Source organism: Panthera tigris, chromosome X (assembly GCF_018350195.1).
Source record: "Panthera tigris isolate Pti1 chromosome X, P.tigris_Pti1_mat1.1, whole genome shotgun sequence".
Classification (NCBI taxonomy): Eukaryota; Metazoa; Chordata; class Mammalia; order Carnivora; family Felidae; genus Panthera; species Panthera tigris.
Window position 1 is genome coordinate 41,020,335 of NC_056677.1, and position 65,175 is coordinate 41,085,509.

Genomic DNA, 65,175 nt, shown 5'->3' on the forward strand with positions numbered 1-65,175 from the left:
TATTATGGAATTCTTCTGGGCAGTCCCATACCCTTAGGGTATTTCTCCAACATCATCCTAGACACTGTGGGTATTCATGGTTTTTTTTAATTATTATTTAATAAAGGTTTCTTTTCTTTTTTTTTTTTTTAATTTTTTTTTTCAACGTTTTTTATTTATTGTTGGGACAGAGAGAGACAGAGCATGAACGGGGGAGGGGCAGAGAGAGAGGGAGACACAGAATCGGAAACAGGCTCCAGGCTCTGAGCCCTCAGCCCAGAGCCCGACGCGGGGCTCGAACTCACGGACCGCGAGATCGTGACCTGGCTGAAGCCGGAGTCCCAACCGACTGCGCCACCCAGGCGCCCCAATAAAGTTTTCTTTTTTAAAACATACAGTTGGTAGGATCTGTTCATACATCTTCACCAGCATCTGGGGCATCTCCACCCTAGGTGTTTCTGGTGTAAATTATTTGAGCTCCGTGTCTTGTTTTGTTTTGTTTAATTTTAACTCCAGTATAGTTAACATACAGTATCATGTCAGTTTCAGGTGATTCAACACTCCCATACATCACTCGGTGCTCACCACAAGTGCCCTCTTTAATCCCCATCACCTACTTCACCTATCCCCCACCCACCTCCCCTCTGGTAACCATTAGTTTCTTCTCTATAGTTAAGAGTCTGTTTCTTTGTTTGTCTCTCTCTCTCTCTCTTTTTTATCTTTGCTCATTAGTTTTGTTTCTTAAATTCCACATAGGAGTGAAATCATACGGTATTTGTCTTTCTCTGATTTATTTCACTTAGCATTATACCCTCTGCCTCTATCCATATCATTGCAAATGGCAAGATGTCATTCTTTTTGTGGCTGAATAATATCCCATTGTAGATATACATCACTTCTTTTCTAAAAATAATTTATTTTTATTTATTTTTAATTTTTTTAATGTTTATTTTTTGAGAGAGAGAGAGAGAGAGATAGCGAGCACGAGTGGGGGAGGGGCAGAGAGAGAGGGAGAGGGAGAATCCCAAGCAGGCTCCATGCCGTGTGGAGCCCAACACAGGGCTCCATCTCAGGACCATGAGATCATGACCTGAACCAAATTCAAAGTCAGATGCTTAAACGACTGAGCCATCCAGGTGCCCCTATACCATCTCTTAAAGTTCATTTATCTACCAATAGACACTTGGGCTGCTTCCATAATTTAGCTACTACAAATAATGTTGCTAGAAACATATGGGTGCATGTATCCCTTCAATTAGTTTTGCATTTTTTTGGGTAAATACCCAGTAGTATGGTTGCTGGATCATACAGTAGTTTTATTTTTAACTTCTTGAGGAACCTCCATATTGTTTTCCAGAGTGGCTGTGCCAGTTTGTATTCCCACCAACAGCGCACGAGGGTTCCTTTTTCTCCACATCCTTGCCGACACCTATTGTTCCTTGTGTTTTTTATTTTAGCCATTCTGACAGGTGTGAAATGATATCTCTTGGTGGTTTTGATTTGCATTTCCCTGAAGAAGGATGACGAGCATCTTTTCATGTGTCTGTTGGCCATCTGTATGTCTTCTTTGGAGAAATATCTGTTCATTTCTTCTGCCCATTTTTTTAAATAATTTTTTTAATGTTTATTTATTTTTGAGAGTGACAGAGAGAGAATGCAAGTGGGTTGGGGAGAGAGAGGGAGGCACAGAATCTGAAGCAGGCTCCAGGCTCCAAGCTGTCAGCACAGAGCCTGACGCAGGGCTCGAACCCACGCACCGTGAGATCATGACCTGAGCCGAAGTCGGACGCTCAACTGACTGAGCCACCCAGGCGCCCCTCTTCTGCCCATTTTTAAGTTGGATTATTTGTGTTTTGGGGGGTGTTGATTTGTATATGTTCTTTATATATTTAGAGACTAACCCTTTATCAGATATCTCATTTGCAAATATCTTCTCCCATTCTGTAGGATGCCTTTTAGTTTTGTTCATTGTCTCCATCACTGTGCAGAAGCTTCTTGTTTTGATGTAGTCCCAATAGTTCATTTTTCCTTTATTTTCCTTGCCTCAGGAGTCTGTCTAGAAATATGTTGCTATGGCCGATGTCAGAGACATTACTGTCTGAGCTCTCTTCTAGGTTTCACAGGGTTTTATGGTTTTAGGTCTTTAATCTATTTTGAATTTGTTTTTGTGTATGGTGTAAGAAAGTGGTCCAGTTTCATCCTTTTGCATGTAGCTGTCAGTTTTCCCAACACCATTTGTTGAAAAGACTGTCTTTTCCCCATTGGATACTCTTTCCTGGCTTGTCGAAGATTAATTGACATATCATTGTGGGTCTATTTTTGGGTTTTCTCTTCTGTTCATTGATCTGTGTGTCTATTTTTGTGCCAGTACCATACCGTTTTGATTACTACAGCTTTGTAATATAACTTGAAGCCTGGAATTATGATTCTTCCAGCTTTGCTTTTCTTTTTCTAACTTGCTTTGTATCTTTGGGGTCTTTTGTGGTTCCATACAAATGTTATAAATTTTGGTTTCTAGTTCGTGAAAAATGCTGGTGGTATTTTGAGAAGCCTTGCATTAAATGTGTAGCTTGCTTTGGGTAGTGTAGACATTTTAATAATATTTTTTCTTCCAGCCCATGAACATAGAATGTCTTTCCATTTGTTTGTGTTGTCTTTCATCAGTGTTTTATAGTTTTTAGAGCAATGGGGCTTTCACCTTTTTGGTCAGGTTTATTCCTAGGTATCTTATTATTTTTGGTGCTATTGTAAGTGGGATTATTTTCTTAATTTCTCTTTCTGCTGCTTCATTATTAGTGTATAGAAATGCAGCAGATTTCTGGACATTGCTTTTGTATCCTGTGACTTTACTGAATTCATTTGTCAGTTCTAGTGTTTTTGGATGGAATCTTTTGGGTTTTCTCTATATAGTACCATGTCATCTGCAAATAGTGAAAGTTTTACTTCTTTCTTACCAATTTGGATACATTTTATTTCTTTTTCTTGTCTAAGTTCTGAGGCTAGGACTTTCAGTACTATGTTGAATAAAAGTGGTGAGAATGGGAATCCTTGTCTTATTCCTGACCTTGGGGGAAAGCTCTCAGGTTTTCCCTATTGATTATGATATTTGTTGTGAATTTTTCATATATGGCCCTTATTATGTTGAGGTATGTTCCCTCTAAACCTACTTTGTTGAGAGCTTTCATCATGAATAGATGTTGTCCTCTGTCAAATGATTTTCTGCATCTATTGAAATGATCATGTGGTTTTTTAATCTTTTTCTTATTGATGAGATGCATCACATTGATTGATTTGCAAATATTGAACCATACCTGCATTCTGGGAATAAATCCCACTGGATTGTGGTGAATGATTTTTTAAAAACATATTGTTGGACTTGGTTTGCTAGTATTCACTGAGGATTTTTTGCATCCGTGTTCATCTGAGATATTGTCCTATAGTTCTCTCTTTTTGTGCCGTTTTTATCCAGTTTTGGGATCAGGGTGGTACTAGCCTCATCAAATGAATTGGGAAGTTTTCCATTCTTTTTGATTTTTTGGAATAGTTTGAGAAGAATAGGCATTAACTTTTCTTTAAATGTTTGGTAGAATTTGGGGTGCTTGGGTGGCTCAGTCGGTTAAGCATCCAATTTCTGCTCAGGGCATGATCTTGCCGTTCCTGGGTTTGAGCCCCACGTCTGGCTCTGTGCTGACAGCTGAGAGCCTGGAACCTGCTTCGGATTCTGTCTCCCTCTCTCTCTGCCCTTCCCTGGCTCACGTTCTGTCTCTCTGTGTCTCTCAAAAATAGATAAACATTAAAGAAATTCCAAATGTTTGGTAGAATTTGCCTGTGATCTGTCTGCTTCTGGATTAAAAAAAAATTTTTTAATGTTTTTATTTATTTTTGAGACAGAGACAGAGCATGAGCAAGGGAGGGGAAGAGAGAGAGGAGACACAGAATCGGAAGCAGGCTCCAGGCTCTGAGCTCGAACTCACGGACTGTGAGATCATGACCTGAGCTGAAGTCGGACACCTAACTGAGTGAGCCACCCAGGCGCCCCTGTCTGCTTCTGGATTTTTGTTTGCTGCAATTTTTTTTTTTTTTTGGATTACATATTCAATCTCCTTGCTAGTAATTGGTCTGTTCAATTTTCTCTGTCTTCCTGCTTCAGTATTTTAAAAATGTATATTTATTTATTTTGAGAGAGAGAGAGAGCATGCAAGCAGGGGAGGGGCAGAGAGACAGGGAAGGGGAGAATCCCAAGCAGGCTCTGTACTGTCATTGCAGAACCCCATGTGAGGCTCCATCCCACAAACCATGAGATCATGTCCTGAGCTGAAATCAAGAACCAGACACTCAACTGACTGAGCCACCCAGGTGCCTCCCTGCTTCAGTTTTGATAGGGTGTATGTTTCTAGGAATTTATCCATTTCTTCTGGGTTGTCCATTTGTTGGCATAGTATTCTTTTACAATTGTATTCTGTGGTGTTTATTGGTCTTCTTTCCTTTGTGGTTTTGTGTATTCATTTTTTTTTTTCTTTGATGAGTCTTGGCTAGAAGTTTATCAGTTTTGCTGATCTTTTCAAGGAACCAGATCCTGGTTTCATTGATCTCTTCTATTGTTTTTTTTTTTTTTTTCATTTTCTGCTGATAATTTTCTGCTGATAATAAAATACCATTTATTTCTGCTCTAATCTTTATTATTTCCTTCCTTTTGCTGGTTTGGGGTTTTGTTTGTCATTATTTTTCTAGCTTCTTTAGGTGAAAGGTTAGGTTGTTTATTTGAGATTTTTCTTGCTTCTTGAGGAAAGCCTTTGTTACTGTAAACTTCCCTCTTAAACTGCTTTTGCTGCATCCCAAAGGTTTTAGAACGTTGTGTTTTCATTTTTGTCTGTTTCTGTGTACTTTTTGATTTCTTCTTTGATTTCTTGGTTGACCCATTCATTGTTTAGTAGCATGTTATTTAACCTTCATGTATTTGTGGTCTTTCCAGATTTTGTCTTGTTGATTTCTAGTTTCATAGCAAGTGGTCAGAAAGATGCAGGGTATGACTTTGATCTTTTTGAATTTGTTGAGACTTGTTTTGTGACCTAATATGTGATCTGTTCTGGAGAACGTTCCATGTGCACTTGAAAAGAATGTGTATTCTACTGTTTTAGGATGGAATGTTTTGAATATATCTGTGAAATCCATCTGGTCCAGTGTGTTATTCAAAGCCAATGTTTCCTTGTTGATTTTCTGTTTGGATGATTTATCCATCTATGTAAGTGGTGTGTTAAAGTCCTGTACTATTGTATTACTATAGATTAATATCTTTTTTTTTTAATTTTTTTTTAACGTTTATTTATTTTTGAGACAGAGAGAGACAGAGCATGAACGGGGGAGGGTCAGAGAGAGGGAGACACAGAATCTGAAACAGGCTCTGAGCTGTCAGCACAGAGCCCGACGCGGGGCTCAAACTCACGGACCGCGAGATCATGACCTCAGCCGAAGTCCGCCACTTAACCGACTGAGCCACCCAGGCGCCCCTATAGATTAATATCTTTATGTTTGTTATGAACTATTTTATATATATGGGTGGTCTCGTGCTGGGTGCATAAATATTTACAATTGTCATATCTTCTCATTGGATTTTCCCCTTTATTGTTATATAGTGTCCTTCTTTGTCTCTTGTTACAGTCTTTGTTTAAACGTCTATTTTGTCCAAAATAAGTAATGCTACTCTGGCTTTCTTCTGACATCCATTTGTACAATAGATGTTTTTCCATCTCATCACTCTCCATCTGTAGGTGTCTTTAGGTCTAAAATCAGTCTCTTGTAAGCAGCATATAGATAGGTCTTGTTTTTTTTTTTTTTTTTTTTTTAACCCATTCCGATACCCTACGTTTTTTGATTGGAGCATTTAGTCCATTTACATTCAGAGTAATTATTGATAGATATGTATTTATTATATTTTGTACTTGTTTTGTGTTTGTTTTTCTCTGATCCTTTCTTCTCATTCTCTTTTTCATGGTTTGCTGGTTTTCTTTAGCGACACACTTGGATGCCTTTCTTTTCATTCTTTGTATATCTATTAGTGATTTTTGATTTGTGGTTACCGTTAGGTTTATATATAACCTCTGCCTATAGCAGTCTATATTAAGTTGATGGTTGCTTACATTTGAGCTTTATGTGTTGAAATCAGTTTAATAAGTCCTTTAATAAGGAGCCCCTGAAGGCCTGCCCTGGCCTAGGAATCTTGAATCTTCAGTCTCTCAGAGACAGTAGCTGGGGTTATAACCTTATAGTTGGGAACTGTTTTTTTTTAAAGATTTCATTTTATTTTATTTTTGTTTAATGTTTATTTATTTATTTTGAGAGAGAATAAGAGCAGGAGAGGGGCATAGAGAGGGGGAGAGAGAGAATCCAAAGCAGGCTTCTGTGCTGTCAGCATGGAGCCCGACGTGGGACTCAATCTCAGATCATGACTTGAGCCAAAATCAAGAGTTCGATCCTTAACCAACTGAGCCACCTAGGCGTCTAAAGATTTTATTTGAAGTGATCTCTACACCCAATGTGAGGCCCAAACTCATAATCCCGAGGTCAAGAATCACACACCCCACCGAGTGAGCCAGCCAGGTGTCCTCTAGTTGTGAACTGTTTTATGGAGTTTGTCATATGTCGTTTGTCAAACAAGACTAGGTTATTTGCTTATTCCGAACTTTGCCTTTGGACTACTTTTTGGCCCAGATTTGTTCACTGGGTCTTTGTCTTGGCCGACTTTTTCGCAGGAAGATCACTTTACATCTTTTGGTCATAGAAGTAGCTTCAATTAATAATGTCTAATAGCAAAGCATTAAGTGCCCTTCAAATGGAAATTCTCTAGGTCACAGTCCTTGTAGTAGTCCCTGGGAGGCGTTCACAAGTTTTTGCCATAAGGCTCAATCTAAGCTCCATGTGGGCTATTGCATAATTTGTCCCTATCAACACTTGTTGACTAAGAAATAATTCACTGAAAGGTTGCCTGGGTGGTTCAGTCGGTGTTGACTTCGGTTCAGGTCATGATCTCCTGGTTTGTGAGTTCAAGCCCCGTGTTGGGCTGTGTGCTGACAGCTCAGAGCCTGGAGCCTGCTTCGGATTCTGTGTCTCCTTCTCTCTGCCCCCTCCTGCTTGCACTCTGTGTCTCTCTCTCCCTCTCAAAAATAAATAAACATTAAAAAAAAAGAATTCACTGAACATTTAAACAAAGAGGCATTGACTTGGGCAATTTGAATTGCAATTTATGAGATCCAAATTCAGGTGGAAACCTAAATTATTGATGGGGTTTTGGAGTGATGGGGGTTTAGAGCTGATGACCAAGAAAGAATTCTCGAGATGTCTTTGGTGCAAAAAGGTGATTTTATTAAAGTATACAGACAGGATCTGTGGGCAGGAAGAGCTGCGTTAATAGTGTGAAGGGTAACTGATTGTATACTATGGAGTTGGCGGAGGTAAAGGTAAAAAGGAAAATTTCCAGAAGGACTTCCATATGCTAAAGAGGACTCTTAAGATACTGGAGGCCTGGCTATTGTCAGGTTAAGGTTGTTTTACTTCTAGTAAGGGCATTAACATTATGACAGGAGGGGATTTCCAGAGAAATGTTATATTCTGTATTTGCCTCAAGTAGTTCTCAGTGGGCTGCAGGTTATAAAGAAATTTAATTTTACTTGCTATTTCCTTCTTGCCCTTGTTCCCTACATCACTATGGAAGGGAGGGTGATATGAGGGGCTCCAGAGAACTGAGTCTATAGACTTCTGGAGATTAGGCTATTGATAAGATTGCCTTCTTCTTGTAATTTACTAAGATACTTATAAACTGATGGAGACTCGGGATCTCTATCAGTTAACCATTTGTTTTCTTTCCTTTCCTTTGTTTTTGGGCAGGCAGGAATATCCCAGATATCCCACGGAGGGGGCAGGAGGCAGGGGTGGGGGGAGTGGGGGAGTGGGGAATGGGGGGTTGGGGGGGTAGGGTTTTCGTAGTGTCAGCTTGCCTTATGCTTCCTCATCATTATGTTCCGAGGAAAACAAAGACAGGGCAGATTTATATAGGCGTTTATATAGGCAAAAGCCTATAGTGTCCTTCTCATTCAGGTCCTCTACACAAAACAGGGATTGAAACTAGGTTAATTGGGATTGGTTGCGTTAATATGCAAATAAGGGATTGAAACTTGTCAAATCGCCTTGTCTCCTTTCAAAGTGAAATTGGGAATGGTTCGGGTGTCCTGGTGGGGAGAAGTTAAGTCCAGGTGGAGGGCTTGGAGCTGCCTGAAATCTTTCACAAGCTCAAGCAACTGTTCTGCACTGAGGGCTCAGGCACTCTTACTGATTCCCATTTAGCGTGTCCAATTAAGATTGCTTTGAAGGGTGGATTTACATGCCTTCTGGGTTACAGTGTTGGGCAGGGAAAACATTCCCCGGTCACATACAATGTCCATCCCCATCATACAATTAGATTAATGTTTATTTATTTTTGGGAGAGACAGAGACAGAGCTTGAGCGGGGGAGGGGCAGAGAGAGAGGGAGACACAGAATCCATCCGAAGCAGGTTCCAGGCTCTGAGCGGTCAGCACAGAGCCCGACGCGGGGCTCAAACTCAGGGACCGTGAGATCATGACCTGAGCCGAAGTCGGACGCCCAACCGACTGAGCCACCCAGGTGCCCCCACAATTAGATTAAAAAGTTGCAATCACTTCACATGAGGCCTGTTCAGACATACCAATTCTTGTACAAACTTTTACCTTAATTTTATCAGCCCTTATGTAGGGGAAGAAAAGTTTTCTTTTTTTCCCTTCTAGCTTCTTCGGCTGGTCTAATATTTAAATTAATATAAGACAGATCAAGAGGAGAAAAACACAAGTTTAATCACATGTATACCTCCTGTGTACATGGGAGACACCCAGGAAAACTGTCATTCTCCCAAAAAGGTCAAAGGCATCCCTTAAATGCCACCTTCAGCTAAAGACAAAAGAAGTAAAGCACAGTAAACAGGGGTAGGGTTCTTATGCAGACTTAAGTCACTGTCTTCTCCATGGATAAGAGTTTCTAGAGATTGAGTCACCCTGGTACAACAAGGAAGACACTTTTATAAGTGGAGATTTCCTTTATACATGTAAATGTCTCTTACCCAATGGTAACTTCTACTCAATTTTCAGAGTTTCACCTGTGTCTGCTCTTTCTTGAAAATAAGCAGCTTAAATAATTCCCCTGCCAAAGAAGAACCTTTTGGGGTGGTAAAGTGTGCTCCCCTTAACTTACATTTCTAACTGTAGCCTCCATTAAGATTTCATCAACAGGTTTTGGTACCACAGTTCATGGGGCTTCTATATCAAGGAGTCCGGGAAACTTCTCCACCCCCTGACCATTTTACCTACTCTGCTACAATAAGCTTTTGGGTCTTCAGTGAGGGATCAAGCCAAGGGACTATAACCCTTTTGTCAATTTTTTAAAAATATTTTATTTTTAAATGCTTATTTATTTTTGAGAGAGAGAGAGAACGCATGCGTGAGAGAGAGTGGGGGAGGAACAGAGCTAGAGGGAGACACAGAATTGGAAGCAGGCTCCAGGCTCTGAACTGTCAGCACAGAGCCGGACTCAGGGCTTCAACTCATGAACCGTGAGATCACGATTTGAGCCCAAGTTGGACACTTAACCGACGGAGCCACCCAGGCGCCTCTCTAAGATGTTATTTTAAGTCATCTCTACACCCAATGTAGGGCTCAAACTCACAGATCAAGAATTGCACACTCCACTGAATCGGCCAGGGGCCCCCTTTTGTCAACTTTTGACTTGATTAATCTGCCTAAGCATTGTTCCATGGAATTGCTTTAAACTGGGGTAAATAAAGCAGAATTGTTTGGGGCTCTTTAATATTGGGGCCCCTGCGGGGTGGGGTCCCTTTGGCCCACCCAACCTTTGGTGGTGCTGTAATAAAACCTTTGTTTTATTCCCATCAATGTCTGTTTTATTCATTCCATTTCTTAATAACCATCAAAACAGGTCTATCTTGCTGGGATGAGAGTCCTGTGACTCTCCCCTTTCTGTTTCCTCTTTGTTTTGCTTCTATAATTTTTGCTTTATTCACCTGACTTTTAAATAACTGTTGAAAAAAATTTCCACCTGGTCGGGAAGAGTCCTCAGAATCCCCCCCCCTCTGAGTCTCCCCATTCACTTGTTAATTAACCTAATGTTTCTATTAGCATTTTTAAGATCCGGGAGGAGAAACTGAGACTGCAAATTCGCTAAGGCTTCCGGAATTGTTTTTAAGTTTTGCAACAATAAGGTTGTATGGGGTATACCCTGTGAGGGGCCCCGCTTGAATCACAGCATTTCCCTTGACGTGGGTAGTGAGCTCTGAGTCCTGTATCAACCCAAACTTGCTTTTCCACTCTGTGGCACTCAAAAACCCAAGACCCAGCTCCTAAGTAAGTTATCTGCATAATCCGTTTGGTAAAGGCTCCTTGGGAAGCTAAGGGTACCGATCTACAAAATGAAACCACTCCTTCCCACTGATACCCCCACCCCCCCAATTTCAATAGTTTCTTGGGTTTGCCCTCCCCCCATCTTGATTTTTACCTTGGGGCGGGGGGCCCGCTTTGAGGCTAGTGGCTGAGGCTCACTGAAATCTGAGCTTGGACTAGCCTCAAAGTCTGACCCAGCGTTCTCTTCTTACTTTTTGTTTGTTTGTTTCGCTATTGTAAATTACAATAACCAAGGGATTGAATATTTTGCCTTTTTCTTATGCGCTTACTTGTTAGTTTCTCATTGCTTCCTTATGCATTCAGTGAACAACTGCTTGGGAGTTGGATCCATTTCTAAATTTCATTGGTAATTTTTATCTTTAGTAACTGTGCATAGCACAGCTGCTCTTCCAAACCTTAGGTGACCACGTGGCCACCGAGGAATCAAAGGTTCCTCCCCCACCCGCCCTTTCATCCTTCTCTTTCCAAACCACTTGTTTCCAGCCGGGGCCATTCTTAGCAAATCTCACTTGTCTGACACCACCAAAGTTTGGTTCCTGGACCCAATGCGTGGGGGGGGGGGGGGGGGGGGGGGGGGGGGGGGGGGGGGGGGAGGGGGGGGAGGAGGGGATTCTGACACAACACCAAGCCATTCTGATCCTATTTACTCGGAGATAGCACCGGATTCTACAGATTAAGGGTTCAGTCCTATAAGACTCCCCCTCCCCCCCTTCAGATGGCAGTCACAAGCTCAGGTTACCTGTACTTATGACCAACTGGCTATAAACCAGAGGTTCCCACGACCCCTCCTAAGGCTCAGTCAATTTGCTAGCTCGCATAACTCACATAATTAGCAGCTCACATAACTCAGAGGGACATTTTACTTACTAGATTACCAGTGTTAAAAAGAAAACCACTGGCCCAAAGTTAAATCACTTAGGGTTGAGGCCCTGAGTCAAGAAACCGAGACTTAATACCTAACCTAACTGCAGTTTCAACCCCCTGGTAATGTCACCTTTAACCAGTCAACATGGGAATTTCCTGGGTAGCGCTAGGAAATGTACTGATAGACCCCTTCCGTTCCCCCTTAGGAGGATGACCTTGCCTAAAACAACAGATTCTTTGCTAATATTTTCCTTTTTCCTGCTCCCTCTCTACCTTTAAAAACCTTTCCCTTTCTGTAGCCCTTTGGAGCTCCCCTCTTCTTGGTAGACCGGATGCTACTCAATTCATGAATCAATTCATAAAGCCCATTAGATCTTTAAACTTTAGTCGATTAAAAAAAGGAAATAAAATTTACACGGTTGAATTTTTGTTACTGTTTTAAAATTTATTTATTTATTTATTTTGAGAGAGAGAGAGCGCGCGCGAGCAAGCATGAGCAGGGGAGGGGCAGAGAGAGAGGGAGAGACAGAGAGAGACACCGAGAGAATCCTAAGCAGGCTCTGCTCTGTCAGTGCGGAGCCCTACTTGGGGCTCAAACTCATGAACCATGAGATCGTGATCTGAGCCGATATCAAGAGTCAGATGCTTAACCGACTGAGCCCCCCGGGGGCCCCTTTTTTTGTTGTTTTTAAATTTTTGTTATTTAACACCGGTTTATTACAGCCAGACGGAAGAGATGCATAAGGCAAATTATGTGGGAAGGGACAGAATTTCCATGCTCTCTCTAGGAGTGCCATTCTCTCTGAATCTCCATGTGTTCACCAACCCGGAAGCTTTTTATTTCCTCTTCTTAGCTGAGGATAGTTTCACCAGATACAGAATTTGTAGTTGACAATTCTTTTCTCTCAGCACTTTGAAAAATGTTATGCCTCTTCCTTCTGGTCTCCACATGAGAAATATACCGTCATTTTAATTGAAAAATTGTTTTTCATTAAAAAAATGGGGATATAGGGGCACCTGGGTGGCTCAGTGGGTGGCCGACTTCGGCTCAGGTCATGATCTCACCATCTGTGAGTTCAAGCCCTGCATCGGGCTCTGTGCTGACAGCACAGAGCCTGGAGCTTGCTTCAGATTCTGTGTCTCCTTCTGTCTCTGCCCCTCTCCCCACTAGCACTCTGTCTCTCTTTGTCTCAAAAATAAAATAAAAACATTTAAAAAATTTAAAAATGGGGATATAATTGACATATAACATTGTGTGGGCTCAAGGGGTATAAATGTGTTGATTTGATACATTTATGCATTGCTGTATGATCACCACCATAGCATTAGCTAATACCTTCATTCTGTCACATAGTTACCATTCCTTTTTTGTGGTGAGAACATTTAAGATCTACTCTCTTAGCAATATTAAGGATATGATATAGTATCATTAGCTATATTCCTTATGCTGTGCATTAGATCTCCAGAACTTATTTATTAGTTGCAAGTTTGTACCCTTAAACAACATCTCCCTAATTGTCTCACCCAATCTGCTGTCATTTATTTGTTTGTTTGTTTATTTATTTAAAATTTTTTTAAGGTTTATTTTTGAGGGAGAGAGAGACAGAGCATGAGTGGGGGAGAGGCAGAGAGAGAGAGGGAGACACAGAATCCAAAGCAGGCTCCAGGCTCTGAGCTGTCAGCACAGAGCCCAACACGGGGCTCAAACCCATGAACCTTGAGGTCATGACCTGAATCGAAGTTGGACACTTAACTGACTGAGCCAGTCAGGCACCCCTATTTATTTATTTTTTTAAGTAGGCTTTATGACCAGCATGGAGCCTAAAACGAGACTTGAACTCATGACCCTGTGATCAAGACCTGAGCTGCGACCCAGACCGAGTCAGATGCTTAACCATCTGACCCACCCAGGCATCTCCAATCTGCTGTCATTTAAATTGGTGTTCCCTTAGAGGCAATGCTTTGTCTCTGGTTGCTTTCAAGATATTTTCATTGTCTTTAGTTTTCAAAAGTTTAGTTATGCTATATCTTGACGTGAACTTTTTTGGGGGTTTATCCTGTTGAGATTGCCTCGGCTTCGTGGATCTGTAGGTTTGTGTCTTTTGCCAAATTTGGAACATTTCATTACTTCATATACTCCTTTGGGGGCTCAGTTGAAAGAGAGCTTGACTCTTGATCTTGGGGTTCTGAGTTCGGGCCCCACGTTGGGTGTAGAGATTACGTAAAAATAAAATCTTAAAACAAACAAACAAACAAACAAACACCCAAATACTATTTTGGCCTCACTGTCTTTCATACTTCTGGGACTTCCATGATAATGAATGCTACGTCTTTTGTTATTGTCTCGTAGTTCAATATTTTCAGTCAATTTTCTCTCTGTTGTTATGATTGGATTGATTCTCTTGATCAGCTTTCAAATGTATTGATACTATCTTCTGTCATCTCCACTCCACTCCTAAGGCTATGAAAAAAAGGACAAAAGGTCCCAAATGGAGTCATTTGTGCTAAACCCACATCACCAAATGGAGACTTAATAGCTAACTTAATTGTAGTTTCAGTCTTTCCCTGGGATGTAATCTAAACCAGTCTGGAATTTCCTGGTCAGCACTAGTGAGGTAATTGCTCGTAGACCCCCAAAGGAAGGTGACCTTGCCTGAAACAATTTGCTCTCTAGTAACTTCCTTGTCCTGCCTACTAATACTTATAAAAAATCTTCTAGTTTGTGCAGGTCCTTTGTATTTGCTGGATGGAACACTGCTAGATTCAGGAATCATTGAATAAAGCCGATGAGAGCTTTAAATTTACTCAGATGGATTTTGTTTTTTGCAAAGCCCATCCAGTGTGTTTTTCATCTCTTTTATTGTATTTTTCAGTGCTGTAATTTCCATTGGGTGTTTAAAAAACAACTTCTGTTTCTTTGCTGAGGTTTTTCTTGTTTTGCATGTGTTCTAAGAGAGTTTGTGGAATGTAGAATTGATTGTTGAAACATCTGATGATGGCTGCTTTAAAGTCCTTGTCTGATAATCTGAAATTCTGAGTCATCTCACTGCTGGCGTCAGTTGATTGTCTTTCCTCATTCAAGTTGTGATTTTCTTGGTCCTTGGAATGATGGATAATTTTCCATTGTATCCTGGGCATTTGTCTATGATGTTAGGAGACTCTGGGTCCTATTAAAATCTTTTATTTCAGCGGCCCGTTACCTGGTTTAGCATGAAGGTTTTGACCTAGTTTTTGTGTCATAGTTCTAATGGAAATTTGTTTTTCTTTCTTTTTTTTAAGTTTATTTATTTATTTTGAGAGAGAGAGGGAGCACAAGTGGGGGAGGGGCACACAGAGAGAGAGAGAGAGAGAGAGAGAGAGAGAAAGGGGGACTCCCAAGCAGGTTCCATGCTGTCAGCACAGAGCCCAACGCGGGGCTCAAACTCCTGACTCGTGAGATCATGACCTGAGCCAAAGTGGAACGCTTAACCGGCTGAGCCATCCAGGCACCCTGGAAGTTTATTTTTCAGAAAATTTGTGGTGTTATTTTCATTTGCTTGGTCTATCTGGTATCTCTGGGGGTTCCATTTATTTCTGCTGGTTTATGCCTGAGGGGGTAGAAAAGATTTCTACAAGCCAGACCTCCAGGTGTCCCCCTGTGGTAGAGGGATATGATGGGTTCCTGTGACCAGTGCCTTATGGTTGCTGAAGGGGAATCGTAGGCCTGCAAGGTCAAAGTGGCATCGGGGCCAGGATGCTTGTTGTGGCTGAGTCCCTTTTGCTGGTTCCTCCTGCCTGCCCCATTATCTCCGGTCACGTGACAGGTTTTCCAAGTCTGGCTGCCTACTTGGATTCTTCGTGCTGATTTCACCCACTTGCCTTGTGCTTCCTGTTGGGAGAAGAAAATCTCAGGTCTGGGAGGCCTTCAAGGTAAAAGAAGTTTTCCTCTTGCTGTGGCTGCATCAGTCCTACAGCTTCCCCCTGCCTGTGGCAGTGCTGGTGGGAGAGGGCAGTCTCAGGCCCAGTAGAGAAAGAGAGAACTTCTCTCTTATTATAAACCGGCTCCCAATCCATCCCCTTGTGGTTACTGGGCTTGCCTCATGTGGTCAGAGGGACTTCCATTTGATCCAGGGGAGAAATGAACCTACTTAAGCTGCCTCATGTTGCTCGGTTGGATGTCAGGAAATGCTGGGCCCAAGTTGCCTTCTGTTGGGTGGGTGATGATATGGGAAACAAAGGCAAAAGAAAAAATTAAATTGCCTTACTACTTACAGCCCACTGACAAGTCCTTGAAACAGGCAGAATGACCTGGGGGGCGCCTGGGGGGCTCAGTCAGTTAAGCGTCTGACTCTTGATTTCAGCTCAGCTCATGATCTCACAGCTTATGAGTTCGAGTCCCACGTTGGGTTCTGTGCTGACAGTGCGGAGCCTGTTTGGGATTCTCCCCCACCCCTCTCTCTCCAATAAATGAATACATAAAACTTAAAAAAGAAAAAATGACCTTCCTCTGTACCTCAGCTGCCTCGATGTTGATACTTTGCTAAGGGCAAAAGGCAATCTTAGCCCAATCCCCCAAGATCCTGTGAGTCTACCCTAAACATAGAAATCCCTTTGGAAATTTCCTTTATCTTTATTCCAACAAGATGTATGTTGGCAATCATACTCCAAGCATATGGCTCACTGATTAACATCTGAAGGGTCTCATGACTGAGGTTTTACTAAACATTAATAAGTGACCTTTTCCTAACAATAGCTGGCCCCCTCAGGGCCTTGGAAACCTTGTTTCCAAAATACCTTGGAGATTTGTGCTGTCTCTAATCTCCTCTCAGCTTGAAAGTATATAATTGGCCACTCTTCACACCCTAATGCAGCTCTTTCTGCCCGTGGATTCTGTCCCCATGCTTTAATAAAACCACCTTTTTAAAAAAAATGTATTTATTTGAGAGAGAATGAGCACAAGCACGGTAGGAGCAGAGAGAAAGGGAGACAGAATCCCAAGCAGGCTCTATGACATCAGCACGCAGCCCGATGCAGGGCTCGAACTCACGAACCTGAGCCCAGATTAAGAATCAGACACTTAACTGACTGTGCCACCCAGGCACCCCAATAAAACCGCCTTTTTGCACCGAAGACATCTCAAGAATTCTTTCTTGGCCGTCAGCTCCGAACCCCAACATTTCCACATCAGGGGGAATATAAGATGCCCTTCAGTTGTGCTGTACCTCCATTCCTGGGATCCTAAATGAATTCACTTTTTTTTTTTTTTACCACCCTTCATCCCTTTTCTTTTGATGTTTTCTTTTATTTCTAGGGTTGATAGTTGTACTTAGCAAGAGGGAACAGGGAGAAATGGGCCTATGCTATCTTGTTGGGACTGGAAACTTCTATTTTTTAAAATATTTATTTATTTTGGGGAGAGTGCAAGTGGGGGGAAGGGCATAAAGAGGGGTCAGAAGATATGAAGCGGGCTCCGCGCTAACAGGCTGACAGCAGCGGGCCCGATGTGGGGCTTGGACTCACGAACCGCAAGATCACAACCTGAGCCAAAGTATGATGCTCAACCGACTGAGCCACCCAGGTGCCCCTGGAAACTTCTATTTTTTAACCATCCACACCTCAGGTCTGAACTCAAACCCAAGCTTCTGTTAACTCTTCCACCATTAGTGCTACTTTATTCTGTCCTTGAACGTGGACTTCTGTCAACAATCTTTTGTTGATCTTTTACAGATCTTCAACCCTGGTCTCTATGAGCTCTTCTACCGCCCATGCCTACGTGGTTTACAACTCAAAACCACGCCTGTTTAACTTGACCACCACCAGTGGCACATTGTCTAGAATTGTGCCACATGATATGGCAGACACTAGCCACATGTGGTTATTCAGCACTTGAGATGAAGCACGTGAGACTGAGAATTGAATTTTAAATTATATTTATTTTTATTAACTAAACATTTAAAATAGACAATTCAGTTATTGGAAAACTTAAAAAAAATTTTTTAACATTCATTTTTGAGAGGCAGAGACAGAGCATGAGCAAAGGAGGGGCAGAGAGAGAGAGGGAGACACAGGGTCCGAAACAGGCTCCAAGCTCTGAGCTGTCAGTACAGAGCCCGACACGGGGCTCGAACCCACAAACTGCGAGATCATGACCTGAGCCAAAGTCGGACCCTTAACCGACTGAGCCACCCAGGCGCCCCGATTATTGGAAAACATTTAACATATGTTGGGACCAATTTGTGAGTATTAATCTGTTTTCAAATGTAAATTTTATGAAATCTAAATACACGGCAAATATTTCTGGTGAAAATTTAGTATTCTGTGACATGTTGCAAGTGCATCTGACTTCTCAGACTTATTACAACCAAAAGAATGCCAAATATCCCATTAGTAACTTTAAAAATTGACTACAAGTTGAAACGATAATGTTTTGGCTTTGTAGTTTAAATAAAACCCATCATTACATTTCATTTGTTTCTTTTTCTTTTTAATGTGTCACCTGTCTGCAGCCCCTCATGCCAAGTTTCCTCCTCCTCTTCCACTTGGGTTGAGGCTGCTGTTTTGCATCAATGTGATTTAGATTCTCTAGGCATGAGTGAGAGGCTCCATTCTTATTGGTGTCATTTGGAACAGCAGGGTTATTTCTGCGTAGTAACACGGATGTTCACATTTTGTTGGCCATGGAAACCAAACCCTGCCTCTCACACGGAGTCATTGGCCAGCCGCACCCTCTGTCCAAAGCAATCTCAGGCCTTGCCCCCGCCCACTTCCACCTCCCTCCCATAGCATCATCTATCTATACCCCCTCAGACTATGCCCTGCCCCCTCCCTGCATTGGAAAATGGAGACTTCTGCTGATTTACAGACCCAGCAGCCTTATTTGAGTGGGGAGGCCAGAGCCTGATTCTTCTGCTCAGCCATTCGTTAACTGCACCTTCTGTCTACAGCTTCTCAGGTGTCACTTTGGCCGCCTCATTTCACTTGGCATTGGGGGTTGCTACATGGTAACAGTTTACCATAGGCTGAGGAGGCTGAAGTCCAACTTCTCCTGCAGTCATTGGCTAACTATTTGTCTGTAGCTACTCAGGCTAGACCCTGACTCTCCTACTCGGCACATAGCAACAGGGGCTTCTCCCTAGTAACAGGCTTGCTGCTTCATCTCATTGGCCACTAGGAACGAGACCCCACCTCTCCTACACAGCCATTGGCCAGCTGTACCATTTATCTGCAACCCACGGACTGGGTCTAGACAAGAGAGCTCAAATTGCTGGTTTCGGTTAACTCTTCCACCACCGCTGTTCATCCGGTTGGCACTTGAACTGGTCATTTGTTATCTAATCCAGCTTCATCGATGACTCTGGTCAAAATCTAAAATCCAAGCCCTTGTTGACATTTCTATCACCCCCGGACCAATTTCCAACCCTATCTACTATGGTTCCAGTCTGACTCAGAGCTCTGATAACTCTTCTACTATCAATGCTTTTCTGGCATGGTTTAGCATTCAGCCTTCAATTAATTATTTCTTAATCAATGCCCCTTTGATCTGGAGCTTTAACCCAGGTCTGTTAAATTAGGACTGATCTCAAACTTGACCTCGGTGAACGCTTCCAAACTTAATGACCTTGATAAAGCCTACCTGATAAAGACCACCAGGGTCACATCCATAGTTTGACCATAATGGGTTTATTAACTGGCTGCAGCAAGGGAGACCACACACCATGAGAACTGCGGGGGATCTCACCTAGGGTGGCCAACTTGTTCAGGTTTGCCTGTGACTTTCCTAGTTTTAGCAATGATTGTCCCTCGTCTCGGTAAATCCCTCCGTCTTGGGCCAACAGGGCTGGTAGATCACCCTAGTCTTGGCAAACAAAGGGGGAAATGGGATCACTGCAGGATTTGGGGGAAGAGCTGAGTTTAGTTAAAATTCAGAGGAAGCAGGGTTTTGATCAGCCCAAAGCAAAGCAAGTTGGTATGTAAAAGAATCAATGTTCAGTCTGGAAGGTGAAGTGGATTCAGGGGCCTTTTTATTTAGAAACACTAAAGTAAAAATAGATGTGACATGTCGACTCCAGTTGCCCCTTATTTGAGCCTCTGAACATGGGCTGGAAATTGAAGCTGTTCCTCTATGTTAAAGAGACTTGGATCCTCCAGGCACCAGGAGGATGTTTTATTCTTATTGATATAATTTCAAATAGCCAAGTTTCTGATAGTCTATGATTTTAGAGAAAAAGTTTTCCCAGCAAGTTTGGGACAAGGATGAGGCACTCACCTCACAGTGCAAAATGTAAGGGAGTACCAGAAAACCTCAGTAATCGAGATAAATAACATTTTAGTGCAATGTTTTCAGAAGTCAAAATTAATGCAAAAATCCATGATGAACAAAATACCAAAACTTTAGATGCCTGTATTAGTTATCTATTGCTGTGTCTAATATCTCATTAGTAGATAATAGATATTAGTAGGTAACCAATTACCCTGAAACATAGAAGCTTAAAGAAAACATTTATTATCTCACAGTGTCTGTGGGGTTAAGAACTTGGGAGTGGCTTGGCTTAGAGATCCTGCCTTAAGGTCTCTAACTGATGTTACGGTCAGGTTGTTGGCTGGGGCTATAGTCACCTGAGGCTGGAGGCTGGCTCATTCATATGGCTATAGCCTAGGAGACTCAGTTCCTCACTGGCTACTGGTAGGCGTGGTTGGCACATGGGCCTCTTTTCAAAGGCTGCCTGAGTGTCATTATGACATAGCAGCTGGCTTCTCCCTGCGTGAGTGATATGAGGGATGGAGCGAGAGAGAGAGACGGAGAGAGAGAACAATATGGAAGCCTCAATCTTTTCTCATCTCATCTCTGAAGTGACAAGCCATCACTTCTGACCTTGAACCCTGGGCCTCCATTAACTATTCCATGTCTATATCTTAGGAAAATATGAAATTTTCAGCATCATCAATCTCCCTGGTTTGATCTAAAAACATCTGTTAATGATTTTGCCAGAAATCCCCATCTTGTTGTACAGGCCGTTAGCCCAGTCTTGTCAGCAGCCTTCCACCGTGAATGAACCTCTACCTTCAATGGTCCTCAGGTCCAGTTCTTGAAATTGGGCCTCTGCTATCCTTCAAACATCATTTCCCCTCTGGTTTGAACTGGAACCCAGACCCTCTGCAACATATGTCTGTTTTGGAAGTCTAATCAAAAGGACATTGATGGTAGAAAAGTTAACCATGGTCCAATAGTTGAGACATGGATCAGAGAGGCATTGATAGTGGAAAATTAACATATGACTAGTCTCTTTGTCTATCAAAAAAGGGCACATATGATAAAAGAGCATCTTGGATTCATGGTCAGAATACAGGGACACAGATGATGAAACCATTAATAGAACACATGAATTTAGATCAGAAGAATGCAACATAGGTATTGGTAGAGTTAAGAAAGGCCCAGGTTTGAGATCAGCCCAGGAGGCATTGATGGTGGAGGTTAGCAGAATCTAGGATTTGAGTTGTTGGCCAAAAGTCATGACAATAATAAGTTTTGGAAATTTCTTTAGTGTCTTACAGCAATGTTCTCACATTTGCTACTCTGTCTTCCAGTTGATTCACAAATTCTGAGAGGCTGACACTCTAACTCTCCAGATTGTTGCACTGAGGCCCAGAGAGGAGATCTGAATGTCCTTAGGACACACAGCAATCCACGCCCAAGCTAACTAGGCTTAGCACACAACACAAATCTGTTGTGTTTGAAATGCCTTCAGCAGGGAAAAGAGCCCTCCACCTCTTGTCAGAGAAGGCCTGCAGGACGGTTACATGTAGAAATAGGTTTTATTTTTTTTAAGTTTACTTATTCATTTTTTGAGAGAGAGTGTGTGTGTGGGAAAGGGGCAGAGAGAGAGAGAGAGAGAGAGAGAGAGAGAGAATCCCAAGCAGGCGCCATGCTGTCAGCACAGAGCCTGGCGCTGGGCTCGAACTCACAAACCACAAGATCATGAGCTGAGCAGAAATCAGGAGTTGGTCGCTTAACCAACTGAGCCACCCAGGTGCCCCAGGAGTAGGTTTCGAAGAATGTTTAAGATAAGGGTTCAGAGGTGAAGAACCCCTAGAATCCTCTCTTCTCTCCCAAGAGTAAGTAGTAACTCCTAAATTCCCATATAAGAGAGGCTAAGCGGCTGCAACCTGGTTGACAGGAGGAGTTGGGGGCGTGTCTTGGAGATGTAGTTTCAGCGAAAGTAAGCTTATAACATTTTCTAAATATTTTTCTATTAACAATTTGCTTAAAAATATTAGTTGTCCTCTCTAAAGAAGACATCCGGATGGCCAACAGGCACATGAAAAGATGCTCAGCGTCGCTCCTCATCAGGGAATTACAAATCAAAACCACACTCAGATATCACCTCACGCCCGTCAGAGTGGCCAAAATGAACAAATCAGGAGACTGTAGATGCTGGAGAGGATGTGGAGAAACGGGAACCCTCTTGCACTGTTGGTGCGAATGCAAACTGGTGCAGCCGCTCTGGAAAACAGTGTGGAGGTTCCTCAAAAAATTAAAAATAGACCTACCCTATGACCCAGCAGTAGCACTGCTAGGAATTTACCCAAGGGATGCAGGAGTGCTGATGCATAGGGGCACTTGTTCCCCAATGTTTATAGCAGCACTCTCAACAATAGCCAAATTATGGAAAGAGCCTAAATGTCCACCAACTGACGAATGGATAAAGACATTGTGGTTTATATACACAATGGAGTACTACGTGGCAATGAGAAAGAATGAAATATGGCCTTTTGTAGCAACGTGGATGGAACTGGAGAGTGTGATGCTAAGTGAAATAAGCCATACAGAGAAAGACAGATACCATATGTTTTCACTCTTATGTGGATCCTGAGAAACTTAACAGGAACCCATGGGGGAGGGGAAGGAAAAAAAAAAAAAGAGGTTAGAGTGGGAGAGAGCCAAAGCATAAGAGACTCTCAAAAACTGAGAACAAACTGAGGGTTGATGGAGGGTGGGAGGGTGGGGAGGGTGGGTGATGGGCATTGAAGAGGGCATCTTTTGGGATGAGCGCTGGGTGTTGTATGGAAACCAATTTGACAATAAATTTCATATATTGAAAAAAAATAGTTGCCCATATCAAAGTCTATTGTTATTATTATTTATTTCTAGCTACTGTCATTTTAGTGGGGTAATGGAGGTAATGGAGATTGAGGGGGATTCAATTCCCTTCAATACCAATTCCAGCACATCAAAACAGTGTACCACCATGCCTCTCCCCACTCTTCTCCAGTGGTATCGCCCAGGAGGGGATCAACAGTAACCTGAGTTTCCCCCCTCTTTCCCGTGGTATCTCCAAGGAGAGGACTATACCACCCCCGACTCCTTCCCTTTCTTGCCCAGAAGTATCTGTCAGGAGGAGGACTGTACCATTTTAATTTCTCCTTTCCTCTGAGTGACATCTTCCAGGGGGGAACTAATCTTGACTTTTACCCCTCTCCTCAGTGGTATCTCCCTTGAAGATGAGGGCACATCTCCCCTGCTCCCAGCACCTCTGCTTCTGTAACTTTTGCACAGACCTATAGAACCCAGTTCCAAAGACCAGCTCTTCTGGAACGCTTGCCTTCAGAAGGTTTCTACCCCTGAACAACGCCCCCCCCCCGCCCCCGCCTTCGGTGGAACAGCCCACTGTACGGAATGGGCGCTAAGATGGCGGCCCCCATGGAGGAAAGCCTGGGCACAGCCATATTCCTCGCCCAACAACGCCACTCGTGGACAAAGTCTCTGCCGATCCCTAACTGCACCTTGCTCGGAGTGAGTAGACCACAGCATCACAGCCCTTACGATCGTGTGCGAGAACAACCACGCAGAAGGGGCACGGTCAGGGGTGAGGACAGGAAACGGAAGTGGCCCTCAGAGGACGTTTAAGTCCTGTTGGCGCGCGACGCTAAAGCGAGTGCGTGAGGTTTTGTGGCGTGACAGTCATCAGTGATTTTTGAGGTGATGGCTTTGTTGGCTTTTGGGAATGATGAATTGTCAGTTTGTGAGGTCCATTGGTGGGGAGTTAAGGAATCTGGTGAATGGGAATCTGTGCAGGTCAGGGATAGGGGATTCTGGGGTGGTCAGGTTTTTAGATAGCTTGCTGCTTCTTGTTGTCAAGTCTTAATAGAGTGTGTGTTTAGGTTTTTCCTTATCAGTCTCCCCAGAGATTTGCTAATCTTATTAGCCTTCACAAAGAACCAACTTTTGGCCTTGTTCATCCTCTCTGATGTACCTTTGTTTTCTATTAATTTCTACTCTTATCTGTACCATTTTCTCTGTAACTTTTTAAGTCGAGACGTTACTTCATGAATGTTCACCCTTTCTTCATTGTTAAAAACCATGTAGAACGTGAATTGCTCTTGAAGAATCTCTTTAGCTGCATTCCACACATTTTGTACACACCATCTTACTATTATTGAGTTTTGTGTTTCTTTTTTGTTTATTCTTTACATTACTTTAATACAATGCTTTTGGCAGGGTTGACATTTTTATTACATTTTCTTATCCAAGGATATGGTATATCTGTGTGACTATTTTATATTTGTCAATTTTTGTTTAAATCATACTCGTCCACCTCCTTAAGTATATTTTGTGTATTTCTTGCTATCATTATTAATGGATTTTTGTTTTCCCGTTTTCATTTGTTTGATTATTGTTGCCATTACAGAGGAAAAATTATCTGCTCTTATAATTTTATCTGGTATCCAGCCCCTTATCAAATTGCTCTGAATGCTAGTAGTGTCAGGTTTTCTTTGTGTAAAATCATATCACTGGCAAGGAAAGCCACATTTCTATTAACTTGCAACATTTATTCTCCTTGTTTCATCTCTCATAGAGCCAGCAAAACAATTTTGAGTCATGTCAGACATCCCTATCTTGTTCGTAATTTTAACGGCAATAGCGTCATCATTTTACTTTTTAGCATAATATTTCAGGGCTATGCTTGGTAAATGATTTTTTGTGATATTTAAGTGATTTACTTCTTCCCTAGTTTTAGTTGGAGTTTTATTAGTAATATCTGCAGAATGGTGTCAAATGCTTTTCTGGTGTAATTTAATAACAGCATGCCCCCCCCCCCCATCTATTGATTAATAAATAACATTAATGTTGAATCATCTTCTGGAAAGAAGAGGTTAAGAGCTTCCTGTAGAAGAATTTAAGAGGGATTTTTCACCCTATAAATGGCAAAATAATTAAAGAGGGCAGAAGAGAGACCTTTCATTCAGGTTTCCAGGTTTCCTGCCTCCGCGGTCACCCACTAGGTCCCCATGGACAAGTCCTTCCTCTGTCCACCTCATAGGGCTTTAGCACCATTTGTTGCCCCAATTCTGCCCTCCCCACAAACCCCGATCTACCCTGAACCTGGAACTGAGGAGTAGGCTGCTAGGTAAGGTGTGAAGCTCCCTAGGGAGCCACCCCAGAATCCAGGACTCTGAGGTCATCAGTGTGACTTCAGATATCATGATTGTTTTCATAATCCACCCTAACACTCAGAGTGGGCGGTGCTGAATTTTGTGGTGTGAATGTAGAATGACACTGATGACATGGATACTGTCCTTTTAGGATTTCTTGGTGTCCCCGTGGAGCTGTTGAGTTTCCTCCTTACTGGAGGCTGCGGGATCTTCCATTCATTCTGACCGCAGCCCACATACAGACTCCCCTCCAGCTTTGGAAGGTGGGCTGAGACCCAGGGTGAACATGCCAGCTACTGGGAAATCACCCCAGAGGTTCCCTGCCCTGGTTCCAGGACAGCCTGGCAGATCCTTTGAGGTAAGGAGGAGGAGCCTACTTAACACATTTTTTCTTTTGTTTTTTTAAGGTAAATTTTAATTTTGAGATCATTGTAGATTCAAATGCAATGTACCATTTACACACTTTTCTCCAATGGGAACATCATGCAAAACCTTGGTACAGTATCACAACCAGGCTATTGACATATGGAACATTTCCATCACCACAAGGACCCCCTCATCTTGCCTTTTACATTTTTTTTAATGTTTATTTATCTTTTGAGAGAGAGAGAGAGATAGAGTGCAAGTGGGCGATGGGCAGAGAGAGAGGGAGACACAGAATCCAAGGCAGGCTCCAGGCTCCGAGCTGTCAGCACAGAGCCCGACGTGGGGCTCAAAGTCACGGACAGCGAGATCATGACCTAAGCGGAAGTCGGGCGCTTAACCCACTGAGCTACCCAGGCGCCCCTCATCTTGCCTTTTAGTAGCCACTTCCTTCCTCCCCCTACTCCCTCCTTGACTCCTGGCTGTCACTAATCTGTGCTCTCATTGTATAATTCTGTCGTATCAAGCATGACATAGGAATGGAATCATACAGTATGTAACCTTTTGGGACTGGATTTTACTCAGCGTAATTCTCCGGAGATCCATGCAGATTGTTGCATTTACGAATAGCTGGTTCTTTTTTCTTGCTGAGCAGTATTCCATGGTATAAATGTACTGCAGTTTGTTTAACCAACCTCTAGTTGAAGGGAATCTGGGTTGTTTCCAGTTTTTGGCTATTATGAATAAAGATCCTGTGATCGTTTGTGTAAGGATTTTGTAGGAGATGAATGACAATCGCTGGATTGTATGCTAAGTGCATTTCAAACAATTAATGGACTTAATTTCTGTAGTACAGTTTTAGATTTGCAGAATAATTGAGAAAAGAGTACATGCAGGTCCATTACCACTCTGTATTCCCCTACAGTTTCCCCATTATTCTTTTAAATGTTTATTTATTTTTGAGAGAGAGAGAGAGAGAGAGAGAGCAAGAGCGTGAGTGCGAAGGGGAGATGCAGAGAGAGAGAGAGAGAGAGAGAGAGAGAGAGAATGAGAATCCCAAGCAGGCTCCATGCTGTCAGCATAGAATCCAACGCAGGACTCAATCTCACGAACCATGAGATCATGACCTGAACCAACATCAAGATGGTGACCTGAGCCAAAATCAAGAGTCGGACCCATGTCCGACACTTAACCAACTGAGCCACCCAGGCACCCCTATAACTCATTTGTTTTTACCACTGAATAATATTCCATTGTATGAATGTGCCACAGTTTGCCTGTCCATTCACCTATTGAAGGACATCTTAGCGGTTCCCAGTTCTTGGCAATTATGAGTAAAGCTGCTATAAACATTTATATTCAGGTTTTTATTTTACTTTAGTTCTAATTTTTTTAGAGAGAGAGAGAGAGAGAGCGAGCATGTGTGTGCACGAGACGGGGAGAGGTAGAGGAGCCCAGTGCTGGGGTCTATCCCAAGACACTGGCATTGTGACCTGAGCCGAAATCAAGAGGCAGACGCTCAACCCACTGACCCAGCTGCCCCTATATGCAGGTTTTTGTGTCGATGTAAGTTTCCAATTCACTTGGGTAAATAACTAGGAGTGCAACGATAGGTCGTATGGTAAGACTGGCTTTGTGAGAAACTGCCAAGCTGTCTTCCCAAGTCCTTCACCATTTTGCATTCTCACCAGCAATGGACGAGAGCATTCCTGTTGCCCCACATCCTCGTCAGCATTTGGTGTTGTTGGGTTTTTGGATTTTAACCGTTCTAGTAGGTGTGTGATGGTATTTCCTTGTTTTGATTTGCAATTCCCTAACGAAAAATGATGGTGAACATAGTTTGTACGTGCTCATATGCCATCTGTATATCTTCTTCGGTCAAGTGTCTACTCAGATCTTGTCCATTTTTTAAATTGGGTTGGTTGTTTCCTTAGTGTTGAGTTTTAAGCGTTGTTTGTATATTTTAAATACAAGTCCCGGGGCGCCTGGGTGGCTCAGTCGGTTAAGCGGCCGACTTCGGCTCAGGTCACGATCTCGCGGTCCGTGAGTTCGAGCCCCGCGTCGGGCTCTTGGGCTGATGGCTCAGAGCCTGGAGCCTGCTTCGGATTCTGTGTCTCCCTCTCTCTGACCCTCCCCCGTTCATGCTCTGTCTCTCCCTGTCTCAAAAATAAATAAAACGTTAAAAAATAAATAAATAAAAATAAATAAATACAAGTCCCTTATCAGACATGTGTTCTGCAAATACTTTTCTCTCATTCTTAGGCTTGTGTCTTTATTTTCTTAATGGTGTCCCTTTTTTAAAAAAAAAAAAAGGTTATTTATTTATTTTGAGAGACAGAGCGAGCTGGGGAGGGGCAGAGAGAGACAGAGAGAGACAGAGAGAGAGAATCCCAAGCAGGCTCCTACGCTTGTCAGCTTGGAATCCCATGTGGGGTTTGATCTCGCGAACCGTGAGATCATGACCTGAGCTGAAATCAAGAGTTGGATGCTTAACCAACTGAGCCTCCCAGGCAGGCACCCCACAGTGTCTTTCATAGAGCAGAATTTTAAAATCTTAATAAAGTCCAACTTGCCAATTTTCCTTTTATGAATCATGCTTTTGGTGTTGTATTTTAGAACATCTCCAGACCCAAGTCACTTAGATTTTCCCTTGTTATTTTGTAGAAGTTTTATAGTTTTACATTTTGCATATATGTCTAATATCCATTTTTTTCTTTTATTTATTTATTTTTTATAAATTTTTTTTAACGTTTTATTTATTTTTGAGAGACAGAGAGAGACAGCATGAGTAAGGGAGGGGCGGAGAAAGAGGGAGACACAGAACCCGAAGCAGGCTCCAGGCTCCAAGCTGTCAGCACAGAGCCTGACGTGGGGCTCGAACTCACGAACTGCGATATCATGTCCTGAGCCAAAGCCTGACGCTCAACCGACTGAGCCACCCAGGCGCCCTCTTTTCTTTTTTTTTTTTAAAGTTTATTTATTTATGAGAGGGACAGCACGAGTGGGGGAGGGGCAGAGAGTGAGAGGGGGAGACACAGAATCCGAAGCAGCCTCCAGGCTCTGAGCTGTCAGCACAGAGCTCAATGTGGGGCTTGAACCCCTGCAAGATCATGACCTGAGCTGAAGTCGGACGCTTAACTGACTGAAACACCCAAGCGCCCCATTCTTTATCCATTTATTTATTGATAGACACTTAGGTTGTTACCATAGTTTGACTATTATAAATAATAATGAAATAAGCATAGGGATATATATATATATCAGTCCTCAATTTGTTCTCTATAGGTAAGTGTCTCTCTCTTTTTTTTTAAACTTTTTTTTTTTAATGTTTGTTTATTTTCGACACAAGGACAGAGCGTGAGTAGGGGAGGGGCAGAGAGGGGGGAGACACAGAATCAGAAGCAGGCTCCAGGCTCTGAGCGGTCAGCCAGAGCCCGATGTGGGGCTTGAACTCACGAACCTCGAGATCATGACCTGAGCCAAAGTCGGATGCTCAACTGACTGAGCCACCCAGGCGCCCCTATAGGTAAGTGTCTCTTATGGTTGGTTAAGCATCTGACTTCTGCTCAGGTCATGATCTCGCATTCGTGAGTTGGAGCCAGCATCGGGCTCTCTGCTGTCAGCCCAGAGCCTGCTTCGCATCCTCTGTCCCCCCTCTCTGTGCTCCTCCTCTGCTTGTGCTCTCTCTGTCTCTCTCAAAATAACGAACATTAAAAAAAGAATCTCTTATGGTTTGCTTTCCTCTCTTTTTTTCCCCTTCCCCTATGTTCATCTGTTTTGTTTTTTAAATTCCACAGATCAGTGAAATCATGTGGTATTTGTCTTTCTGTGACTGACTTCTTTCGCTTCACATGTCATTACAAATGGCAAGATTCATTCTTTTTGAGGCTAATACTCCATTGTATATTTATACCACATCTTCTTTATCCATTCATCAGTCGGTGGACTCTTGGACTGTTTCCATAGTTTGGTTCCTGTTGATAATGCTGCTATAAACGTCCGGGTGCATGTGCCCCTTCGAATCAGTATTTTTGTATCCTAAGATCCATTTAGAGTTAATTTTTGTGAAAGGTATAAGGACTATGTCTGGAGGTTTTTTTTTGTTTTTTTTTTTTTGCATATGGATGTCCAGTTTCCACCCAATTTGTTTTCTCCATTGAATTGCCTTTGCTCCTTTGTCAAAGATCAGTGGATTATATTTGTGAATCTATTTCCTTTCTTTTTGTTACACTGATATATTTTTCTCTTCTTTCACCAGTACCATGCTCTTTTTTTTTCATTGAGGTATAATTGACTTACAGCATTATATTAATGTACAACATAATCATTTGATATTTGTATGTTTTGCACAACGGCCACCACAATAAAGCCAGTTAACATCCATCACCGTACAGAGTTATAGAATTTTTTTTCTTGTGATGAGAACTTCGAAGATGTACTCTCATAGCAACTTTTAAATATTCAGTACAGTATAATTAACTCTGGTGGTCATGCTGTACGTTACATCTCCGTGAGTTATTTATTTGACCTTTGACTTCACCCATTTTGCCCACCTCCTACTCCCACATCTGGCAACTGCCAATCTGTTCTCTGTACTGTGAGCTTGTTTTTCTTTTAGATCTCACATGTAAGTGAGATCATACAGTGTTTATATCTTTCCCTGTCTTGACTTATTTCACTTAGCATAATGCCTTCACGGTCCATCCACATTCTTGCAAATGGCAAGATTTCCCTTTTCTTTTATGACTGAATAATACTCCATTGTGTGTGTGCGTGCACACACACACAAACACACACACACACACACACCTCATATTTTCTTTATCCGTTCATCTGTTGATGGACAGGCACCTCGGTTGTTTCCATATCTTGGCTATTGTAAATAATGCTTTACTGCACATGGGGGTGCAGATATTTCTTTGTTAGTGTTTTTTTTTTCCTTTGGATAAATATTCAGAAGCGGAATTGCTGGATGATATGATGGTTCTATATTTAATTTTTTGAGGAACCTCCATACTGTTTTCCATAGTGGCTGCACCGGTTTATGATCCTACCAGTGGTGGGTAAGGATTCCCTTTTCTTCACATCCTCATCGACATTTGTTATTTCTTGCCTTTTTGATACTGCCTAGCAATTCTAACAGGTGTGGGGTGATATCTTACTGTGGTTTCGATTTGTATTTCTCCTATGATTAGTGATTCTTTTTAAAAGTAGGCTCCATGCCCAATGTGGGGTTCGAACTCACAGCCCTGAGATGAAGAGTCGCACGCTCTACCAAATGAGCCAGGCAGGTGCCCCTAGATTACTGACATTGAGCATCTTTTCATGTACGTGTTGAGTATCTGCATGTCTTCTTTGGAAACTGTCTACTTAGATCCTCTGCCCATTTTTTTATAAAAATTTTTTTAATGTTATTTATTTTTGAGAGAGAGAGAGAGCGCACACGCGCGAGTAGGGGCGGGGGCAGAGAGAGAGGGAGACACAGAATTCGAAGCAGGCTCCAGGCTCTGAGCCATCAGCACAGAGCCCGAGGTGGGGCTCGAACTCACCAACCGTGAGATCGTGACCTGAGCCGAAGTCGGACGCTTAACTAACTGAGCCACCCAGGCGCCCCTCCTCTGCTCATTTTTAAATCGGATTTTTTTTTTATTTTGCCATTGAGTTGTGTGAATTATTCATATATTTTGGATATGAACCCCTTATCAGATATACGCTTTACAAATATTTTCTACCATTCGGTAGTTTGCCTTTTCATTTAGTTGATGGTTTCCTTTGCTGTGCAGAAGCTTTTTGCTTTGGTGTGTTACCAGTAGTTTATTTTTACTTTTGTTGCCTTTGCTTTTGGTGTCAAATCCAAAAAATCTTTACCGTGGAGCTTAGTGCCTATGTTTTCTTGGAGTTTTATGGTTTCAGGCTTTAGGTTCAAGTCTTTAATTCATTTTGAGTTAATTTTTGTGCATGGTGAAACTTTGAAAAAAAGTTTCATTTTTTTGCATGTGGCTGTCCCAGTTTTTCCAACACCATTTATTGAAAAAACTGTCCTTTTTCTTCACTGACTATTCTTGGGTCCTCTGACGTAAATTAATTGGCCATATGTGTGTGGGTTTATTTCTGAGCTCTCTATTCTGTTCCAATGATCTGTGTGTCTGTTTTTATGTCAATGCCACACTGTTTTGATTCCTATAGCTTTGTATTATAGTTTGAAATCAGAGAGCATGAGGCCCGCAGTGTTCTTTTTTCTCAAGACGGCCAGTCTGTTGTAGTTATTACAAGTTTTGTACATAGTTTGTTAGATTTATACGTAAGTATTTCATTTTTTTGAGTGATTATAAATGGTTTTATATTTTTTTTATTTTGGAGTCCACATTTGCATTGCTAACATAGAAATACAGTTGATTTTTGTATTATATTTTGTTTCCTGTGACTTTGATGAATTCAATTATTAGTCCCAGGAGTTTTATTTTTTGTAGATTTTTTTGTGATTTAAAAAACATTTTTTTTGAGAAAAAGAGTACGTGTGTGCATGGGGGAGGGGCATAGGGAGAGAGAGAGAGAGAGAGAGAGAGAGAGAGTCTTAAGCACACTCCATGCCCCATGGAACCTGATGTGAGGGCTCTACCTCACGACTGTGAGATCATGACCTGAGCCAAAATAAAGAGTTGGACGCTTAACGGACTGAGCCACCCAGGAGCCCCAAAGTTTTGTGATTTTTCTACATAGACAATCATATCATCTGTAAATAGGGACTTTTTCTTTCTTCTTTTTTATTCTGTACGCCTTTCATTTCCATTTTTTGCCTTATTGCACAGGTTAGAACTTCTAGCACTATGTTGAATAAGAATTGTGAGAATGGACGTTCTTGCCTTGCTGGTTAATCTTGTCTTTCACCATTAAGTGTAATGTTAGCTGCAGTTTTGTTTTAGATGCTGTTTATCAGGTTTAAGAAGTTCCTGTCTCTTCCTGTTTCTATTCATATTTTTTTTTTGTAGGAATGAATATTGAATTTTGTCAAATGCTGTTTTTTACATGCATTGATATGATCATGTGATTTTAAAAATCCTCTTAATGTGGTGGATTACATGGATTGATTTTTGAATATTGAACCTGCCTTGCATTCCTAGAATAAACCCCAGTTAGATATGGTGTATAATTCTTGTTTGTTTGTTTGTTTTTTTTTTTTTGAGAGAGAGAGGGCACAGTGAGCGAGGGGCAGATAGAGAGAGAGAGAGAGAGAGAGAGAGAGAGAGACAGAAAATCCCACAAGGGGCAGAGAGAGACAGATAGAGATACGGTGAGAGAGAAGCGAGGCTCACCCGAAGCGGGGCTTGAACTCACCTGATGTGGGACTTGTGGGACTCGCCTTCACCCAGTGTGGGACTCACGAACCATGAGATCATGACCTCAGCCAAAGTCAGATGCTTAACGACTGAACCACCCAGGCGCCCTATAATTCTTTTAATATATTGCTGAGTTATATTTGCTAATATTTTGTCAAGAATTTTTGCCTGCATATTCATGAGTGTTATTGGGGTGTGGTTTTCTTTTTTATACTGTGTTTGTCTGACTTTGTAATCAGGGAATGTGTTAGCTTCATGTGGCTGCCGCAACAAATTGCCACACACTTGGTGGCTTAAAATGACAGAAATGTGTTCTCTCGCAGTTCCGGAGGCCTTAAGTCCAAAATAAGTATCACTGGGCCCAAATCAAGGTTTTGGCAGGGTTGTACTCCCTCCAGAACCTTCCTTGCCTCTTCTAGCTTCTGGGGGCTGCCCCTGTTCCTTGGCCTTCCTCATTCCATTCTTATGGCCACCAGCATCTTCGAATCTGTCTCTGTTCTGGCTTTACATCACTGCCCTCTGTGTGTGTGGCAAATTTTCTTCTACGTTCCTCTTGTTAGGGTACATGTGACTGCGTTTAGGACCCACCTGGATAATTCAGGATACTCCTCTCATCTTGAGATCCTTAATCACACCTGCAAAGACCCTTTTACTCTTGCCATTTTTTAGAGGTGATATCCACAGGCTGTCAGGATTAGGATGCGGATATATTTGGGGGCCCCCTTTTAAGCTTATCACAGGTAAATAACTAGCTTTGTAGAATGAGTTAGGAAGAATTACTTCCTCTTCTTTTTCCTGTAAGAGGTTTTGCAATTGGTGTTAATTCTTTAAAAGAATTTGACAAAATTCTCCAGGAAAACTGTGTGGGCCAGTGATTGATTTCTTTCTTTCTTTCTTTCTTTCTTTCTTTCTTTCTTTCTTTCTCTTTCTTTTCTTTTTCTTCCTTCCTTCCTTCCTTCCTTTCCTTTCCTTTCCTTTCCTTTCCTTTCCTTTCCTTTCCTTTCTTCCTTCTTTCCTTCCTTCCTCTCTCTCTCCCTCCCTCCCTTTCTTTCTTTTTTCCTTCTTTTCTCTTCTTTTAAATTATGGATTAAATTTCCTTAGTAGTACTAGGGCTATTCAAATTATTTCATTCCAGGCAATTTGTGATAGTTTGTGGGTTTTTTTTAGGAAGTAGTTCATTTTATGTAAGTTATCAAATGTGTATATGAAGAATTATTTATAATTTTATTATCCTTTTGATGTCTGCAAGGTCTGTAGTGATAGTCTTTGTTTCATTCCTGATTTTGGTAACTTGTGTCTTCTCTGTTTTTCAGTCTTGCCAAAAATTTGTCAATTTTATTGATCTTTTCAAAGATTTATTTCACTGATTTTTATCTATTATTTTTCTGTTTTCAACTTAACTAATTTTTGCTCTTTTATTTAAAAAAATTTTTTTTAATGTTTATTTTTGAGAGACAGAGAGAGAGAAAGAGATGGGGCATGAATGGGGGAGGGGCAGAGAGGGAGACACAGAATCTGAAGCAGGCTCCAGGCTCTGAACTATCATCACAGAGCCCGATGAGGGGCACAAAATCACAAACCATGAGACCATGATCTGAATCAAAGTCGGACGCTTAACGTACTGAGCCTTCCAGGTGCCCCTATTTTTGTCTCTTTTCTATTTCTTTCCTTCTGCTTGCTCTGGGTTTATTTTAGTCCTATTGTTTTTCTTTTTTAAAAAGTAAAGTATTGAGGGGCGCCTGGGTGGCTCAGTGGGTTAAGCGGCCGACTTTGGCTCAGGTCATGATCTCACGGTCTGTGAGTTCGAGCCCCGCGTCGGGCTCTGTGCTGACAGCTCAGAGCCTGGAGCCTGTTTCAGATTCTGTGTCTCCCTCTCTCTGACCCTCCCCCGTTCATGCTCTGTCTCTCTCTGTCTCAAAAATAAAATAAACGTTAAAAAAATTAAAAAAAAATAAAAATTAAAGTATTGATATATAACATTGTGTAAGTTTAAAGTATACATATGTTTGATACATTTATATATTGCAATATGATTACTACCGTAAGTTTGCTAACATCTCAATCACATCACATAATTATCATTTCTTTTTTGTGGTGGGAACAATTTAAGTCTAGTTTATTAACAACTTTGAAGTTTATAATATTGTTTCCTATAATCACTTGCTGTTCCAAGTTTGTACCTTTAAACAGCATAACCTCAATATGGTTTCTTTTTCTAGGTTTTTGAAATGGACCTTAGGTTTTTCTTTTTGTTTATTTTTTTATTAAAAAATGTTTAATGTTTATTTGTTTATTTATTTTTTTTTGAGAGAGAGGGAGAGAGAAATGTCAAGCCCTGACTCACAAACCGTGAGATCATGACCTGAGCTGAAAACAGGAGTCAGACGTTTAACCGACTGAGCCACCCAGGTGCCCCGGGACCTTAGATTTTTGGTTTGAGACTTTCCTCTTTCAAATGTATGCATTTAGTGCTATACTTCCCTCTCAGCACTGCTTTAGATGTGTTCCACAAGTTGTAAATGTATGTTCATTTTCATTTAGTTTATTGTATTTTTAAAACTTCCTTTGAGACTTTCTCCTTGTACCATAGATTATTAGAAATGTGTCATTTGGCTTCCAAGTGTTTGGAGATTGTTTTGTTATCTTTCTTTTTTTAAATGTTTGTTTATTCTTGTGAGAGAGAGAGAGACAGAGAGAGAGAGAGAGAGAGAGGGAGAGTAGGGGCAGAGAGAGAAGGACAGAGGATCCAAAGTGGGCTCTGCCGTGACAGCAGAAAGCCTGATGCGGGGCTCGAACTCAGGAGCCAAGCTGTGAGATTACGACCTGAGCTGAACCAACTCAACCAACTGAGCCACCCAGGTGCCCCTCTCTTGTTAGCTTTCTGCTCTCTTGTTAGCTTTCCATTATTGATTTCTAGTTTCATTCCAGTGTGGTCAGGGAAAATTGCTCATTTTCTTTTTTAAAAATTTCTATTTGAGAGAGAGAGAGAGCATGCAAGCGGGGTAGCGGGGTAGAGGGGCAGAGGGAGAAAGACTCTTTTTTTAATGTTTATTTATTTTTGAGAGAGAGAGAGAGAGAGAGGGAGGGAAGTGGAGGGGCAGAGGATCTGAGGCAGGCTCCGCGCTGACGGCAGAGAGCCCAATGTGGGGCTTGAACTCACAAACCACGCGATCATGACCTGAACTGAAGTCGGATGCTTAACAGACTGAGCCACCCAGGCGCCCCAGAGAGAGAAAGAATCTTAAACAGGCTCCACGCTCAGCGCAGAGCCCAATGCGGGGCTCTGTCCCACGACCCTGGGATCACGACCTGAGCTGAGGATGCTCAACCAGCTGAGCCACCAGACGTCCCCAAATTGCCCATTTTCTGTTTTTTTTTTTCCAGTTTCATTAGCTTTTGCTTTTGTTTTCTACATTTAGGATTGATTTGTCTCTTTGGATGAATTGGCGTTTTTATCATTAGATGTCTTCTTTCTGTCTCTGGTAATTTTTTTCTCTGAAGTCTACTTTGTCTGATATTAGTATAGCTACTTCTGCTTTTCTTTGTTCAACTTTATTGAGGTATAATTAACATTATTTCTGCTTCCTTTTGATGAATGTTTGCATGATATATCTCTTTTCATACTTTTACTTTCAACCTGCCTATATTGCTATATTTGAAGTGACCTTCTTTCAGATACCATACACTTGGGTCCTGTGTGTAATTTTTTTTTTCCAATTTCTGTCTTTTAATTGGTGCAGTTAGACCATTGACATTCAATGTGAGTAATGATAAGTTAGGTCTTATTTTATTTTTTCTTCTGTGTTTGTTCTGTTTCATTTTCTGTTTTATTTTTCCCCATCTTCCGGTCAGTCATAGGAACATTTTTTAGAATTCCATTTTGATTTACTTAGAGTGTTTTTGAGTGTATCTCTTTGTATAGCTTTTTATTTATTTTTTATTTTTATTTTTTTGTTAAATAAAGTCTACCCCCCATGTGGGTCTCAAACTCATGACCCTGAGATCAAGAGTCACACACTCTGATGACTGAGCCAGCCAGGTGCCCCTGTATAGCTTATTATTATTAGTGTTATTATTAATGTTTATTTTTGAGAGAGAGAGAAAGAGAAAGAGAGAGCAAGTGAAGGAGGGACAGAGAGAGGGAGACACAGAATCCAAAGTAGGCTCCAGGCTCCGTGATGTCAGCACAGAGCCCAACATGGGGCTCGAACCCACAAACCATGAGATCATGACCTGAGCCGCAGTCATGACCTGAGCCACCCAGGTGCCCCTATTTATCCATATTTTTGTTTCCTGCATCTGTTCTTTCTTTGTGATGTTCCAAGATTCCTTCTGTTATCTTTCATTTTCTGTTTAGGGGACTTCCTTTAGCCATTCTTTTTAAGGTAGATCTGCTCGGGACAAATTGTATTAGGATTTTTTTTTTTTTTTCCGCCTGAGAATGTCTTTATTTCTCCTTCATTCCTGAAGGATATTTTCATTGTTGATAGTTCTTTTCTTTCAGCTGAAAAATGATGTGCTACGTCCTATGGCCTCTATGGTTTCTGATGTGAAATCTGCCGTCATTCAAATTGTTTCTGTAGGTAAGGTGTCATTTCTCTCTCATGGCTTTCAATATGTATTTTTTTAAATCTCTGGTTTTCAAAAGCTTAACGATAATATATCTTAGTGTGGATTTCTTTGGTTTTATCCTGTTTGGGATTTGTTCTGGTCCTTCAGTCTGTAAATGTATTTGTTTTGCCAAATTGGGACATTTTTATTCGTTATTTCTTCATGTACTTTTAAAGCCTCACCTCTTTCTCTTCTCCTTCCTGATTTCTGATGGCAAGATGTTGGTTCTTTTGTTATAGAGCTTTGGGGCACATCCCCCCCCGCCAGTCTATTTAGTCTGTGCTATTCAGACTGGGTAATTTCTGTTCTGTGTTTCACTTCATTCATTCTTTCCTCTGTTTCCTCTGTTCTGCTGTTGAGGTCATCCATTGAGTTTTTTATTTTAGTTATTGTATTTTTCAGGTCTAACATCTCCATTTGCGTCTTCCTGGTATCTTCTCCTGTTTTCCTGAGACGCGCTCATTGAAGTGTTTTTGTGATGGCTGATTCAAAGTCTTCATCGGACAGTTTTCTCTGTTACCTCAGTCTTGATAGCAGTTGATTTTTTTCATTCAGTTTGAGATTTTTCTGGTTCTTTTTAGTTTTTAAATGTTTATTTTACAGGGGGGGTGGGCAGAGAGAGAGGGAGACACAGAATCTGAAGCAGGCTCCAGGTTCTGAGCTGCCGGCCCAGAGCCCGACACAGGGCTCAAACTCACAAGCTTGTGAGATCATGACCTGAGCCGAAGTCGGACGTTTAACCGACTGAGCCACCCAGGCGCCCCTTTTCTGGTTCTTGATATGAGTGATTATCCATCGAAACCGTTAGACATTTTTGATACGATGTTACGAGATTCTGGTACTTATTTAAACTGGTTTTAGCTGGCTTCCTCTAACTTCAGTGCAGCTGGGGAAGAAAGGATGACATGTCACCACTACCAGGCAGCAGAATAAGCCCAGGTTTCCCAGTTGGCTTCCCTTGAACCCGAGGTAGAGAGCTTCTCGTTACTTCTGGGCAGGCGTCGGGTTCCAGCTTTCCATTGTATCTTTCCAGACACGTCTCCTGACTCTCGGAGGCTAGACCTCTGATACCACTACTCGGTAGGACGGGGGAAGGATGCCTCATTACTGCTGATTTGCGATGGACGTCCAGGCTCCCCCTGGTTTCTTCACTGACGGCACTGAGTGAGGAGGCTCCTTGCTGCCCAGAAGGGATGAGCCTCAGCTCCCTGCTTTGTCTTTTGTGATACCACTCCAGTGTTGTAGGGGGTATAGCACTTTGTCAAAGCCACAAAGAAGTGGAACTATATGCTCCCCACTTGGCTTTTGCTGACGGGATGGAGCCGGGACCCATAGGTTTTCGTGCTTTTCTCCCACGTTGCTTGGCTGGAATAAGTTGGTTATTATTTCAGTTTTCTGGGAGCGCCTGGGTGGCTCCGTCGCTTAAGCATCCAACTCTTGATTTCACCTCAGGTCGTGATCTCACGGTTCGCGAGATCGAGCCCCGTGTCAGGCTCCATGCTGACATGGAACCTGCTTGGCATTCTGTCTCTCCCCCCCCTCCCCGCTGCTCATGCTCTCTATCTCTCTCTTTCTCTCTCAAAATAGATAAATAATTATTTTAAAAAAATTTTTTTAAGTGTATTTATTTTTGAGAGAGACAGAGCATGAGTGGGGAGGGGCACAGAGAGAGGGGGACACAGAATCCGAAGCGGGCTCCAGGCTCCGGGCTGTCCGCACAGAGCCCGGCGCGGGGCTCGAACTCACGAACCGTGAGATCAGGACCCGAGCCGAAGTCAGACGCTTAACCGACTGGGCCACCCAGGCGCCCCAATAAATAAATATTTTTAAAAAATGCTTTCTTGCTAGGTTGTCCTTTTCCTGGTCCTTTGACCAGATAAAGCAGACTTTCTTAGTCCATTGGAATTTTTGGGTTGCCTCCGTCTCCAGCACCTACTCTGGGATATATGTGGTATAAAGAAAACTCAGAGGAATCACTGCTATGTTGTTCCTGGAGTTTTAAGTCCCCCACTGATCTGCCTCATCTCCAAGTGGCACAGTCTTCTTCATTTTATTTTCTTTTTAAAATTAAATATATTTTATTATGACCCAGACAGGGAGCACCACAGGTAGGAAGGAATTATTATTATTTTTGACTACTGAAATATATCTTATTTATTTCTTAAACTTTTTAATTTGAGTATAGGTGACACCTGGTGTTACATTACTTTCAGGTGTACCCCATAGTGAATTAGCAGGTTTATACATTAAGCTGTGCTCACCACCAGCCTAGCCTCCTTTTTTTGCCATACGGCGCTATCTGTATTCCTTATGCCGTGCCTTTTTTAATGTGGGTGTAGTTGACACACAGAGTTACATTAATTAGTTTTACGTGTTCAGCATAGCGGCTTGACACGTTTATACATTATTCTCTGCCCATCACAAGTGTAGATACCATTATGCTGTGCCTGTTACTCCCGTGACTTCATCGTTTCATAACCAGAAGCCTGTGTCTCCCACTCGCCTTCACCCATTTTGCCCATTCTCCCACCCCCTCCCTTTGGCAACCACCAGTTTGTTTGCTGTATTCATAGGTGTGATTCTGCTTTTTGTTCGTTTATTCATTTGGGGTTTTGTTTGGATTCCACATATGAATGCAATCCTCTGACGTTTGTCTTTCTCGGTCTTATTTCACTTAACCTAATACCGTCTAGGTCCATCCATGTCACAAATGGTTCGATATCATTCTTTTCTATGACTGTGTAATACGCCATTGTGTATGTACCACATCTTCCTCATCCATTCATCTGTTAGTGATCACTTGGGTTGCTTCCATATCTTGGTTAGTGTAAATAAGGCTGCAGTACACATGGGGGTGCATGTATCTTTTCAAATTAGTGTTTTCATTTGCCTTTTCTTCATTTTCACTTCATTCCTGTAGTAGAATTACTGGGTCATATCGTATTTCGATTTGAAATCTTTTTTTCAGTAGGCTCCACACCCGATACGGGTCTTGAACTCATGACCCTGAACTCGAGAGTCACCTGTTCTACCAACTGAGCCGGCCGGGTGTCCCTCAGATTTTTTGAGGTACCTCCATACTGTTTTCCACAGTGGCTGTACCAGTTTACATTCCCACCAATGGCGTGTGAGGGTTGAGAGCTTTTCCTCTAAGATCAGGAAGAAGACAAGGATGTCTGCTCTTGCCACTTTAATTTAACATAGTACTGGAAGTCTGAGCGACAGCAGTCCTACAAGAAAAGGAAATAAGAGGCATCCATATTGGTAAAGAAGAAGTTAGGGGCGCCTGGGTGGCTCAGTTGGTTGAGCGTCCGACTTCAGCTCAGGTCATGATCTCGAGGTCCGTGGGTTCGAGCCCCGCGTCGGGCTCTGTGCTGACAGCTCGGAGCCTGGAGCCTGCTTCAGATTCTGTGTCTCCCTCTTTCTCTGACCCTCCCCTGTTCATGCTCTCTCTCTCTGTCTCAAAAATAAATAAATGTAAAAAAAAAAAAATTAAAAAAAAAAAAAAAAGAAGTTAAACTGTCATTTGCAGATGACATGATGCTGTACATAGAAAATTCTCTTCTTTGTTTTATATATAGTGTCCAGGGTTCTTAGATGTACTTAGCAGGAGGACTAGGGAAGAGTACATTTACGTGTATTTTCCTGGAAGCAGAACTCAGCGTACTTTTTCTTAAGACAATGAAAAATACAGAATTCATTTTCAATTCAGATTAAAATTACAGAACTTTACTTCTTTTGCTTATTTATTAAAATTTTTTTTAAGTTTATTTATTTATTTTGAGAGAGAGCGTGAGCTCAAGCTGGGGAGGGAGAGAGAGAGAATCCCACACGCAGGCTCCACATTGCCAGCATGGAGCCTGACGTGGGGCTCGAACCCACGAACCGTGAGATCATGACCTGAGCTGAAACCAAGAGTTGGACGCTTAACCGACTGAGCCGCTCAGGCGCCCCTATTTATTTATTTTAAATGCTTATTTATTTTTGAGAGAGAGAGCGCGAGTGGGGGAGAGGCAAGGAGAAGAGGGGGACAGAGGATCCCAAGTGGGCTCTCCACTGATAGCACTGAGCGTGATGTGGGGCTTGAACCCACGAACTATGAGATCATGACCTGAGCCAAAGTTGGACGCTCAACCGACTGAGCCACTGAGGCACTCCCCCCCAAAAAGAGTTTTAGAGTAACATACTTCTAAGCAAAGCATGCCATCTGACAGGAGAATAGTGATATTGGGTGTACGAAATGCTACATAAGGAAGCTGATGGAGGTTACTGGCGTCACGCCTTTTGACTCTTTAGGCTTCTGACAGCTGGTTACCTTATGCAGGGAGTTTGCAACCAGTTAGTTGTTTATCTTTTGACTCTTCCGAGTTAGAGTGGGTTTCTCTTCCCCCCAGGGGAATATGTAGATTGTAGATGATAGGTTATAGAATTATAGGTTATAGAATAATTTACTTTTAATTTTTTTTTAACGTTTATTTATTTTTGAGACAGAGAGAGACAGAGCATGAACGGGGGAGGGACAGAGAGAGAGAGAGAGAGAGAGAGAGAGAGAGGGAGACACAGAATCTGAAACAGGCTCCAGGCTCTGAGCGGTCAGCACAGAGCCCGACGCGGGGCTCGAACTCACGGACCGTGAGATCATGACCTGAGCTGAAGTCGGCCGCTTAACCGACTGAGCCACCCAGGCGCCCCAAGAATAATTTACTTTTAAATGAAAACTTCGTCAACATACACCATTATGTTAGTTTCAGGTATACGACGTATTGATTCAGCAGTTCTACACATTACTATCTGTCACCATACATTATTGCAGTATTAACTATATTCCCTATGCCGTACTTTGTATCTGTGTGGTGTATTTATTTTGTAACTGGAGGTTTCTAACTCTTAATCCCCTTTATCTGTTTTGCTCATTTCCCCATCCACCTATACTCTGGCAACTACCAGTTTGTTCTCTGTATTTACAAGTCTGTTTGTTTTGTTTTCTAGGTTCCATATAGAAGTGGAATCATACGGTACTTGTCTTTCTCTGTCCGACTTATTTCGCTTAGCATAATACCTTCCAGACCCATCCATGTGATCGCAGATGGCAAGATCTCATTCTTTTTTATGGCTGAGCAGTGTTCTAGTATGTATGTAGATATACGTATAGATCTACCTCATTTTCTTTATCCATTCATCTACGGGTGAGCACCTGGGCTGCTTCTATATCTTGGCTTGTGTAAATAATGCTGCAATAAACATAGGGGTGCGTATATCTTTTCAAATTAGTGTTTTCACTTTCTTTGTGTAGATACGCAGTAGTGGAATTACTGGATCGTATGGTAATTCTATTTTTAATTTTTTGAGTAATTAAATTACTGTCTTCCAAAGTGGTAGTAAAGTTTTGGAGCACCACCATACTGTTTTCCACAGTGAATGGACCAATTTACATTCCCACTAATGGTGCACCAGGATTTCTTTTTCTCCACACCCTTGCCAATACTTGTTATTTCTTTTCTTTTGGGTACTAGCCATTCTGACTGCTGTAAAGTGATATCTCATTGTGGTTTTGATTTGCACTTCCCTGACGATGAGGGATGTCGAGCATCTTTTCATGTGTTTGTTGGCCCTCTGTCTGTCTTCTTTGGAAAAATATCTATTTGGATCCTCTGCCCATTTTTAATTTTTTGAATAATTTTTTAATGTTTATTTATTTTATAGAGGGAGACAGAATGTGAGTGGGGGAGGGGCAGAGAGAGAGGGAGACACAGAATCCGAAGCAGGCTCCAGGCTCTGAGCGGTCAGCACAGAGCCTGACACGGGGCTCGAACTCACGAACCGCGAGATCACGACCTGAGCCAAGGTCGGATGCTTAAGTGACTGAGCCACCCAGGTGCCCCATTCTGTCCATGTTTTAATCGGGGGTTTTTTTGGTATTGAGTTGTTTAAGTTCTGTATGTATTTTGGGTATGACATCTCATTTACAAATATCTTCTCCCATTCGATAGGTTGCCTTTTCATTTTGTTGATGGTTTTCTGTTCCATTGCTTCATGTGTTTTAACTCACACCCAGTAAACAGGATTAAAGAAATATTTTAAAATAGAGATTAGCTGGGGGCACGTGGGTGGCTCGGTAGGTTCAGCATCTAACTTTGGCTCAGGTCATGATCTCATGGTTTGTGGGTTCGAGCTCTGCATCAGGTTCCATACTGACAGTGTGGAACCTGCTTGGGATTCTCTCTCTCTGCCCCTCCCTGACTTGTGCTTTCTCTCTCTCTCAAAGTAAATAAATAAACTTAGATTAGTTGGAAAACATAAAGCAGTCCTATTTCCCCAACAGAATTTTTTTTTATGTTTTTATATTCCAGTTAGTTACCATACAGTGTAATATTATTTTTTTTAAGTTTATTTATTTATTTTGAGAGAGAGAGAGAGAGAGAGAGAGAGAGTGTGTGTGTGTGTGTGTGTGGTGGGGACAGAGAGAGGGGGAGAGACAGAGAGAATCCAAGCAGGCTGAGATCATGACCTGAGATCATGACCTGAGCCGAAACCAAGAGTTGGAGGCGTAACCGACTGAGCCACCCACGTGCCCCCGAGTATACTCTCTAATACCCCCAGTAGAATTTTGGTTGAATTAAATCATGAGAGAAACAATGATTAGTGAGTATATTGTTGTAGTCTTACTACATCACCACCTCTATTGAGTAGAATTTGCATTCCATGTGTTTTCCTCTTCACCATCATCTTGAGTCCTTAATCTGTTGCCCTTCCTTTCTGAGGTCTTTACCCATGCTTTTCTGACACTCTGTCCTGGTTGGTTCTTTTTTAGTTTTTTCCTGGGTTACCAGATGGTGCACGACTTGAGTGTCCTGACAATGCTCTCAAATAAGTCTGTGCAGGAGGAACATTACTAAGTTAGAAATTGCTAACCAACATCCAGATGACAAGTCATGGGTAAAGTACTGCCCCCCATGGTGTCCAAGTGTCTCCATTGGAAGAGTGTCCCGTGAATGTAGCTGGTCTTTCTGCCTGTGCAGCAAACTGCCGTGCTTTTTCTCGATCAGAGTTGGGAGGGAGCTGTTCTATAAAGGAAGAACCATCGGAAGACAGAATTGAGTTACTGCACTAGTGTTTCTTTCTCTTGCATCAGACTCTTTCTTGATCTTCTGGACCTGTGGCAACACTTCCAGCCTCTGCACTGCCGACAGTGGCTCCATTGGCCTCTACCTCTGGACCTACAATTCCGTTCTGACTGTGCCTTTTAAGTCATTCTTCCTTTTTTCTTGCAGGGTGGCAAACATTTACAGTCAGCTAGCTCCCTCAGCCAGTTTCCTGCCTGTAAAATTTTGGAAGTCTGACATCCTTGTCTCAGTTTTTTAAATGTTTACCAGTTTATTAAAGGATATGATAAACGAGCCAACAGCCAGATTAAGAGACACATAAGGCGAGGTATGGGGAAGGGATATAGAGCTTCCATGCCCTCTCTAGGCACATCAGTCTCCCCACCTTTCTACGTGTCCACCAGCCCGGAAGCTCCCAGCGTTCTCTCATTTTGTCCTGTATCCATGCCTTTCAGTTCGAGCTGTCAGTGTTTCTGAACATATAACGTTCACAAAAGCCTTGTGACTCCCTCGTGTGTGTCCTCATTAGACAGAAGGGCCCCCAAAGATCTTTACTGGATAGTCTCATCTCTATTCCTGGATTTGGCTGACATGGTTCAGTGGATCCATGAGTCACATACCTAATCTCTTCAGGAAGAGATTGTCTGGCCACACCCTTGGCTTTCCACAGCTCTAGTTTCCAACAATGAATTTTCCGAGTTTAGCATTCATCACGAGATGGGTAGGCTGAGAATATACCGGATCATTAACTGTTGGTTCTTTTTTTGCTTAACAGTTCCTTACTCAATACGTTCCTTTTGTCTTACCTTTTACTATGAGCAGCAAGACAAAAACAGGCTACACCTTCAATGGTTTACTGGAAAATCTTTCAGCTAAGTTATCCAGGGTCATTCCTTACAAGTTTTAGTTCCCACAGAACTATAGAACACAATTCTACCGAGTTTTCCTCTACTGTATAACAAGGATAGTCTTTCCTTCCGTTTCCAATAACGTGTTCCTCATTTTCATCTGAAACCTCACCAGAAGCACCTTTAATGTTTCTGTGTCTGTTACCATTCTGTTCGTGATGCATGTATTCTCTAAGATGATAGAAATTTCCCTTGCCATCTTCTTTTTTAATTTTTTAGTGTTTATTTACCTCTGAGAGAGAGAGAGAAAGAGCATGGTGGGTGGGGGTGGCAGAGAGAGAGGAAGACACAGAATCCGATGCAGGCTCCAGGCTCCGAGCTGTCAGCACAGAGCCTGATGTGGGGCTCGAACTCATGAACTGCCTGCCAGATCATGACCTGAGCTGAAGTCGGATGCCCAACCGACTGAGCCACCCAGGCGCCCCTCCCTTGCCATCTTTTTCACCTCCTTCTGAGCCCTCTCCAGCAGTGCCTTTCACATCTGTATTTCTTCCAACAGTCTCTTCAGGGCAGTCTAGGCTTTTTCTCTTGCTTGACTCCTTCTTCCAGCTCCTTATGGTTATGGGTATTCCTTGGTTTGTGGCTGTATCACTATAATTTCTGCCTCTGTCTTTACACGACCCTCTCCTTTGTGTCTGCCTTCTCTTTGTATAAGGATTGCTTGTCAATGGATTAAAGGCCCAACTGGGTACCCTGTATCAGTCATAGTTCTACCAGAGAAAACAGAGCCACTAGGGGATATATATGTACATTAACAGATTTATTGCAATGGGGAACCTGGGGTGCTTCAGTCGGTTAAGCGTCTGACTTCGGCTCAGGTCATGATCTCATTGTTCGTGAATTTGAGCCCCACGTCGGGCTCTGTGCTGACAGCTCGGAGCCTGGAGCCTGCTTCGGATTCTGTGTCTCCCTCTCTCTCTGCCCCTCCCCAACTCGCACTATCTCGCTCTCTCAAAAATAAATAAACATTAAAAAATTTTTAAGAAGAGATTTATTGCAAGAAATTGGATTAAGTGATTGTGTGAGTTGGCTAATCAAGTCCCAAATCCATAGAGTGAGCCAGCAGGAAGGGCAAAGTGGAAGCTGGCAGGAGCCAGACATTGCCATCCACAAGTAGAGTTTCTTCTTCAGGGAGACTCCAGTTTTGCTCATAAGGCCTTTCCACTGATTGGATAAAACCCACTCCAGATTATCAAGGATAATCTTCTGTACTAAAATCAACTCATGGTAGATGTTAAATACATCTATAAACTTCTAACTTCTAACTTCTAACATCTAACTTCACAGCAACGCCCAGATTAGTGTTGGATTGAGTACCTGGGGATGATAGCTAGCCCACTTGACACATAAAACTGACCATCACAGTCCAGCCCTTGTCAACTTGGCGCCCACACACGTCACCCTAAGCCATACCCAGTCCCCAAATAAAGACAATAACAAGATCATCCTTCTGTCTAACATGATGCAACCATCCTGGTATTTATAAATACATTCTTCTCTCCATCCCATATTCCCGTCGCCCTCAGCAGGCACCTCGCTGGGTCACGCTTCTTTACTTAGTGCGGTGACCTAAACCTTCATTCCTTCAGGGTCCGTCTATTAATAGTTGCCTGAATTGGGTTGTATAGTTGTCCGCTGACTTTAATCACACAGCAGGAGAGCATGCCTCAGGGGGCCTTCTATATTTCAGGCATATGCCTCCATACCTCCATGGTGTATCAGCAGACTCCGTCTCCCTAGCCAACACGGGAACTCCCTTCCTTGCCTGTTGCTTCAGAGGCATGAGAAGCCCAAAGCTTCTGGGTGGCAGTCTTAGGTTCCAGTGAAATGGAATCACTCTTATGTTTTTTAAAATTTATTTTATTTATTTTGAGGGGGAGAGAGAGACTCCCAAGCAGGCTCTGCGATGTCAGCGCGGAGCCCAATGTGGGGCTCGAACTCACCAATCGTGAGATCACGACCTGAGCCCAAACCAAGCGTTGAGCCACCCAGGCGCCCCAAGCATTCATCCCTTTGGAACTGAGATGTCTATACCAGCAGAGCATAAAGGTCACACGGATGAGCAGGAACATTTTTGCTCACTGATCATTATGGGCAATAGTCAGTGATATGCCGTTCCCATTTCCCCCCTCTGAATTCTGGATCCGTGACTCCTGTCTCTGGGAGAAACAGTACCATATATTAGATGCTGATTCCGAGGCTGTACAGCCTCCTGGTGGATATCGTCTCAGCTCTGCAAGGTATTATCACCTAGTTAGAACTGCAGCTGAGCCTTCAAAAGGCCATTCTCCCATGCTGTCTTTATCAGATAGGTAATTTGCAAATCCTTTCCCCAGTCTTGGATTGTGTTTTCATTCTCTTCATGGAGTTTTGCCAAAAAACAAGACATTAATTTTGATGGAGCCTAATTTACAATTTTTTTTCTTTTACGGATCTTGCTTTTAAGCGCTGTATTTGGGAAACGTTCACCTAACCCAAGATCACAAAAATTTTCACCATGTGGACGCGGCCCAGTGTAATCCACCTGCCACCAGGTAGCTGGCTGATAACCCCAGAGTGTGGGGCCATGTCAGAGACTCAGTGTTGGTCTCTGCTGCTGGCACCTTGGCCACTGTGCTGTCGCTGTGGCCAGGTCAGCCTTGGTGAGTGAGAGTCTGTGTCGCTGGTTCCATATATAGCCTCCATCCCTGTCACCATGGTCATTTGGTTCATGAGCCTACTGGGCTCCTGTCTCCATTAGTACAAGTTGCATACACTTTCAAAATCATGTCTGAGTGTGGATCATAATGGCCAAAGGCATCAAGAGAGCTACTGTTCCCTTTTGCGAAGGTGGCACCAAAGGCGAGGAAGGAGGCTCCACCCCCTCCCAAAGCTGAAGCCAAAGCAAAGGCTTTGAAGGCCAAGAAAGCAGTGCTGAAAGGCATCCAGTTGCACAGAGAAAGACCCACACGCCACCTCCCTTCCGACGGCTCAAGACACTGCATCTCTGAAGGCAGCCCAAATACCCTCAAAAGAGCGCCCCCGGGAGAAACAAGCTTGGTCACTATGCCATCATCAGCTTCCCCCTGACTACCGAGTCAGCCATGAAGAAAATAGAGGACAACACACTTGTGTTCATTGTGGATGTCAAGGCCAACAAGCCCCAGATCAAACAGGCTGTGAAGAAGCTCTATGACATTGATGTGGCCAAAGTCAACACTCTGATCGGGCCCGATGGGGAAAAGAAGACATATATTCGACTGGCTCCTGACTATGATGCTTTGGGTGTTGCCAACAAAATTGGGATCATCTAAACTGAGTCCAGCTGGCTAAATCTAAATATAAGTTTTTTCACCATAAAAAAAAGAGCTACTGCTTTTTACAATTGAGACTGCTTACTTTTTTTCAGCATCTTATTCAAATATGACCTTCTTTGGGGTAATTTTGTAGATAGGAGCTTAGCAATACCTATAGATGTGGAGCACGCACCCTGCAAAATCCCAAGTAATCTGATCAGGTGCTGTGTTTTTTGTTTAGTACCAGGGGTTGACAACGATGGTGTTTTTTTTAAACGTCTTCACTTACTTTAATAACACTACATTTACCATGTTATCACCATGGGATGTGAATTTAGGTTAGACAAGAGAAATTTCACAAGTGCAGTAACACGTTCTGGAGTATACCAAAGTTTGTAATGTCTGACCAAAGCAGCTTGCTCATAAATCATTGGTCACTTCCGTTTTAGGTAATTTATTAGCATTTATGGTTCTTACAGGAAAAATAAACATACTTCGCATGTTTAAAAAGTGTTTTTCATTTGCCTTTGCATTAGCACTTAAAAGATAGCTTTCTATTTCAAGAGGACTTTATTTATTTTTAATAATGTATTTATTTAGTAAGCATGAAGTGCAACAGTGATTTCAGGAGTAGATTCTTTAATGCCCCTCACCCATTTAGCCCATCCCCTCTCCCACAACCCCTCCAGCAACCCTCCGTTCTCTATATTTAAGAGTCTCTTATGTTTTGTCCCCCTCCCTGTTTTTATATTTATTTTTGCTTCCCTTCCCTTATGATCATCTGTTTTGTATCAAGATGACTTTAAAATTACTCTTTTCTTTAAAAAAAATTTTTTTTGTTTGCTTATTTATTTTGAGAGAGAGAGAGCAAGTGGGGGACAGGCAGAGAGAGAGGGAAAGAGAGAATCCCAAGCAGGCTTCGTGCTGCCAGCACAGAGCCCGTCACAGAGCTCGAACTCAGGAAACCGTGAGATCATGACCTGAGCTGAAACCAAGAGTTGGATGCTTAACCAACTGAGCCACCCAGGTGCCTGGCATTTAAAATTATTCTAATATAACAGCAGCATAAATATAATTCTGCACTCACAAACAGCTAAGCTAAGCTAAGATCCATAATTAAGTTATTCCATGTTTGCAAGTACGATCCTGAAATAAATACTACTTCTAAGGAGCCCTTTATCAGCTTTTTAGGTTTGGTTTAAACACATATACACACATTTTTGGTTGTGGGGAGGCTTATGATGTTATATTCCACGCACTGTTCTGAAAGGGGCTTCAGTAGCCAACCCTTCAATAGCCCAAAAAACTGAAAATACTTCAGGATTTGCATGTTGTCCTCTTCAGAACTGATTTCATCGGAAGAGTTGAAGAAGCTGAACATTTTACCACTATCAAGTGCATTTGAAAGTGACGTTTTTTTGGTGCTAATTTGACTCCCCTGGGGAACTAGGCACTAATAATTTAGTCACCAGCCAAATCAAGCCTGTATAAAAGGAAGCCAATATTCAATTACCAGGGAATTGACCCATTCTAATGATTTTTCTTTTCTTTTTAAGTTTATTTATTTTTGAGAGAGAGAGAGAGTGTGTGTGTGTGTGTGTGTGTGTGTGTATGAGTGAGCAGGGGAGGGGGAGAGAGAATCTCAAGCAGGCTCTGCGCTGTCACCATAGAGCCCGACGCAGGGCTTGAACCAACCAACTGTGAGATCATGACCTGAGCCAGAATCGAGAGGCAGATGCTTGACCAACTGAGCTACCCAGGCACTGATGATTTATTTTGAACATGAACATATAACCTTCAAATGAGATGTCTAACCACCACCACCAAGACCAAAACAGTTGCTCTTATTTTTTTTTTTAATTTTCTTTTAAAGTAGGCTCCACGCCCAATGTGGGGCTTGAACTCGTGACCCTGGGATCAAGATGCTCTACCGACTGGGGGCACCTGGGTGGCTCAGTTGAGCATCCGACTTCGGCTCAGGTCATGATCTCGCAGTTTGTGCGTTCGAGCCCCGCCTTGGGCTCGCTGCTGTCAGTGTAGAGCTAGAGCCCGCTTCGGATCCTCTGTCCCCACGCTTTCTGCCTGCCTCTCTCCCACTCGTGCTCTCTCTCCCTCCCCAAAATAAATAAACATTAAAAATAAAGATGCCCTGCCAACCGAACCAGCCAGGCGCCCTGACATTATCTCTTCTTCTAAGGTTTAGGCCTTGCCCAGAACTCCTCATATATGGAATAGCTCATACCAAGAATCCTTGCTCCCACAGCAAAGCCTTGGGCTGCCACGCACATGTGGAACAGGTGAACAGACAACATTTAGCTGGGGCTCCTGGGTGGCTCAGTCGGTTGGGCGTCTGACTTTGGCCCCAGTCATGATCTCACAGTTCGTGGGTTCGAGCCCCGCATCGGGCTCTGTGCTGACAGCTCAGAGCCTGGAGCCTGCTTTGGATTCTGTGTCTCCCTCTTCTCTCTGCCCCTTCCCTACTCATACTCTGTCTCCCTCTGTCTCTCAAAAATAAATAAACATTGAACATTTAGTATTTGTCCTGCTCTTCAGGTTATATAATCCACACATAATGATTGCTGCAAAACCCGCCACTGCAATGGGAACAAATGGTGCCTCTCTAGCTTTTTGGGTAAGTTTAGATCCCCGATCCTCATTATATGAAGAGAAATCTCTATGCCAGTTGACACAGTGATTACAGAATCCTCCTTTCAGTCAACAATGCAAATTCCATCACAGATGGTTTATACAGGGCCTGAGGCCTTCTCCCGTTCCGAGAATGACAAGATCTCTCTCAAGCTCCAGCCAGTTTCTGGCTCTTACCCACGCTCGCAGTCCAACGATAGTTCATTTTGTGTTGCCTGTGGCATGTCAGGGATAGCTTCTGCCCCGGGTATTCTTACAAATTACTCCATTTGAGTAGGCCCTTGGATTTTTGTCGCATCTATCAACTCTCTTCTGCTCCCCATATGTCACTATTGCATTTCAGCCAGTCCTGGCTTGATTTTCAGTTTCTGATATTATCATGATATCATCAATGTAGTGTCTTGTTATTTCTAGGACCTGCATCAAGTCCCAATCCCTTCTCTTTTTTTTAAATTTTAAAGAGAGCAAGCGAGCACACAAGTTGGGGAGAGGGGAGTGAGGGAAAGAGAGAATCTCAAGCAGGCTCTATGCTTGGCACAGAGCCCAACAGGGAGTTTGATCCCACAACTCTCAGATCATGACCTGAGCTGAAAATCAAGAGTTGGATGCTCAGCTGACTGAATCACCTAGGTCCCCCACCTTCCTTTTTTTATATGAATTTTGGAATCAGCTTGTCAATTTCTAACTCTTAAATCTCTTCACTGATTGTGATTGGTGTTCATAATAGTTGTATTTTTTAAAAAAAATTTTTAACGTTTTATTTTTTTGAGAGACAGAGTGATAGAGCATGAGCAGGGGAGGGGCAGAGAGAGAGACACACACACACAGAATCCGAAGCAGGCTCCAGGCTCTGAGCTGTCAGCACACGGCCCGATGCGGGGCTGGAACCCATGAATGTAAGATCATGACCTGAATCGAAGTCGGATGCTCAAGCGACTGAGCCACCCAAGCGCCCCTGTTTATAATATTTCTATTTTAAGGAACCTACTGAGATTATCTTCTTTGTGCCCTACTACATGATCAATTTTTGTGAATGTTCCATGTGTGCTTGAGAGAAAGTATATTCTGTATGATCGGAGTGTAGTGTTTAATATGTATATATCCAAAAGTTTCACCTTATTATGTTGCTTGGGTCTTTTGTATCATTGCTTATTATTTTGTCCACGTAATCTGTCTTATTTTGTGAATGGTATGTTAAAAGCCTCCCATTAGAGAATGCTTCTTTTTCTTGTATTCTTGTAGTTTTTGGTTTATATAGGCTTTTACTGTATCACTTTGTGCATAGGTATTTACACATATCTCTGTTGTTAGATCTTTATTTTGGACAGGGCTTTTAATATTACAAAGTATCCTCCTTTGTCTCATATAATTGCTTTTGGAATTCTACGTTGGCATCAGGATTTCAGTCCCTGCTTTTGTATTGTTTTCATTTGGTAAATCTTTATCCACCTCTTTAATTTTACCTTTTTAAAAAAATGTTTATTTTTGAGAGTGAGGGAGTGTGAGCGGGGGAGGGGCAGAAGAGAGGCAGACCCAGGATCCGAAGCGGGTTCTGGGCTGGCAACAGTGAGCCTGATGTGGGGCTTGAACTCACAAACTGTGAGATCATGACCTGAGCCAAAGTCGGGCATTCAACTGACAGCCACGCAGGTGCCCCAGTTTTAGCCTTTTTTTTTTTAATGTTTATTTATTTTTGAGACAGAGACAGAGCATGAGCAGGGGAGGGGCAGAGAGAGAGGGAGACAGAATCCGAAGCAGGCTCCAGGCTCTGAGCCATCAGCCCAGAGCCCGACGCGGGGCTCGAACTCACGGACCGCGAGATCGTGACCTGAGCTGAAGTCGGGCGCTTAACCGACTGAGCCACCCAGGCGCCCCTTAGCCTTTTTGAATGACTGTGTTTTAAACATACCTTTTGTGCACAGTATTATTGGGCTCTGCTTTACGAGGCAACATGAAAACATTTTTCAGTTCGTAGGTGACGTAAACCCATTTACACTTACTTATGTTACTGTTTGATGTCATAAACAATACAGATATGTTTGGTCTCAATTTTTTCACTTTATCTTCTGATGTAATCACTGTGAGATTGTTATATTTGCTGTTTCTTTCTCTATTTAGTGTTCCCTCTACATTTTTTTTTTTTTTTGGTTATTAGGAAGGTTGTATTTTCATGCTGATAATTCCCTTTGTGTTAATACTTCATATAGTACCCTTAGGCAGTCCTTGTTTCTTTCTTTTTGTTTACTTTATTTATAAGAGTTGTATATATTTGAGGTGTACAACATGATACACACATATACATATTGAAATGATTACTACAGTCGAGTTAACCTATCATCTCTCATAGTTACCATTTTTTGTGTGTGATGAGTATACCTGTAATTTACTTTCTTAGCATATTTCCATTGTTCAATATAGTATTACTTAAGTATAGTCATCATGCCTGTACGTTAGATCTCTAGACTTTGTTTTTAAGATTTTATTTTTAAGTAATCTCCATACCCAACCTCGGGCTCAAACTCACAACCCTGAGATCAAGAGTCGCACACTCCGTGGATTGAGCCAGGCAGGCGCCCCATGCATCTCTAGACTTTATTCATTCTACATAGCTGACTTTGTCCTCTTTGACCAACATCGCCACATTTCTCCCATACCCCTCTTAATGTTCTACTCTGCTTCTGTGAGTTTGACTTTTTTTAAAAAAAGATTTCACATATAAATGAGATCATACAGTACAATATTTGCCTTTCTCTGTCGGAGTCATTTCACTTAGCAAAATGCCCTCCAGTTTCATCCATGTTGTTGCAAATGGTAGGATTTCCTTCTTTCTCATGACTGAATGATGTTGAGTTGTGTGTGTGTGTATGTGTGTGTGTGTGTGTATGTGTGTGTATACACACCACATCTTTATCCATTCATCCATCGATGGACACTTAGTTTGTTTTCCATATCTTGAATAATTCTGCAATGACAATGAGAGTGCAGATATCTCTTTGGGAGAGTGATTTCATTTCCTTCAGATATATACCCAGAAGTGGGACCGCTGGATCATATAGTAGTTCTAGTTTTAATTTTTTGAGCAGCCTCCATACTGTTTCCTGTAACGCCTATACCAATTTACCTTGTTTTCAAAAAAGATTTTATTTTAAAGTAATCTCTACCCAATGCGTGGCTCGAACTTCCAACCTCGAGATCAAGAGTTGCACGCTCCGCCGACAGGTGCTCGTACTTTTTTTTTCTTTATTAATCTTTTATAACATCTAATTTGTCTCTCACCTTTACCTACATGGCAGTCAATGATCTTATTCATCTTTTCTCTTTTTCTTTCTCTTCTTCCATTTTTTAGTTGTTTTTCTACTTTGTCGGGACAACTTAATATCTATACGTTATCCTTCAGCCCGTGACCCCAGCGTTGTGTTAGTCTTAACTTTACGGTAGTATGTAAAATGCCCAGTGTCAGGCTTTTGCCAAAATTTCCCCATTCATCAGTTTTGGTCGGATGAAGCTCACCGTTTGGAGTAGTGCTGGTCAATAGAACCCCTTGCAGTGATGAGTACGTTCTCTATCTTTGCTGTCCAGGACTATAACTAGCCACGTGTGGCTACCAAATTGGACAGCGCAGCTCTGTTAAATTCCTTAGGAAGGGCACAAGTGTTTTTGAGAAATTGATGCCAGTTTAATTCTCTGGTCTTGTAAGTTATTTCATCTTTTTTTGCCTGGAGGCCCTGAAGAGATATTTTCTTTCTCTTTAAATTCTAATTGTTTTGTTAAGTGCTATGTCAGAGTTGGTTTTGTGGGTCAATTTTCCTTGGTACCCAAGGGGCCTTTGATCGTGTTGAGATTTGCTCAATGATCCCGGGTATGTCCTAGCTTGGTGACTATTCCGTGTGTACTTGAAGAAACTTAATTTCTATGTTTCTGAGTGGAATGCTCTGCAGAGTCCTTTGGTTGCTGGGTGGTGTTCAGTTTTCCTATATCCCCGTTGATTTTCTGTCTATTGGTTACTTTGATTACTAAGAGAAGTGTTGAAAGTCAGCGGTTCTAAGTGTGCATTTGCCCCTTCCTTCTTTCGGTTCTTTCAGATTTGCTTCATGTATTCTGAGGCTATTTTATTAGGGCAGTCTCCCCCACAGTCGTGCTCCCCCACACTCCCTCCCATGATCTTTTGGCTGGACAGTTAGGGATTTAGTCTGTCCGCTTTGGCACTCACTTTCTGTAAGGAAGTTTGCCCTTGGGGCCAAGGGGTGGGAGGTTAGAAAAAAGGCAATGGGGATCCTTCCCACACTCTCCAGACCACTATTCTTGCCAAAGAAAAGGATTTCTCTTCCCTAGAGTTTGAGGTGTCTGCTGCTACAAGGTTACAGGTTTTTTGGGGGTTTTTTTGGTTTTTTTTTTTTTTTTGGCCCTGGGGCCTACTTTGGGGCAGGACTGCTTTAAAAAAAAACACTATTTCTCCCATTTTCTGTGTCTCACAGCCCCCCCCCCCTTCAAGCTTCATGTACTTTTGGTGTCCCTGCTGACTCTGTACCTAGTGCTTCTCTCAAGCTCTTTGTGTTTTCTTAGCCTTCCAGTTTATTCTGGTGGTTTCAGCTAGTACTGAAATGCTATTGCCTCCCAATCGTTGGCCTATCCTAGCCTTCTCTTCTGAGCTTCAGAATCCTATAGCCACCTGCCAGCTGGACGTCTATCAGTATGTGCCATAAACAACCCAGCTCAGGTCCAAGATCTATTTCAATTTCTCCTTCTGCCAACCCAGTATCTCTCTTGTTTTGCTCATCTCAATATATGGCACCAGCCTCAACCCATCTGCTCGCGCCATTATCCTGAGAGTAATGATCTGTGCCTTTCTCCCACTTAACAGGACTTCTGTCTAATTTCGAAATATAAATATATTGTGGGAGGGTCAGAAAATATTCTGATGGTATAGGGAGTCAGGCATTTTAGAGACTGATGACCTGTAGGAAAAAAAAAAAAACAACAGTTGAAAATCCCTCCCCTCTCTGGCCCCGGAATGTCTCTGCAGCCCTTAAGCTCATCATAGCCTGAAGTGCCGTTTTTCTCTCCTCCGGTTCTATATGTAGTTTCATAGCTCACCATGTGTGTTTCATGTTTTCCTGCCTTTTTTAATGCTGTTGTCCCATATTTTTGAGGGAAACTGTATTCTTGTTGAAGGATTCCACGCTCCGTCTCCCCAAGTGAAGTTGGATCTGATAACACAGCCCACTGCACCCTGTACGCATGCCTAACGCGGCTCCCGTGACACCTCATTGCGAGACTGTGTTCATACCTAAGCCTCTTCACTGGGTTTTGAGCTCTTTGAGAACAGGCACTCCATCTTATCCCTTTTTTGTTTTCCCAGCAACTGGGACAGGTCCGGGCACCTCGTGTTAACTCAGCAGTCAGCAGTCTTTTCTTCATGGATTGATATAGTAACACAATAGCAGGGCCGTTCTGGGTTCCCCCCGCCCAACAAAATATAATATCGAGCAAGACACAGGGTCAGGTGTCCAATGTAGCTTCTTCTAGTTAACTCTTACTGGTGCTCTGTGGAGAGAATTAGTTTCACATATCCGTTTTTTTTTTTTTTGAGATAGTATTTAACATTTTTTTTAATGTTTATTTTGAGAGAGTGTGTGAGCAGGTTGGGGAGGGGCAGAGAGAGAGGGAGAGAGACTCCCAAGCAGGCTCCGTGCCATCAGTGCAGAGCCCGACACAGGGCTCCATCCCACGAACCGTGAGATGATGACCTGAGCCGAAATCAAGAGTCGGGTGCGTCACCGACTGAGCCACTTAGGCGCCCCTCCGTGTGTCCCATTCTGATCATTGCAGCTTGTTGTTACAGGGATCTGTGTCCTTTGAGGACGTGGCTGTGGATTTTACCCGACAGGAGTGGCACAGACTGGACCCTGCTCAGAGGACCATGCACAAGGATGTGATGTTAGAGAACTACAGCAACCTGGCATCCGTGGGTGAGGATTATTGTCCACGTAACTCCTGGTACCATAGGTTTCCTTTCTTGGTTACTGTAACGTGTATGGCCTTTGTAGACTTTAACAATACTTTAGGTTCTAGATTCAAGGGTCACAGATGCTTGATTAGGTTTGAGGCACCAGGAAACGTGATGTGTGTTGTCACTTCCCCCAATGAAAGGTTTAAATGGGCCCCCTTCCTTGTGCAGCTCATGAAGATGCACCTTCCTCCTCCTCCATCAGAGGCCCTAGCGCTCAGACAACTTGGCCCATGTCCTCTGCCATTTCCCATTAACAGGCCTCTGCGTGGCCAAACCAGAGATGATCTTCAAGTTGGAGCGAGGAGAAGAGCTGTGGATATTAGAGGAGGAATCCTCAGGCCAAGGTTTCCCAGGTGAGTAAGCAGAAACGGGAAGGAAGAGTGCAGAAATTCACGCTTGGGGCAGTGGTTTCCAGTAGGCTCTTTCTAGGGGCCCTTCCTCTTTGCAAATGACTGGAGGGCAGAAGGTTTACACACTTCAGGTACCTAAATCACACCTGCCCTCATTACGTTCACACTTAAGTGCTCTGGCCTGTTTTATCTTGAGGTTTTTTTTTTTTTCCTAAGCTTATTTATTTATTTATTTATTAAAAAAAAATTTTTTTTTAATGTTTATTTTTGACAGAGACAGAATGCGAGTGGGTTAGGGGCAGAGAGAGAGGGAGACACAGAATCCGAAACAGGCTCCAGGCTCTGAGCTGTCAGCACAGAGCCCAACGCGGGGCTCGAACTCACGAGCTGTGAGATCATGACCTGAGCCAAAGTCGGACAAGTCGGACGCTTAACCGACTGAGCCACCCAGGTGCCCCAAGCTTATTTGTTTTTGAGAGAGACAGAGAGAGAGCACAAGCAGGGGAGGGGCAGAGAGAAAGGGGGACAGAGGAGCCGCAGCCGAAGTGTTGACAGCAGAGAGCCCGACGTGGGGCTCGAACCCAGGAACCACGAGATCGTGACCTGAGCTCAAGTCGGACGCTCAACCGACTGAGCCACCCGGGCGCCCCTCTTGAGTTTTGTGGTTGTCTACCACTCTTACCTATCCCCGCCCGCCTCGTCTTACACGTTCTCAGCTAGTCTGTCTCTCTTTAGTATTCTCAATTGCCTGCCCACCTTCCACTGCCTTGGATGCCGTTCGTTGTGGGGCATTCGTTGGTACGCGCCTCTGGTGTTCCTCCACCTCTTAAATGAGTGCCAGCTATGATCTGGTCACGTTCTAGGTGTAGGGATCTAGCACCTGGGAAACTAATATCACTGTCCTGGAGCTGGCAGTCTGATACGTCACGTTTGGTGGTGAGAAGAAAATCAATGCAAGATATGAAAGATAGACAATGATGTGTCGTGTGCCTGTGGAGGATATGTCCAGGGACGACTTTTTGGGGAGGTTAACATTGGTGCACCAACTTCAGTGATGTGAGAGAGACAGAGCCACGTAGACTTTGAATATTCGGGGTGGAGAGAACAGTGTGTGTTAGGGTGATAGATCCTAAAAAGAGCAAAGAGGCCAGTGTAGCTTAATGGTGGGTGGTGCGAGTGGCCGGGGGCCATATCAGAGAGTTAGCTGGGGGCCAAATTATGTTGAGTGTTTTAGGCGAGGTGAAGCACTTTTTAACAGGCTATGTTTTGTGGGCTTTGGTAAGCACTTTCATTCGGTACCGTGACAAGGGAAACCATTGTTGAGTTTTAAGTAAGTGATCTGATTTGTTTTTAAAGGATCTCTGTCACTGCTGTGTGGCAAGAGTTCTGTCGGGGGTGGTGCCCTCAGGCATGACAGTGACCTTCAGCGTCAGAAGAGTCAAGCTGTGGATCAAACTGTTGAGTATAATGGATATGGAAAAGTCTTCTACAAGAACACAGGCTTTGTTGGACATAAAAGAACACACGCAGGAGTAAAAAACTTTGGATGTCATGAATGCGGGAAAAGTTACTGCAGGAAATCAAACCTTATTGAACATCTGAGGATACACACAGGGGAGAGACCCTATAAGTGTGGTGAGTGTGCAAAAACCTTCAGTGCAAGGTCATACCTCATTGCTCACCAGAAAACTCACACGGGGGAGAAACCCTTTGAATGTAATGAATGTAGGAAGTCTTTTGGCAGGAAGTCACAACTCATTCTACACCAGAGAACACACACAGGAGAGAGACCGTATGCGTGTGCCGAATGCGGGAAAACCTTTTCTGAGAAGGCAACCCTTATGATTCACCAGAGAACTCACACAGGGGAGAAGCCCTATGAATGTAGCGAATGTGGGAAAACATTTCGAGTCAAGATATCCCTTACCCAACACCAGAGAACCCACACAGGGGAGAAACCGTATGAATGTGGTGACTGTGGGAAAAACTTCCGTGCAAAGAAATCCCTAAATCAACATCAGAGAATTCACACAGGTGAGAAACCCTATGAATGTGGCGAATGTGGGAAGTTCTTCAGAATGAAAATGACTCTCAATAATCATCGGAGAACTCACACAGGTGAAAAGCCCTATCAGTGTCAGGAATGTGGGAAATCCTTCAGGGTACACTCGTCTCTTGGGATACATCAGCGAATTCACACAGGAGAGAAACCTTACGAGTGTAGCAAATGTGGCAATGCCTTCTACGTTAAAGCACGCCTCATTGAACATCAGAGAATGCATTCAGGAGAGAAACCCTATGAATGCGGCGAATGTGGAAAAATCTTCAGTATGAAGAAATCCCTTTGTCAACACCAGAGAACTCACACGGGAGAGAAGCCCTATGAATGCAGCGAGTGCGGAAATGCCTTCTACGTGAAAGTACGCCTCATTGAACATCAGCGGGTTCACACGGGAGAGAGACCCTTTGAATGTCAAGAATGTGGCAAGGCCTTCTGCCGGAAAGCGCACCTCACGGAACATCAGAGAACTCACGTGGGCCGGCCCTTGCCTTTTACTGTGGAGAAAGCTTCTTTGTGAAGACTCCCATCACCGTCTGACCAAGCCCTCTGGGTCCTCCGGCCACCGGCACACAGAGCACACCCGTAACAATTAGGCTCGGACACTGGTGTGAAAATACGTCCTGATTCCTGTTAGGGGACAGCTCGTTGTTTTCGTTTCATTTGGATTCCCCTCATTAATGGTGAGGTTGAATAACTTCTTACCTGTTGACTGGCCGTTAGGGTTCTTTTCTTCTGTGCTTTGACTGTCGTGTATCCTTTCCCCATTGTTTTCTGATGGGCTGCTTATCTTTTACATCTTGGCTTTACATGTTCTTGTTTTCGTTTTTCAATATATGAGAATGTACAAACCTTTTTTCAGTCATGTGTATGGCAGATATCTTCTCCTGGACTGTGGCTGGTTATTTAATGTTGCTAACTCTTCCGTTGAGGTTTTATGTTCGAATGTTATCAGTTTCAAGGTGATCACAATTCTCCTACACTTTTCCTCTAAAGTTAAGGTTTTCCTTTCAACATTTAGAATGTTAATCTCCCCTGAGGTTGTGTGTGTGTGTGTATAGTGTGAATTGTACAATATATAATACTATATTCCTCTGAACACTTTCCATAAATGGTATCACCCTGTGTTGAAAGTTCTGCAGCTTGCTTTTTTCATGAAACGTTACCTGTCCTTGATCTATCCATGCTGATAAATATAGGTCTGGTGTATTCATTTCTCTCCCCCTAGCGCAAGACATTTGTGTTGTTTCTGTGTTTAGCGTCTGGATCTAAAAGCGGAACTGATGGGTCATAGAGTATAGGCAGCGTTTAAGTTACTAAGCTGTTGTGCCCCTAGCTCCAACACCCCCCTTCTACGCTGTTCTTTGCGATGCTGGGGCTGTGACTCTACAAAACATGTTTCTGTCTTGCCAGCTGCTTCCCGTGGGGCCTTGCCAATCGGAGATAGTAACCGTGAACCGTGAGCGTGAGGAAGGAAGAAGGGCCTTGCTCCTTTTCTTTTCCTCCCTGTTAGCGCCCCGTTCGGCTGAGTGTCAGCCCAGTATCGCTCCCTCCCTTGCGCAGCAGAAGTTCCTCATGGTGGCAGTTAATTCAGCACTCACAGAACAGCCAATGGTGCCCCGCCCCCTCAGAAACACTAGCGGCAGCTGGCTCGTGCCACCCCCTTGGGAGTTACCGGTCCCACCCACGTGACACCACTCCCCAGCCTTCCAGTTTTTAATAATTCCAGTTTCTTCCCTTGTTACCTTAGCCTAGCTGCTTCCTGCAGTTGCTGCCTCCATGATAATTTTAATGTTCTCTTTCTGTCCTTTTCAGTCACATGGTTAATAACTTTGTGACTAGTCAAAAATTCTTTATAAGAAGTTCTTTTCATTAAAACAACTGGTACCGTTTCTGTCTCCTAGCTGGGTTCTTTTTTTCTTTTTTAATGTTTATTTATTTTTGAGACAGCATGAGGGTGGGCGTGAGCAGTGGAGGGGCAGAGAGAACGGGAGACACAGAATTCCAAGCAAGCTCGTGCCATCATCCACAGCCCAGAGCGGGGCTCGAACCCGTGAACTGTGAGACTATGACCTTAGCCAAAATCAAGAGTCAGAGGCTCCACTGACTGAGCCACCCCAGGCGCCCCTCCTAGCTGGGTTCTGATTGCTACAGACGTTTTGCAACTTTATTAAATAATTGAATTCCCCCCCCCTCCAAATTGTACTAATTTACACTCTCATGAGCAGTTTGAGACGAAGTTTACATTATCCCACATATACACCAGGACTTATCAGTCTTTCAAATTGTTGCCAGTCCGGAAGATGTAAAATGGCTTTAAGCCTTTCCATCCATGAATATGGTTTGTCTTTTTATTTTTTAACTCAACTTTTTTCGACTTCAATTGTATGTTACGGTTTTCTCCCATAAATTGTCTTTAATTAAAGTTAACTTTTAATAGAAATTTTGCTTGTACATGTATATACATATACATTTCAAAATATACTGATGTATTATGGGGTTTATATAAATATTTATGTGTAACACACACACATACACACAGAAGAGATACATACTTATATATCCACAGAAAACTTTTTTCTTTTATATGTTCATTTCATTTTGCCCACATATTTGCCACCTTTCTGCATTCCATCCACAATCATTTTCTTCTTTGCCTGAACAATGCCCTTTAGTGGAAGTCTGCTAGTGACAAACCTCTGACCTTTGAGAATGTTTTCTTTTTTTAAAGCTTATCTTTTAATTTATTCTTTAAGTAAGCTCTAGGCCCAGTGTAGGGCTTGAACTATTGACCCGAAGATCAAGAGTCACGTACTGTACTGATTGAGCCAGCCAGGTGCCCCGAGAATGTTCTCTAATGCAGCATTTTTGATGAGCAAAAGTGAATCCTTTACCTTTAGCATTTGGTAACGCTATGCCATAGAAAATTGATGCTACATTAAATACCTATTTTTTTTTTGTTCCCTGGATATTCCATAATAAATATGATGACCCATGGTATTTGAATTAACTAACAGATGCCCCCAAATATAGCATACACTTGAGTGTATATATTACACTTTATGCATTTTTTCAACAGCATGCCCTCACCTTTATTTACTGAGTATTAATTAAATTTATCAAGATGTCATCTCAGTGATTCTTTTAATCTTCAGATCATCCATTTAAAAAATTCAATTTTATGTTTAATTTTTTTTAATGTTTATTTATTTTTGAGAGAGAGACAGAGGGTGAGTGGGGGAGGGGCAGAGAACGAGGGAGACACAGAATCTGAAGCAGGCTCCAGGCCCTGAGGTGTCAGCACAGAGCCTGACGCGGGGCTCATACCTACGAACTGTGAGATCATGACCTGAGCTGAAGTCGGATGCTTAACCAACTGAGCTACCCAGGCGCCCCTCAAGTTTATGTTTCAGAATTATTATGCTGTTTTGGAAAATGTCAAACATAATAAAAGTCATCTATAATAACAGAAAGCAGATCAGCGGTTGCCTCTAGGAGGGGAATTAACTCCTGAAGGGTAGGAGGGAACTTCCTGGTTGATGGAACTATTCTATATCTTGACTGGGATGTGTATTAATAGTTATGAAATGAGTAAATTTAAGATTTTTGCACTTGCTTGCATGTAAATTATATCTCAAACTTTAAAAACAATAATAAAAAGTTCCCTGTTCCCATACCGGGAGCCGGATGTGGGCTGCCTGGGAGAAAAAGACACCAGCAATGGGAAACTTAGTCCCAGGGCTTTAGAAATGGCTTTGCTCCATGAAAATGACCTTCACTGAGGCCCCATGATGGGTTGTGCTGGCCTCGTGTTAGGGAACGTCATTTACGTGGTGATCCCTCACTGCCAGCACTGCCGTGCGTATTTGACTCGCAACAGCTTAAGCACAGTCTCCTTTGATTCTCCATTGGCCACCACCACAGTAGTTTTTACCCCCAGAATATGTCCGCATGGTGACTACCAACACCCCATTAACTTAACAGCATTTCTTTTCACCCCCGCTAGTCTAGAGCACAATGTCTGTACAATGACCTACCATCAGCTTCCAATATCCCGTCTTATCACAACTTTTTGCTCCCACCAAGTCTACTGACCCCCCCAGCTCGTCGCATCATGTCTTGCCACCCCTCTCAGTTGCCATGACAATTTTTGCTGACCTGTTTGCTCATCGCGGAGTCTCTTCACGCCTTTAGCCCCAGCTTTGTGACTGATGATCCTCCATTAACTCAATATCATGCTTTTTGTCTCTCTTTGGACTCAGCGTGGTGACTGCTGACCTCCCATTAGCTCACAGCAATGTGTCTTGTCACCTTCCTTTAGACCTAATGTAGTGTCTGTTGACCCACATCGGCAGTGTCTGTTGCCCCCCTACTGGCTACCATGCAATACATTCAACCCAGTGTGTTCGAATCACAGCGTCTGCTCATCCTACTTTAGATCCTATCATTATGTTGATTTTTATTGGCCACCGAATGAACCCACAGCTCAGCACAGCACAGTTGCGCCAGTATCTATCTGCTGTTCCCCAGTTAGCCACCAGTGTGGTGACTTTGATCCTCCTGAGCCCCAGTAGATAGACCATCTGCAGAACTTGGATGACCTTGTCACTCTGTCTTCGGAACCCCTATTTACGAACCTGCAAGTTTTTTAACCTTCAGACCCAGTGGTGTCTGCTTAAAATAGCCCCCATCACTGTGTCTTCTCACCCAACACTACAGCCTGTCAGGGTATGGGCTGACCATACACCAGTGCCTTTTTATTTTTAGCCACTAGCTGAGGATGAACTCCTTGAGGATGTATCACCATGTTTTTTGTCCTTAGAGTAGTCAAATCATTGTGTCTGTTAAATCTCCTCCCTTTAACCACTAATATTGTGTCTTTGACCAGTTGAAGCCCCAGTAAAGTCTGGTGGCCCCACACTGGCCCCCATCATGGTGTCCATTGATCCTCCATTAGCCAACAGTAGTTTCTTGGACACCCATGAGGCCCCAGCAATGTATTTGCTGACCCTCCTTAGCTACCATCCCTCTGTCTGCTGATCCCCAATTAGCCGTAAGACCAGAGACTAACTTCCACGAGCTTCCAGTACAGTATCTGCTGATTCCACATTAGCCTCATCTTGCCGATCACCCTTTAGCCACGAGTAGAATGTCTTTCACCCTCTGAAGTTCCAATCATGGTGTTTGTGACTGCATGAACCCTCATCACTCTGCTCCCTCATTAGCCACTAATACAGTGTCAGAATGCGACGATCCCCCAGCACAGTGCTCGTCACCCCATGTTAGCCTCAACACTGTGACTGCTCGCTAGTTCAGTCTTTGCCTCACGCTTCTCAGTCATGACATCTGCTGCTGACACCATATTACTGCCATCCCTATGTCTACTAATACTGGTCATAAATACAGTGTTTTTGGTTGTAAAAAATCAGCCCAGTGTCTGCTGACCTCACGTTAGCCTTTCGTCATTCTGCTGATTAGCCATTAGCCATCACTAAAGTGATTTTGTCTCTATCTCAGCATCAGTTCATTTACCACCCGCATCCCTGTGGCTGCTGGTCCCTCATTATTCGCTAGTACGGCGTATTTGCCTCATGAGCCTCAGTATAATGCCTGGGACTCATTAGAGCCTACCCTACATTAGAGCCCTTCGTGGTTCGGATGATCCTGTATTAGTCACCAGTATAGTGTCTGACCCCCGTTAGTCCCCCTGGCTGTATCTGCTGGCACTATATTAGCTCCCATGACTGTCTGTTGAATTCCCACTAGTTATAAGTACAGTGTC

The 65,175-nt window shown here is 42.8% G+C and overlaps 1 protein-coding gene and 1 non-coding gene across 2 annotated transcripts; one reads left to right on the top strand and one right to left on the bottom strand.

Moving 5' to 3' along the window:
• Positions 1-23,164: 23,164 nt before the first annotated feature.
• ZNF157 (zinc finger protein 157) lies at positions 23,165-60,439 on the top strand. Its single transcript, XM_007081604.3, has 5 exons — positions 23,165-23,277; positions 24,883-25,089; positions 56,817-56,943; positions 57,242-57,337; positions 58,691-60,439. Exons 2-5 carry the CDS (start codon positions 25,018-25,020, stop codon positions 59,911-59,913), a joined length of 1,518 nt encoding a protein of 505 aa, XP_007081666.1. The 5' UTR covers positions 23,165-23,277; positions 24,883-25,017; the 3' UTR covers positions 59,914-60,439.
• On the bottom strand, positions 57,895-57,979 carry TRNAS-UGA. The gene has a single exon. It is a non-coding gene; the product is annotated as a tRNA-Ser (tRNA).
• Positions 60,440-65,175: the final 4,736 nt, after the last annotated feature.

Coding starts and splice junctions, on each gene's coding strand:
- ZNF157 (XM_007081604.3), top strand. CDS start 25,018: ATGCCAGCTACTGGGAAATCACCCCAGAGGTTCCCTGCCCTGGTTCCA. Junction 25,090..56,816: donor AGCCTGGCAGATCCTTTGAG/GTAAGGAGGAGG, acceptor TTGTTGTTACAG/GGATCTGTGTCCTTTGAGGA. Junction 56,944..57,241: donor CAGCAACCTGGCATCCGTGG/GTGAGGATTATT, acceptor TCCCATTAACAG/GCCTCTGCGTGGCCAAACCA.